At 36.0% G+C, this 72,089-nt stretch overlaps 1 protein-coding gene across 1 annotated transcript; it reads right to left on the reverse strand.

Moving 5' to 3' along the window:
* Positions 1 to 8,845: 8,845 nt before the first annotated feature.
* LOC145678938 (glycine receptor subunit alpha-2-like) lies at positions 8,846 to 53,152 on the reverse strand. Its single transcript, XM_081749545.1, has 7 exons — positions 53,032 to 53,152; positions 47,733 to 47,800; positions 36,488 to 36,607; positions 29,480 to 29,580; positions 22,774 to 22,856; positions 20,055 to 20,198; positions 8,846 to 9,192 (listed from the first exon to the last, which is right to left on the reverse strand). The coding sequence occupies exons 1-7, from the start codon at positions 53,075 to 53,077 to the stop codon at positions 8,846 to 8,848; spliced, it is 909 nt and encodes a 302-aa protein (XP_081605671.1). The 5' UTR covers positions 53,078 to 53,152.
* Positions 53,153 to 72,089: the final 18,937 nt, after the last annotated feature.

The raw sequence follows: 72,089 nt of genomic DNA on the forward strand, positions 1-72,089 counted from the left end.
ATCGGATGTTCATGGTCTCATGCAAAAACTAAGTTCCCCAAAATGAGTTGATGTTTGGAGACATTGATGTGATGCCACCGTCTTTTGACTGAGTCTCTGGTTGTTTACGAATACTATGTAATTACTTATCTAAGCGGATCAAAGCGAATGGCAGTTTTCATTCTATAAATTCGAATGGCTATATGGAGTTGTTGAACACCCTGCTCAAGTCTCAAGGGGAGAAAATGCTGCTGGAAGACCTTACGTATGGCAGCAACTCTTCGCCATAACGCTGGGAAGAAGTGGTTGCCACATTTTTTTTTTTTTTTTTTTTTTTACTATTTCATTAGTCCCAACGTGTAATTTCCGTAAGTACATTTCTATGAATTATTAGATGTGTGGCGTGATTGAACAAATAACAAATAGTACTCCTGCAAGACCAAGATCTAGCTGATTGACAAAGTTCTATCAGCGCTGCCCCTGATAACAAGGTTGGTTGGCCCACCGTTGGGGATTGAGTGGGATTTGATCAAAACGGTGAGTGATGGTTGGTGCGAGCCTACTAGCAGAAAAACTTACGTTGGCCCAATTTTGGTTAAATGTTTGGTTGGCCAATCAACTATTCTCTGGACCTTCACACAACGATACTAGAATTGACTGTTTTCCTAACCAAGAAATACGTTATTTTAGCGTTGGCTAAGCGTCGAAGAACCGCTCTTTTGATTGGGAAATGGTTGCCAAAATTGCCAAATCTGACGTTGGGCCAGCATTGGTATGTCACATCGTCACCATTTGACCAACGTTGGGCCAATCAATTTTGCTATTAGAGGCATATGCCAGATTGCGGAACCGCCTCGATGAAATTGAAGATGGTAAGAGAGACTTTCTCGAGTGATTTGTCTTTTCATCGTTGCCACTTGTGTGCCATTTACCCATGCTTTCAACATATTTTACTTTGAGTCAAAAATTCCCTGTTATCGTCTCTCATCATCAAATGTCAAACGCAACCCGGAAACCCTTGTACATACACTGTGTATAGTTATAAAATATTTTATTTTGACTTTTGTCAGCCTATACAATACAGTAAAATGCTTAAACTAAAGAGATCATGATCTCTCTTTTAATTGGATACTTGTCTAAATTAGATCATTTGAGAAATACTAATCTGCTTACGTTATTTAGGAGTTACTAACCTTATTTGATTTTTTGGGACAAATTCTACCAAATTTCCAGCGTTTTCTTTCCCAAGTAATGGCTAACACGAATTCTACCAGACTAAGGAATACAAAAATCTGAAAGTAAAACAGGGGCACAGCAATTTTACATTTTCTTTAATCAATTAACAAAAAAATCTAAATATACAATAATTAAGTTAACATGAACTATAGTTTTTTTGAATGAAACATTTTTTATTATTTCTTTTTACATATAATGTTTCCAGTATATTTGCCAATATTCTAATTTAGAACGTTATATAAATATTAGTTTTAATAATTATCACTTTTATTATTAATGGAGGATGAGGAATGAAATAAAGAATATTGATCTAAATAATAACTCTGAGAATATTAAAGCATCAACAATATTTTTGAGATTATATGAAACCCTACTGAAAAATGTAATGTAGTATATGTAAAATTACATCAAAATGTGTTAAAATTATTGTGATATATTTTTTAATTCCTTTTTTTTTAGTAAACAAGAAGTGCCTTTATTATAAATATTCATTATTACAATTGAAAAGTAATATTGGTTGTTATTTTGTTTCTAACACATGATGCAACATGCTTTTACGTTTCTACCTCCTGGCCTCGACTGGACTGAGGTAGCGATTGATGAGTGGCTTGGTCTTTATATAATATAGCTTACTGATAATTCAAAGCATATATAGATTATGATACGAATATATCTATTACCACTTTGATCAACATTTGTGACACAATGTTGCAAAAAATTGTATTATTAATGTTGTTGCTTCTCAAAGTATTGACTAGGCTACAGGCCATATATTTGAATATTTTTTTACCCCTAAAAATATCTATTCTTCGGTACTTTGTTACATATCGTATTGTTACATAATATAAATTTAAAATGATTGTGTACATTAGAACGTTTTTTAATTCTTACATTGTTATAATTTTATCTCACAATCATATATATTGCTGTAAATTACAGTTTGATGCAAATGTATAATATTAATCATTTTCTCAAACATTATTATTGTTTTCGTTTTCTTAATTTTTTACAAAAAAAATGTAATGTAAAAATTCCAGATTTAACTTAATTTCAAACATTTTTCTCTATTCAATGTATTATCACGTATTTTTTCTATAGTTTCTCTTAATAACCTTTTATATCTATTAGTGGATCTCGACTTATTTTAAAATAACAGTGATTAAAATTATTCTCAGAAAATTTCATAACTTTGGCTTTAGACAGGAAAAAGACAGTTTTGATAACTGTGTGGTTATAAAGATTTGAAGTTAGTTAGGGATAAAATTGTCTCCAAACTGCTAGTAAAGAGAATTTACATGAGAATTTCAAAGTTTTTTTTTTATCTCCTAAAATTGAATATTGCACACCGATTTGGAATAACGCCTCTGCTTCAAACATATCCCGTTTTGATTCTGTCCTTAACTGGCTGCCAAAATTAGCTGGTGGGACCCCAGGCGCCATTGCTGCAGTAGGGCTATTATGTAACTCTCACTGAAATATTCACTGGTTGCTATAATCCTCCTCCCATAAAGTTAGTAAGCAAAAAATATTTTCACAGGCCATTAGTTCCAGTATATTGTCGTGCGCCGTGTTGGTCCCAAAGCACGAATAAGTAGCTCTAGTTGTGAGCCAACGGCTGGGAATAGAGTCATAAACTCAATATTACAATATTGGTCCCGTCAGATCAACGCGGCGCAGTAGGGAAGTTCACTGTTGGGCCCATTGGCCCAACACGGCAGCCAACGTGTTAACTTTTTACTTGCCATTATCAACGAACAAAGATTTCCTTCAGTGCGTAGTCTTAATAAAACAGAGCTCCTAAACAAACTTCAATTCAGACTCGACGAATGATGGCAGACTTGCTGCTTCTTCATAATCAATGGGAAAAATTAACTCCGATTTAGTGATTTCTGTTCTCAATTTTCATGTACTTTCTCACCTTACTCGCAGTCATACGTTACTATCATATGTAACACACAGACTTTCAGTTATACAACTTCCTTACATTTCAGGCTGGCATCATTATATAATAGTTTATCGTCAGACATTGATATTTTTGACTCTGAAAATCAGTTTAGAAACGAACTAAAGTCTCTGTAAATGTACATACTTTATGTTTTTATTATTTTGTATATATTTCCTTTTGGCTTTTTTACTTTGTTACATTGTTTCAGTGTAAAACACATGGATGTTATAAAATAGAGGATCTGCCCATACGTATCTTCATCATATGAACTCAATGAAGCCGAAAAACAATTGAGCATCGCCTGAGCCGGCACGTCTGATTGGCTACTCTCGTTTCCGCCATGATTGTTGGTTCGAAACATTGCGATCTTAGTGGCTCGGAGTGGGCAGAGTAGGTGTGGCGAAGCTGTGACGTATGACTTCACGATTTTGTTGTATGGACAAATCCTCTATTTTATAACATCCTTGGTAAAATAGACTTAGATCTGTATCTGAAACATTTACAAATAAATAAATAAATAAATAAAAAGTATAACTTTTTTTGAAAGGGGCACGACAATAGAGTGAGACAGGATATGTTTTCATATGTATATGGCAACGAGTGATCTTATATGTAAAAAAGTTCCATATCATGCACTTATAATTTAATTAAGTAAATACCAGTTGAATGACAAAACATAACTGTGTTCTCTATTTTCAGAGAGATGCATTTAATCTATATATATAAAAGAGAACGTACAAAATCCTTTGTCCGCTCATCACGCTAATACGGCTGAACCAATTTCTTTCATTTTTGGGGGGTTATTAGGATTTGGACCCTAGATGGTTTTTATCATATCACTTTAATTTTTAATTACCAGTGTCTTGAGATAATTGACCATTCAAGTGTCCATAACGTACAAATCCTTTGTTATTAGTTCATCATAGGTAAAAATAAACGTATTTATATGCAACCCGCATGACCGTGTCACTCGGCGGGTTAACATAAATGACAGGCGATATAGAGCGGAAAATAGCTTGAATCTTCTGTTTAAAATTTTTTAATTGATTTGCTTATTTTTACAGACACTTTTACAATATGCCAGCACCGGGATGACCGCAGCGAAGCGGGGCGGGTTAACATAAATGACAGGCGATATAATGTTAAGATTTACTGCAATCTTCTATGGTTTTTATCATATCACTTGAAAGCGAAAAAGTAAAAATTATCTAAGTAACAAAGTTTATTGCGTTCCGGGGTGACCGCAGCGAAGCGGGGTGAACGCTGCTAGTCTTACATAGAAGCAATTTTTAAAAGTGATTTCGGGAAATATTTCTCGCACAGTGACTATTACTTCATTCAAATATACACATTGTCAGAGTATGCATTCAAATACTGTAGTAAAATGACTAGTGTCTTTGAAGCAACTATCCTGAAATGCAATAGACTAGATTTTTCTAAACTACAAAAGTTGAACAAAAGTATTTCGCGAATGAGGTAATTCGAACCAAGAACTTACAAATCACTGGTCTTCCACTATAGCCCTACCTTGGAATGGACATTGGATTATAAAGCAATGATAAAGCTCTGTTGGAAATTTTGAATTCACAAGTTAAAAGGCCTTTTCTGTCGTTCTTATTGTAATTCAGGGTGCTGTTACGCTTGTTTCAAACTCTGTTACACTATACATTGTAAAAAGTCTTCCCTTTACAGCTGGGTTGAGTAAATCAGAGACCGAGATCGACTCCCACTATCGGTTTATTATATAAATTCTCTAATAACAACAATATTTACAGAAATACTTCAATACAATTTTCTCTATTGTGAGGTAGAAATTAGGCAGCCCAAGACCGTGTGGCCAAGAACAGGATTTCTACAGAGCTCGGAGGAAGTTAGGTAGAGTGGCGTAAGAAACCTCAATGCTCCGAAGCAAGCAGTGAGGGGGTTAAAAATCACAGAGCCCCAAAGCAGGCTAAGCAACTGAGGTTGGGATCCCGACAAAGAACCGAGCAAGCTAAGCGAGGTAAAAGGGAAGCCAAGAGTCCGGAAGCAGACTAGAGGCTATGAGGTTGGGATTCTCCTAGTGCTTTAGGTAAGCAAGAGGAGAGAAGACCAATTGAAGACTGGTGACTGTCCGCTGGATGCTCTCCAATATATAGGCGTTGCTGCTAGTGATCCCAATTTAGCCTCTTTTTGGCTAAAACTAGCCTATTTGGAGAAGCATTTAGCCATACAAATCTACGAAATGCTTATAGCTTCAAATATAGCTTATTTTATGAAACTCTTTTGGCATTTTGCCTTTTTTATTAGCCGTTGAATAAATTCTAAAAATACTTTTCTTTGAATATAAAATGTAATTTTTTAAAAATTAGTCTATTTGTCATTATATATTATCGTATAAATTGATTGCTCTACGTAGACAGAGCAACAAGCAATGGATTTTCATTTTATTCTCTCTCCCCACCCACAGATTTACAACTACTTAACAATACTTATCAACTCAGAAAGAATTTTAGAACGGCCCTGTTATTTGCTACTTTTTAATTACTTTAATCTTCGCATTTCATTGTAAGAATGAAAGTTTTCTAATACTTGGTAAACTGCTCGGTTCTTCAAGCCGCAGAGACTATTTTTGTAGGAAACAAATAGGATATCTAATTAGTTTGAAAACTCTCAATGCAATCATGATCATCCATATGGGTGTACGGAGAAATAAGAAGTGTTTGTAATGACTATGACCTGCCGAAAGAAGTACTACTCAAAGTTGGGAGAATGGCAGTCTACACAAACATAACCAATCCACAATGCAACGATGGTTCATCCAGTTTCAGCGCCTCGGCTAGCTGCAACATCATCGATGATGACTTATTTGAATTCAGCTAATCATAGGGCTGTTGGCTTTCACAAATCAGATGAGTCGTTGATGGATTTTATTGTGATTTTAAGTCATATATGTTGCTTGTTGGTTACCAGCGAATAAAATTCAACATTTTAAATTTTACTATAACTCACTTATAATTCTACATACACAAAAAGGGGTTTAAAACCTACAATGTGTGTTATAGGTTAACAGTTCAAAATCTAGCGACTTTCGCGTAAAAATGCTTATTTCTGAAGACCATCTAGTCTATTTTTTATAAGTTGTTGGCAACACTGGTGCTGCTCCCACGGCGTCATGTGACTTGTAGGTGTGCTGATGCTCCGTCGTCTGCTTCTTGTAGTAATCCCACGTAAGGTGTAGTAATCCAACGTAAATACATGTGGTTAATGTTTACAAACATTAGCAGGTGTAATTGTTTACAAACACTAGTACGTGGTACATTACAATATACACGTATTACTGTAATTATTACTTTTGTAATTAGCTGGTTTTTATGAACTAACGTATGTTGACTCCAGTTGTCCACAGAAGTGAAAACACGGAATTTTAACAGTAAACTCTCTTCTTTCCTTGAATTTTCCCCACATGAGATTTCAGTGTTGTCAAATGTCTAATATTTGGACTTGGTTTCATTCGACAATATCTGCTACTTCTACGTTTCCTCTCTAACTTTTCCATTTTCATATACTTTAGAAACATACTGACCTCTCTCTTTTTCCTATGTGGAAATATTAATAACAGCCTACAATTTAACATTGAGTTATTTTTCTAAATATGTTAAATGAAAATACGCGTCATATTTGAATGTGGGGTATATTTGAAAATTTTCTTTCTCATGCACTGATAAAACATCTTCACTTAATATTACTTGGTATTAATTAGTTATTTTGTAATATAACACAATATGAATTATAGTTAATAATAATAGTAAAGCAATAATTCAGATTCAATAACAATTATTTAAACAATAAAATTTAATAAAGGAATGGGACAGGATGGGATTCGAGCCCAAGTTTACCGCTGTAGCAGTTTGGTGCCACATCATTGCGCCAATAATCATGCATGCAAAGCTAAAAAAAAGATTAAACTACTACTTCGAGAAGACATTCATTTGCATTTCATATTTTACTTTAAAATATCTCGAAACCTATTTAATAAATTTTTGAATTTCTGCACGTGTTGCTACCATTCAAGAAATTAAAAAAAAAAAAAAAAAATCGTCTGCTATTTTTCTCCTTCCAAAGTAGAACAAAGGCTGAGGGATCGGGACCAATTTGTAAACTGCTGAGGCAACTTCAATTTGAGAAACATTTCAAGATATTTCCTAATCGAAGAAGGTTTGTGTAAACTGTTTTTGAGTTCAAGAAGGAAATGATGAATAACTCATTGAGTGACTCAGTTAAGGAATGTCTCTTCATATGGGTGTTAGTATCTAATCTATTCTTACGTGCAAGATTTTTAACAAGCTAACAGTTTTTTTGTGTGCCACATCAAATGACATTGGTATGTAAATGGTCACCACATTTAAAATCCAGCTAGGAAATTCGAGACCAAATCTCATCAGGTCTGATTTTTAAAAATAAATATTAGCTGAACCTGAGCTCTCTACATCATTCATATATGATCATGAATCTCCTTATCATTCGTCACAACATCTGCACATGTCCCTTTACAGACAGAAATGGAAGATGTCTTGATAAAAATTCGGCACGGGGTACCACAAAGGGGAGATTTTTTTCGATTATTTTTTTAAATATCTCGCACTGTTTGCAAGATTTGAGCCTACTTCCGGTTGGAGTTTCTAATTCATGTACGACCAGCGGTTTCTTTATTCTTGTATGCAATATATAATAAGTAAATATCACACACACACACACACACACACACACACACACACACACACACACACACGCAATTAATTATTATGTGAGTGATGTGTGATGTTCATTGAGCAAAACACTCCAAACAATGAAGATTCACCTTAGACTGGAGAAATGGTTATCCTTAGTTTCTCATCACTATTTGTCCATGAAACAAACGCCTGAGAGTTATATAACCCATATGTACAACTACGCTGTGTTGAAATGTATAACTTATAGGATATAATGCTTTACTTTTTTTAAAAAAAATTCAACACTTTTAGTGTGCTCCTAAAATAACTAATAAAGAAATAACGGCCACATTTAAAAAAAATCAATTAGAACTGGTCAATCTACACAAAATTTGGAATCGACCAGTGAAAACGGCACATTTCTAGCACTTGTGATTTTCGAGATTTCATTGTCGAAAAGATTGGAGACAAACATATAAACCTAGCATTTTTATATATATATATATATATATATATATATATGTGTGTGTGTGTGTGTTCTAGTGTCAATTGCAATCCATGCTCTGTATGGCTAACGTAAAAATCAAGTGTATATAAGAATCCTGTTTAAGGGTATCGAATAACAACACACGCCTAGAATAGGCTGAAACACTCGAGCATTGTTTATAACGCTATAAATGGACTACCCAACAATAAGTTTGTTCAACTTGCTGTTAAACAGAAGTTGTGATTCAGAAATGCAACAGTAACCCTTGGAGGTTACGTCCTCAGTTCTCTCTGAGAGCATAACGTTCTATGAGAAAGAAGGCGTGACCTATCTAGTTTTGTATTCCAGAGGAAATCATATAAAAAGTCAATATTTCGCTAATTTAGATTTTATGGCTGAGAGGATGCTGAAGTGTTAATAAACGCAAGTTACCTAAAATTGGTGAAAATGACTTCTAGACTTTGCTTTGAGATCTAAAAAGTAAACATGAACTTTAATTGACTATGATCACATCTCTCCTGGAAAATTTATCATCTTCCCTTCTATTTGATAAAATTCTACTGCTCTAAGAACTAAATATGTAAATATACTTGCCATACAAACAAATATCCAGACGTCTATAGCTTTCAGATATGAAACAGGTGGAAGCGACTTCTGGATGGTAGAAAACTGCGTTGCGAGCGTCAAAAGAGTTGTTATGGACAAAGTTACTCTCCCTGGGACGGCGTTGACGTCAATCCAAAACGATAGCCAAGATATGACCACAAGGACTCCAGAAGGAAAGTACACCTGCCAAATGAAGTAGTGGTAGCGACGTTGGAAGATCATCTCAAAACCAATACAACTATAGCCACCTGTTGGGAAAGTGAGATCATAATTCAACGAAGTTAGAGCAAAATATAAGACATGCATGCAAATTTATGAATTAACTATTGAAAATAAACGTAAACAATTTTATAAAGGAAATTCAAGTTAATCTGAGACATTTTATTTACAGGTTTAAAGTCGAATTCAAGAGTGGAGTACTGTGTCCTGTTACTGGCGGGTGGCACTTATTTTGGTTGCCAGTCCAGAGACAGTTATTCAAGATGGTGTGAACGCCGGACAGCATGATGACTAAGCCTTTAGTGAAGAAGAGAATAACATCAGCTGAAACGTACAGTATGCTTCAGTTACATAACGGTAATGAAACATTTAGCCGAAGTAAGACATTTGAATAGTGCAAACCCTTCTAAGATGGCCATATATCTGCCACAGGCAGTCTCGATCGTGGTGGATCTAGCCCGTAGCAGTCATTCCTAGGAATATTCAGAGCATTGGAAACCTTATCACTGACAACAGTCGCATAACCTGTCATGAAACTGCAAAGGTGTCTAAATGAAATGAAATAATTGAGTTTTACGTCCCACGATTATGCTGGATATGCTAAAGGAGACGGGCTGCACCAGCTCACGATGCGTGATGCCATCAAACGAACAGCTTAACTTTCCTGGGCGTTAGTGTGGTCTTTGCCAGAGATTGAGGACTTTCTCCTCATACAGAGCCGTAGCTAAGGGGGGGCCAGCGGGGCGCCCGCCCCGGGCGCTGACAACAAGGGGGCGCCTAACGAGCAAGGAGAAAGAAAAAGTTGTGTTGGACATGAATAAAATACGAGTCGCCCCCAGAAAGTATTGGCGCCCTATTAGATCAATATTGCTGTCGGTTATCAATGAAATACGAGATTTCTTAAATATTTTCTTGCTCGCTTCGCTCGCAATCCAAAAGTTTAAATAAGTCACAAGTTTTTACTTATTACTTAAAGAGTTATAGATGATTTCTTAATGACATGTGGTATACAAGGTGCCGAGTAATGACTTATAGTGTACGCAGGAGCATTTTCAAACTCAGAAACGAGCAAAGTCGTGTTCGGCGTTTTGACAGTGATGAGTTTGCTTAGTTCAAAACGTTTTTCTACCCCTGGGGGCTCAGTGGTAGAGCGTTCACCTGTGGTACTTGGGGTCCCGGATTCGATCCCAGCCCCGCCAAGTGAACTTTGTGGTGGACAAACACCGCGTGCGTGTGTTTTCTCGGGGTTCTCCCGTTTCCTCCCACTTTCTTCATTCCACCATTTAATTCGTTACTCATCATCACCGTCTCCTTTAGCCTAACCGGCATAACCGTGGGACGTAAAAATCAAAGATTCCATTTCATTTTTTCCCTATCCAATCCGATTAATCACGACACACAGTGGAGCCAAAGCACTGAATTCTTGGCAAAAATAAGAATTCGCAATATGAAGCAGAAAATTGAAAGAAAACCAATTAGTTCGCTGTGTGCAGTGGTTACAATAATATTATTTCGACATTATTTTATCAAAAACATAGAGTTTTACATCATAAAAGGAAATATTCCTTATATTCGCGCCTAAATAATATAACAGATTATATGATTGGCATAAACAAACGCGTGGGCAATAGCTTTGATTTGGCAACTGACGATTGACTTACATTCTTACGCATGAAAGGAAAAAGTGTACTTATTCTTTTTACAACTGAAGAGTAATAAAATTAAAGAAAAGCCCTTGCTTCTCAAACTTATTTCCAAGTTGTGGAGGATTCGTTATGACAATGAAGATGCAAGGACGCTTCAATACATAAAAATTATCTCATCACAAGTTCTCGATATATTATCAGATGTATTAAACATATTATGATTTACAAGCATCAGTAACCTGTTCAGCTTGTTTCATATATTGCATCGTGCATTACGTGGGCTGATTTCAGGGCTTGATTGGAACACTCTGAGCTGGAGCGAGCGGAGGCTCATTACCGTTGATTCCAATGTCACTTCTGTGCACGCATCGCATCACAAAAAAACGCAATACTGAATTGATCAACACCATTTTAAATATGGTTCTACCTTATGGCCCATAGATTGTTTGGCAAACATTGACGTTTCAAAATATCGCCACCATTAATCACACATGTTTGACTAGAGTTTAGTTCTGTTGGCGAATGCCAGAGAAGTATGATTGGATGTTGGTAACAAGATGGGTCCTAGGGGTCGAAGCACCAAGTAGGTTTGGCGGCAAAATTCTCAGAATCGATCTATATTCAACTTTGTCACTGCGCGCATGGGGATCACACGTCTAATAATCTAACACTTGCTCTCACATTCATCCCACCTCAATTCAAAAGCAGCATTGCATCCAAAATGCGGTTTTCCTCAAACATTTTCATGCGCTATATTTCCCAAAAGTGCAAATATGTGCAGGTTTTCACTTTGCATACAGTAAGAACAATGTTTCCACTACGATATATTAAAAAATCACAGACATAACATTATTATGCCATATTTTCTACTAAAATGCCATTCTATCGTTTGACTACAGTTTATATGCTTTCAGTACCACAGCATTTTCCAAATATGATATTAAGTAGGGGATTAGGATATGATACTGATATTAACATCATTCCAAATATGATTATTGATTACACATTACCTCAACATTCTAAATATACAAAACGATACATACATGTCGGTCGGGTCACCATGTTTACCAGTCACGGAATATCTACACGCAATGTAGGAATAGTCACATTCAAAGTCAATTTCCTATCTTCTGTCACTAAGCAGCACCTTTCCTGCTTCGGTGGATAACCAAATTTACACGTCCCATGAATTCATTGTAAATAGCTATCACTTCTTTTCCTGCACACTATCTTATGTGTACACTATTAAGGTTTCATTATAGCAAATTATATTAAGTCAATTTTTTACTTCATTCTTCGAGTTTTTGCTAAGAATTGCCTGGTTTGGCCCCACTGTGCGACGTTGAGAATGAAGGTATGAAAGTGAGAAGAGTGAAGAGACACATTCAAGCTGCTGTTTGCGCGGGAATATTAAAAATAAAAGTAAACGAGGGAAACAATAACATTTTCGAACTTCAAGCAGTTGTAGAATAAGGGCTTAAGGGATCAGAACTTAGCCCGACGAAGTTCGACTTTTTTACACACACTAATCACTACCAATGATTTATTTTAAAATTCCATTGACATATCAAATGCTTCCAATTTGACGGAATTTATTGAGGTCATTTTTCATCAACTTTTTATATCGGCACCATATTATTTTGTGTATGCGTGTCTAGTTGTGTGATGTTTTTATCTATCTACATACATACAAAACATAAGTACACACATTCTTCATATATGTACGTGTTAGTGTATTTTAATATGTTAATTAATAATAAGTACCTTAAATTCGGAACTTTCATTCATTAAGAAATTAAGTAATTACTATAATTTCAGACATATGTAGTAGCCAAAGTATATTTTGGATTTTAAGTACAAACATTGAACATATTCTTCACCTCCATCGATCAATATTTAGAAATTCACAAGGAAGGATCCTTCTGAATTTCCATTACATTTCACAAAATATTTTTTACCGTTAAGAGATCGAAATTAACATGCTATTGATGTGGTCACATACAGAATAAAATTTAAAAATTTACAATTATTACTGGAAATTAATACTGTCACCCATTTGGAACCATTTAAAAGCACATAGTTTTTAATGTATTAAAATTTCATTTCTTATCAATAGTATGAAATGTTGTAAATAGTAGTAACTTTCCATAACTGTTCTCCTCGCGAATTTGTATACAACCAAAGGTAGTTTTGTCAAGTTTAACAAAAAGTCCAAAATAAGACTCTCGAAAACAGCTATTATTTGGAAAAGGATACATAATGATCGTTTTTGGTTGTTGTAATGGTCTTTCCAAGAAGATTAATAAAAATTCAGCGTAACAACAAAAGTTGCTTTTCTTATATATATATATATATATATATATATATAATGATTGCTAAAGTGAGTGTAGGGGCGCTGAATTCTACTTCGCCCCGGGCGCAGAAATCTCTAGCTACGGCTCTGTCCTCATATCAACCAAGATCTTTATCCACATTGTTGTTATAAGTTATTAACTTTTTATCATTTGTGATGAACCACCATAGACACGTATTCGATCCATGTCTATATTGGTTCATGGTACGCAGAAAGCCATTTCAAGAAACGGCGACATTCCATGGCCATCAAAATCCCTAGAACTAAGTGCTTGCGATTTCTTTCTGTATGGATACTTTAGAAGCAAAATATATTGCTTACTTTTTGCAAGTGTTGCTGAACTTAAACAGAAAATGAAATGAAAGATTGAGGAAGAAATCACTTCTAGAAATTTCCGTACGTCGAGATGGAACACACCTTTCAGATGTAGTCTACAAAAGTAAAGTGGCTTTATTAATGGCATTCTCTGCAGTGGCGTACGTAAACGGGGTTGCAATGTTTTAACCCTTCTGAGCAAAGTAGAAAAATAAACATTTACTATATTTGTATAACATATATACAAAACCCACGCATCTCCTGACAGGATGTGAGATTGAATACTACAATCCCCCTTTGTGAAAAATCTGCGTACATCAGTGATTCTCTGTACACGTATTTACATCAATTTATTCGTGCATTTACGTCAGTGGAAATTTTACCGTTTCCCAGCACCACCCTCTACATATGCATACGTTAATTTGAACGTCTATAAAGAGAGTTTAATATTAGGTAAATAATGCTATTTTTTTTTACAAGATATGTTCTTGATTTGCAAAGCTGTTTCTCAGGGCCGTACTGGCCAGGGGGAAATCGGGAAATTTCCGGGTGGGCCCTGGACGGTGAATTTTTTAGTGGGTCTTCCACCTTGTATCATAAGTAGCGTTATATGAACAAAAAGACACGTCACGCACTCCTCGCATACGGGAGTAAGGGAATAAACGACGATAACACATCGAGTACCGGCAATACAGTCAGCTTATCCCAGGCCAGCGTTGCCAGCCCATGATGTGAAAACAGCCTTTCACATTTTTTGTAACAACTTCTGCAAGATTCTTGATTTCCCTCTCTGCTTTATAATGTTGCTAATATTCAAGTATTCAGTTAAATTGAAATTTCAAAATGATGTCATAATTTGAAACTAAATAATAATTTACATTTTACAGCACCGTTGTTTTCCGTATAAAAATATACAGGGCCGGATTAAGACCATTGAGGGCCCTAGAGCTGGAAATACAAGCGGGCCCCACCAAAACTTTTATGATGGGCCCTCTTTCAAAATGTTCAAAAGGGTCCATGAATTATATAGTGACTCATATAGTTTTTTTTTTCTAACTTTTATGGTGAAAATGTTATCAGTAATTAAAAAAAAAAAAAAATGGAGTTCCCTTGGTCGCTGTCAATCAGAGCCGTAGTTAGAGATTTCGGCGTCCGGGACGAAGTAGAATTCGGCGCTTCTTTCCCCTTCCCTCTCCTCACCAAGCTTTTTTATATATAGCAGCTTTCATTGTTATGCTACGATAAATTTTTATGAAGCTGCTTGGACAGACCATTGCAACAGCCAAAAGCGATCATTAGTATTCTTTTACAAATAAGAGCATTTTCAAGAGGCTTATATTAGTTTTGTTAAACTTAACAAAACTACCTTTGGTTGTACACAAATCCACTTGACGAACAGTTATGGAAATTTACAACTATTTACAACGTTTCATACTATCATAGTCAATCCATTCTAAGTGATCAGGCATATGCCGCTCGACCATCTCCAAAAAGTCTAATTTTTTCGTGAATGTATATCCTATATCAAGATATTTCAAAACCACAATTAATTATTTTTTTTACAACATTCCATGGCGACGCAGCGGCTGCTGCCATTTTGCGTTTTTTTTTTTCGATTTTAGGCATTTGCGTTGTTTTGAATATCTCAGCATGTATTTGTCCTACCAAATTGAAAATTGCTGGACGTCTCCAATTCGTGAAGAGCTAAAATTTTGATCTCTTAACATTTTTGCCTAAAACCACTAGAAGGGGTGAAATCAGGGCTTACAGTAGCAACATTTTTGGACATTGAAGACATGTTTGGGAAGAGGCAACAACTGGCGTAGAGGTCTGAATTTGTGTGTGCATTTAGTTCGGGGCCATAAGTTAATACACAAAACTTTACAGACCTGTAGCTGCTCCCAAAGGCCTGAAAAAAAAAAAAATGTAAAATTGGGGAAGTATGCCAATTTGGCATGTTTCACTGTCCCATATCTCCATGGATAAAAAATCTGAAATTTTGGGAATAGTTAGTCCTTTAGTATACCATATCACACAACAAAGCGTGTTTTGCGTTTTTGAGCAGAAGGGAGTCAAAGCATTAAGAAATGACGTCATACTCTCGGAAGTGTTTTGTTCACAAATTCAACTGGAAATTTGTTGTTGTGAAGTAAAATAAAGTAGGATGAATGGTTAGTCGATTCAAGGCTCTCAAGCTCGTTTCTTTCATCTAGTTGGAATACTGTCTTATCACACCCACAGCAGCAGTGGTGAAGAATGCTGCTATCAGCAGAAGGCGAGGAAAGTCAAAATACACACTTCACAAAAAAAAAGTTCTTAAGCACTCCTTGCTCTTGCTGCTTGCTATATCAATGATATTCTATCATATTCCCGGACTACATACACACACATATTCAGACCTGTACGTCAGTTATTTCCTCTTCCCAAACATGTCCTCAATGTCCAAAAATGTTGCAACTGTAAGCCCTGATTTCACCCCCTTCAATTGGTATTAGGCAAAAATTTTAAGACATCAAAGTTTTAGCTCTTCACGAGTTAGAGACGTCCAGCAATTTTCAATTTGGTAGGACAGATACATGCTGAGGTATTTAAAACAACGTAAACGCCTAAAACACAAAAACACAAAATGGCGGCAGCCGCCATGAGATGTTGTAAAAAATAATTAATTATGGTTTTGAAGTACTCTGATATAGGATAAACATTCATGAAAAAAAAGTTTTTTTTTTTTTTTTTTGAAAAGGTAGAGCAGCAATTTTTCTTTCTTCTCGATCACTGCATGCATTGACCTATCGATAATAAATGAAATTTCAATGCATTAGAAACTATGTGTTTTTAAAATGTTTCAAATGGGCGACAACATTAGTTTACAGTAATAATTGTAAGCTATTGAAAGTTTATTCTGTATGTGACCACACAAATAGCATTTTAATTTCGGTTGTTTTGCGGTAAAAAAATGTGAAATGTAACGGAAATTCAGATGAAGCCTTTTTTGCCAATTTCTCAATATTGATCGATGGAAACGAAGAATATGTTTAATGCTTCTCTTTAAAACCCAAATGTAGTTTGACTAGTACATATGTTTGCAACTATAATAATTACTTGAAAGTTCTGAATTTAAGGCTACTTATTATTAATTAACATATTGAAAACGCACTAACTCATACACATATGTTAATACACATACACATATGTTAATATATCTATAAAAGGTAACTGCAAACAAATACGCTAGTGCAGCTAAATACGACAAGCGTTCAGTGCTGAGACGTTTCCGACGAAATCCACTAGAATGCGTCTCCAACATGTGCCACGGTCTTGGACAAGTTGGATTTGACTAATACTTAGGGAGACACCGCTGGGACCGCCATGCTATAGGCTGTTTGTTTCGGGAAGGTTCCGTGGAAGAGCATTATTATTTCAATAGAGATAAGAATCCATTGTTAGTACCGTTCTAACTCAGAACATTACCGATTGTTTACAGCAATATACACGCATGTCCAAAATTATTATCACTTGTCTATAAATATGTTGTTGTAGGAATATAATTTGATAACGAATTCGCCAGGTATTTCTTATAATGTTAGTATGTGTATAATCGGCAAAGACATTTATGTGGCAAATTTCATGTCAAAAGAGCAGTAAATAAGAGCAATGAAACGAAAATAAAATTTTCTTGTCCATTTAGCAACATTTTGTTTTACTCATTCTAATTTTCGTATTTATAATTTTTTCACATAAAATTTACCACATTTTCCGATTATACACATAATATCAATATTAAAAGTACCCTGCAAAATCATTATCAAATTATATTCTTACAAGAAGATGATTGTAGATATGCGACAATCATTTTGGACATGAGTGTACGTCTTATTTCGTATCCGTCTAGGAACACTTTGTTTTGTAAGTGTAATTTTAGTATTTGTGATTGCATGGCTACTAAATCAATACCAAACATGGTGCAGCGAAATACGTCAGGGCTTGTGCAGGACTGACTGCAGAAGACAAAGATGTTTTCATTTGTCCCACATGTTCCACGTAATATAGGTAGTCTTTCTATCTTTACATTTTATCTTTATCTTGCACTTTGGTTATTCTAATTTTTGCTTCAGCCATGTTGTGTAGTAATATTTGAGTTCGTATAATACAGATGAAGCAAGCAGATGCAAGATTTATTATAGGTTTCAACTAGTATTCTAGACTTGGGGTAATTACCTACACATATTGGTAAATACGCCACTTTGTAACACTTTTTTTTCTTTTACCTTGGGTACAAAATGGAAGTGAGTCGCATCACTGCCACACTTTTTTCTACACGCGGAAAAGTTTACTAGCTACGCAAATGTCTTGTTCTTTGGGTTTCATGAAAATTAAGGTAATTAAAAGTACAACACCCTTAACATGGGCGTATTTACATGCACCTACTTTATCATGTGTGTATGTGATTGTATGTATGTAGATAGATAAAGATATCCCACAACTAAATACGTATGTACAAAAATATCCTGGCGATACAAGTAGTTGATGGTGAAATCATCCCAACAAACTCGTTCAAATTGGAAGCATTTCTGTCAATGGAATTTAAAAAAAAAAGATAACTGGTAGTGATCAATTTTTGAAAAAGACGAAATTCGTTAGGTTAGGTTCTGACCCCTTAAGCCCCTAATTTACCGCTGCTTCAAGTTCGAAATGTTATTATACCCCTTGTTTACCTTCATTTTTAATATTCTCGCGCAAACAGCAGCTTGCGGCCTTCTGTATCACATCATCATTAACAAATCATATTTAATAACTTTCTTTAAGTAATCAGTAAAAGCTTCTTGTGACTTATTGAAACGTTTGGATTGCGAGCGAAGCGAGGAAGAATTTTTTTAAAAAAATCTATTCCTTTGCAATCTCACAACAATATTGATTTAATATGGAGCCAACATTTTTTCGGGGGACGCATCGGTTATTCATTTCCAGCGCTTTTTATTTCTTCTCGCTCGTTCGGTACCCTTTTGGTATCAGCGCTCAGGGCCACGGCCTCGCTCGCCCACCCCGTAGCTACGACTGTGCTGTTAATACAGAACAATGGATAAGTGTTGCATTTGTATAAATTATAAATTACTTCTGATGCTTCATATATGTATTTGTATGTACTCCAGGGGGCGCCTATGAAAGGTTTATGGAAAAAGTGCGCCATTGTTATTTTAGGAGGAGATATGAAGAAATCAAGCTTGTGCAGATGATTGTACTGTTGCCAGAGAAGAATGAAGGATTGGACATTACGTCAGATCAGTCAGTGTCAGGGGAGAAATTACTGCTTTAAAAAGTTTTAAATTTGCATTTTAAGACTTTTCAGCATACTTGATCCGAGTGACCCTTCCGGACTCCTTTTATTGTCAGGGAGGAGGCAGTACGTACATGTGAATGGACCCCCTAGAAAGTACTTTCCCAGTGGGCTCCTGGGTTGTAGTACGGCCCTGCTGTTTCTGTCTAGAAATTTAATTTGAACTGTGATTACATTCATAACGAGTTGAACGAAGAAAAGGATGTACAAATGAAGATCTCTATTTTCCAAGAACTCTAACTCAGTGTTGAATTCAGACTTTTGTACAAGGGGGAGGGCAATAAAAAATTTAATGGGGGGTTTGTCCTAGATTCCAATAAAGCAGTAGGAATCTGTCGCAACAACACTCGCGACTTCTTATTGTCTGGTCGGTTGCAATAACAACATATTACCATTTTCTGTACCTTACGTTGTAAAGCGTTTGTGTGCATTTGTATCTAATTTCCACACTTTTATTTAACTTCGACTTTATACGAGAACGGGGTTTGTTGTTAATTAGAACAATTAGGTTGGGCAAAAGAAGAAACTAATTTTCTTCAATTTTATTTGCTTATGTAAATATAGATATTCAGGCACGTAAATAAATATATATGTGCCTGAAATAGGGGGGCACATATATATTCTAGGGGGGCGCATATATATTCTACAGGGTATCAGCCCCCTTTGAACATGCCTGGATTCAACACTGCTCGAATTTCGTTTGAAACTGTAAATATCAAAATTGGTGTCAAAAGAGACTGTATGTGAAAGATATAGTTTAAATTTACGAGAAATTATATTAGAGGAGTAACCTTTTTGTCTAATGAACATCGATACTTTTGTAAATCTACTTTATATTTTAGTTGTTCTCAGTAGCGTAGCCAGGATGTGTGTTTTGGGGGTGCAAGTGCTGTTATAGGTACATATAGAAAAATTACAAACAAAAAATATATATAAACATAAAAATATATAAGAAATTACAAACATCAAAGTACCAAAGTACATTGTCAGACCGCTTTGGGGGGGTCCCGTCCCTCTGCCCCCCTTCCCTACGCCACTGGTTGTTCTGTATTTCACTCTTTCTTTCAGGTATTTATTTTTTATAAAACAAGAAAAAGGTAAATTCAAAATTAGACGATAAAAGGAACTCTTAATAGTTAGCAAACTTTACAATTTTGCAAGAGTCAGTAGAAATTAACACCTGACGACTCCAATCAATTACTTCTTAGATATAAGATATGGAAATTTCACTTAAAATGCTGTTACCTTTGGCATCACCAAAATCCCACACTAATGTACAGTTATGCTTTGCTACAGAGATTATATCGAATTGAGGAATTGGTGGCATCGTGGTATCGAAATATACATCCTTATCGACGTCGAGAAGAAGATCTTTGGTTGTATAGGCATCTGGAATACATAAACACAACAATAAGTCCTATCGAAAGGAAATCTTACTAAATATCTTTAAGGAGAACAAGAAAGACAATCAATGTTTTTCTCAAGGATATTATAAAATAAAGGCTCTGCCTATACGAAACAAAATTGTGAAGTCATACGTCATGGTTTCGCCACGCCCACTCCATCCACTAAGATTGCACTTTTTTGAGCCAACATTCATGGCGGAAGCGACAGTTATCAATCAAACGTGCCGATGCTCGGTTGTTTTTGGCTTCATTGAGTGCATAGGATGAAGATACATATGGGCAGATACTCTATTTTATAACATCTTTGGTTCTTCGGGTACTAACCAAATAGTGACCTTCACATGACGAAAGTAAAACACATTTGAAAATAACGAGAAATAGTTTTGGTCCGTCTAATGAATAGATTACAACACTTTAACCCAACAGTTAAATTTATTTCCAGAGACTAAATTGGCAGATTCTGCACGAATGTAATCCTTACACATAATATTTTCTTGCTTTACTTTGGCAACGCTGTCGAGATTAATTACAACTAGGGGCAAGCGCAAGACGCTTGATCCAGGCCCGTGTCCACGGGAAGCAAGGGGGCCGGGTTCCCCCTAAACTTTTACTACTTCATAAAATTTTCTCGGTAGGTTTCCAAATGAACTTTAATATGGTTGGATCGGACCCTCTACATTTTCAAGCTGGCTACGGGCCTGACCTCCAAGTTAATGCTGCTCTTGATGGGCCGTATCAATAATTATCAATTCTCTAAAGCATAACTTTTTAAAAGGGAAGGAGCCGAGGAAGAAAGAAAACACTGTTGGCAGGTCAATATAATGTATTAAATGCAACAACGGCAGCCAGTACCTTTATTCATCCCATTAGGAATTATGTCACAGGTCGGATAAAGCTCTCAGCGGAGCCACAACTCACCCGGAGGCCACAGTTTGTCCATCGCTGCTCTGAAGAATACAATTCTATAACAAATGCAACGCTACAATAACTCTCACAATTTCAATATGCAGGTAATTCCAACTCAATCCTGGAATATTCAAAGGTGTGTTATGGTCTCTCCACCAGTTCTTTGCTTACTTTCAGAAATCGTAGTGTATACGTTCTGGCTTCCTCTGCTTTTCGGTACTCTTAGTTCAACTCATGACATACAAGTTTGATGACGTGGTCTAGTTGGACTTTTGTATGTGTTGCTCTTTAGTTGCTTTTACATTGGGTTTCCTAACACCTCATATATGTATTGCTGGGTGTCTTTTTGTTTGCTTTTTTACTTAAAGTTCTGTAAGTAACAATTTATGTATGCATGTATTTTCTATATATAAAATAACATAGTCGCTTGTAGACCGCTTGGGCAACCGCTACTGACTTCAGAGATGTTATACGAAATATTATTGATGAACCAATACTGAACGTTCGAAGTCTAAGTGATCGAAACCTCTTGCAAATAAATAAATGAAGTGAAATCTTTTAGGTTAACGTCCCACGATTATGCCCGTTAGGCTAAGGGAGACAATGATTAAAGCAAGTAAGTGATAATGGAAAAATTGATGGAATGAGAAAGTGGAAGGAAATAGGTGTATCCCGAGAAATCCCATGGACACAATGTTGTCCACCACAAACTTGCTTAGCCGGGATGGAACCAGGGACCCCACGCACCAGAGGTAAGCGCTCTACCACTGAGCCACCGTGCCCTCCCTCCTAGCTGTTTACGGTGTGGATGCTGGACGTGAAATAAGTGAATATGTATTTCTATTTTCTTCGGAAAAACTATTCTGCCTAAAATCTGGAAAATTGACGGAAAGAACGCAGGAAGAAATAGACCGTAGTGAGTGAAATTGTACACAGATATGGGAGACGTAGAAAAAAAGAGTATATATTCTGTATTTTCCTTGACAAAACAGCTGAGTAGTGCAAAAGCGCCTCCAAACTTATGACTACAAAAGGAATTGGTACTGACGGTAGTTCAGAAGTATCGTACCTAAAGTAATGCAGGATTGTAAGAAAACTGCGTACAGAGACGGGATACATAAAAATAAGTGTTTTTTTGTGATTTTCTGTGGAGAAACAGTTTATGGGGATAAAAGCTCACGTCTAAAATTTTGAAAGTGAGAAGTCATGCCCCCATATTAATATCAAAAGGGCATAATCAATATATTGATATTTTTATTTTTAGAAATATGATATTACGATATATGAATCAAGTATCAATATTTCATTTATATGTTTCTCTTTTAAAATCAAAATCCGGGTATTGGATACCCCTAGTTTTAAACAGTCGTTTCAGACATTAATATTATTTGAACTGCTCTGTACAGGTAGGAAAATATTTTGAGTCGAATGTATATGTTTTTCGTATTGAAAATACCCTATTAGATTACTGTGCCCCATCAATGCATATTGTACTTGAATATGACATAAGATAAAATATAAAATAAATGAAACAATATAATCTGTTCACATAAAATGAAGTTTCCGCACACTGTATTATTATATCATTTGTATTTTTAATTAGGTCATGCATATATTGTATAAAAGAAAAAAGAAGCATGCTTAAAACTTACAACTTTCAATATCTAATCCACAACGCTGGGAATCAAACGGATACTTTCTGAAATCAAAGTTGCACACTGACGTGGTTAAGTACCTAGAGAAAAAAAGAGGTTCATGATCAAAAGAAGATAAGAATTTCTTATAATTATATTTTTTAGTTCTAAAACTTACAACTAATAAGCTATCCTTAATAATAACAATAATAATATATCTTTTATAATAATTAGTTGGTTAAATTTGTTTTGAAAAGGAAACTATTACCTAACTACAGTTTCATAACATTTATTACATCTACTAATAAGACGAACACAAGAAAAGATATTAATTACATTGTATATCTATCTATCTATCTATCTATCTATCTATCTATCTATCTATCTATCTATCTATCTATCTATCTATCTATCTATCTATCTATCTATCTATCTATTTATTTATTTATTTATTTATTTATTTATCTATCTATCTATATCTATATCTATCTATATCTATATCTATATCTATCTATCTATATCTATCTATCTATCTATCTATCTATCTATCTATCTATCTATATATATATATATATATATATATATATATATATATATATATATATATATATATATATATATATATCTTAGTATACACAGAACTTTAAAACATATCTATCCATATCTAGTGGTAGAATTCAACAAAGGTTACAACAGAATCAAAAATTCATGACTACAGATCGAATCTCGTTCATTTTAAAAAGAAAAACATAAATAAACGGAAAGAAAAGATTTCACTGCAGGACTCTATTTCCTCGACGTTTTAGATAATATCATTCGTTTAGCATGTCCATATTTTACTTATTAGGTGTCCATGCATGCAGTATTTCTTATTCAACAAACATATACTGTGATACATATTCATTTCAAAATAGCACATACTAGGTTTAGATTGTCATTAGATTATATCATATTACTCTTCAAAACCACTTTATTCCATTATTCAGTTCTGAATAAATTGAATCTTCATTCTCATCACTTAAATACATGTATAGTTAAGATCAAGATTTCTTGAATATTTCAAAATCAGAGTTACACTAATACAACTTAGAAACACGACGAAATAGTAGAATTATTTATTATGATAGATGTCCTAGATGGACTTATCATATAAACTTGGAACTATATTGCAAACTTTGCCTATCACTGTTACGATGCGATGACGTTCACTTAGATGAATAACACTATTCGATGTTCGAGATTGATAAGTAGCGGAAATGGAAATAGGGATACAATTATATAAGAGAATTATGGGTTCACAATGTTTATGGATACATTTGATATTAATCGTAACTCACGATAACCTGCCTCTTTACTACAGGCACCATGCAATTACTAAGGTGTTACATAGATGTTAGACACATATATAGGTCGAATTAAGTCACAAAGACAAGCATAACATTTAAGTGCAAGGTGGTATATTCTACACCTAATTTCTTTAATATTTGTTGAATTCATGAAAAACTACAGCAAGAAAATATTGGTTCTATCGGGAAAACAATTAAATCCTTCATCTGCATCAAAACGACGTATCTTAATATCATATTATACTCTTCAGTATTAAACGTACATCTATTACATATTTATAATTTAAAATACATATATTTACTCATCTTTTACAATTTGCAGTTAATTACCCCGTTCACTATAATCTCAAGGTTGCGTAAATATACAATAAAAGAAACTCGACGCATGAGATGAGTAACAGCACGAAACTACAAAAGACGTGTTTATATCTTACTTAATTCTTACTGATTCAAAAATCGTATGTATTAAGAGTAGCAGCCAGGCATGACTGCAAAATATTACACTATACAGTATACTAATAAATAGATATCCGGTAAATCGGTTTATAATACTGAAATTTCTGCAGTTTACATACAGAATGACAAACTTAAAAGAAGTAAGCAATAAATTCATGGGGTCACGCAAACCTAATGAGAAATATTCATCTCTATAGTATGGTATGGAAACATAATTGAACGCAATGACCTCGACGGTGGTGGAGCCCGAAATATTTCATATTGATATGTCAAGGTTAAAAAAGAATTGTGTAAACTATTTCAAGGTTATTTCACTGTGGAGAAGAAAGCATAATTAAATCATCTACCGGACAATCGTTCGACTACAGCAGGCGATGATAAATTGTCCCTTGATGTACGACGAAAGTATATAACCCTACAAATTATAACTTACAACATCTCGTGCAAAACCAAGCAAATATTTAGATAATATCTCAAAGTTTGAACCAGTTATAATAAGCGCTTATATAAATTGTCAAATTAAAAGGGGGCAAGTTGAGAAAAAAATTAGGAAAGAAGATAAGAGGATAAACAGACAGAAAGAAGATAAAGGTATACAGAGGAAGGTAGAGCAAAAGAAGTAGTCGGAATAAAAATGTATAGCCATTGTGTTGATTTCAAGCCAAAAATATTTCTATGCCGAAATACTGGGTGGCCTTCACCATACACGCCTAGAATGTGTCCCTATGCTCGAGAACGAGTCCATGACCACGATAAGAATCTCACAAAGGGCAAAAACTTTGTGAAATTCTTACCACCCACTGTATCTGGCCAAGCGCATAGGGATTACATCCGGATCCAGCCGGAGGAGGGTGTGGTCTCTTAATTTAGAAGTTTCTAGCAAATCCGACTCCTTAGAAAACTAAGGAGAAAAGATAAGATATGGAGAGAAATAGTTTAGAATTCAGTAAGTAAAGAGGGGCCTTATGCAGAGTCGTTTTGAAGCGCGATTAGTACCATACTAAAGAGTTCGACTAACATAAGTCTCCTGCAGTAGTCAGTGTTTTAGTATGATGCTAATCACATGTCGAAACGACTCTGCATAAGGCGGGAGATGTCCAAAACGGGGATAACCAAAAATTAAAAAGATATAAAGAAAGGTAGCGCTAGCAAGTTGTTTTGGACGAAACCTTGCTAGCGCTACCAATCGCGCAAGGGCGCGAACCTTGGACGTCTGGTTCTAAATAATTCCATAATTAGAAAAAGTAATCGTAACACAATAAAAGGGGGGATAATGGCGTCTGGTACGGGAAAAGTAAAATTTACCGTAGTAAACATAATATATTAGTCGCCTTTATACATTCCACCACCTATGTAAACAGTAACTGACTTAATTCCGTAAAGGTAACATTCAAGAAAAAAATTACATATCAAACAAGTGCTATCCCGAGTCAAATGTTAAGTTCACACGTCTACTTTAATTGTACAACAATTCACTAATTAGTTATAAGGTTCTGTAATTTCTCTTGAGATGTACGAAAATATTTAATAAACAAAGACTATTCACATCGTCAGACCGAGTATACCGTTAATGCATATAAACATTTATAGATCAGGTTTACTTTAGTCACTAATATGCGTAAATGGAGAAAAAACTTATAAGTGATTACAAAATACTAATCATTTCCAGCAACACTACTCGAACGACTCATTTCACGCAGGATACTCTCATCTCAGTTTAAGTAATTACGGTTACACAGACAAGTTACAAGGTGTAAATATAGCCAACCATGTATACAACATTTCCTTCCATACAAACTTTCAATATCGAATCTACTGCTCTAACATTTATTATCATGCACAAACATTCACACAACTGTTTGTAAATCACGACCCTAACCAGTGATAAAAAAGAGTAAACTGAGCTCACATCTACTATAAGGTGTCTTATTATTTAACTACACTTACTACATTCTCATACATACTTATTTATTTTTATTTATTTATTTATTTACGTTTCATATCATAGCGGTTCATCCTCAAGTCACCCGATTATTAAAATGCCTAAAAACTCTATACGCCACTACAAATAAGTACTTGCGTACTAAAAGAGACTTGTTATAACTCATATTTACATTATCCAATAAGAATGATGGAGTAGAGGTTATAAATTTAAATAGAAATTCTCAAGCACTGACCACTACATAAAAAGATTTGCTCGAACCAAAATACACTTCTCCCAATACAAACGATACCCTATGTTTACACTCTGTAGTTTGTTAAAAGTATATATGCAAACAAAATTTAGTGTTATTTACTAATTTACACTTCTAGCATGCACATTGCTGTGGGAAACGATTCATATTTCTGTACTGTACTCATTTATGAATGTATATATTCTGAAACTCAACCACTAGAGTATTCGCAAAAAAGAAAGATTTAAAGCTGTGAAATAGCAACAAATCCGGTCTCCGACAACGGAAGTAGAGTTCTTAATAACCGATCGTAGCTAAGTAAATACGTGAAGTTTTTTTTATCATTATCATGTATTTATCTGACGACAGAACTATAACAATTTTTAGGATAAATTCTCAATACTGTATTTTAAAGATTTAGTGGCTCACGGAAATGGTATCAACCGCTGAATTCGAAATATGTTTAAAAAAAGCATCAATTTTGACATTATCTATCTCCTTAACTCTTACTCTTAACAAAGAACTCGCGTCAGATGGTATTCCACATCACGAGACAAATGTAGAATCACGACAGATCTGATTTTATAAATGAAGTGCTTATTAGATTAAGCCGAAAGGGATGAAAATTTGAGAATTCAGCAATACATTGTCATTAAATAAGTTATTAAACATTCTCACACACACATTACATCTACTCACAACACACATTTGTTACTACACACATATAAATACATATTACTACATAAAATAAAACTCTACATATTTACACTAACTACGAATACACTTTTCTGAAAACCGAAACATTTTTCAATCGGCTCTAATGTGAAAAAAGGAGGGCGATAACTAGAACTAGGTGGTCCTTGTACCTAAAACTAAACCATTTTCTAAATTATTTTATTACTGAAATTGATCACAGAGGGAAATTAAGGAAGATTCCCTTTTGCAAGGAAAGGAATCTTCACGTCATTATTCAACCCATACCGAGTTTTGGAAGCTAGGCCAAATAAGAGTAAATAGGTGTCCGTACTAAAGTTTACTCGGATTTTTTTTTTATTTCAGAAATTCAAACACTAAGTATCCCGCCATGTTTTCCCTAAATTACAAATATATTTCATACACAAAACGACACATGGACAGGTTACCGGACCTAACTACACGACAAATGCAAAGGGGAAATTTTTTGCGTTTAAATTTCCAAATATTAGTTTGTAATGCTCACAAAATCGGAAATCAAAATTCATTGGCACTATGAACCTGTCCTGGGATGTTTATATTTTCAAACATGGCGATCACAGCACGAGATTTCACATTTCATATCTTCCTATTAGTTTCACAGATCGAATTTTAATAGTTCAGAACTCCACTTGCTTCCAAATTGTTCATTTAGCGATTTAAACTATTATTACCTGGATTTTCAGCAGTTTTCCTGTAAAATTTATCAAAATTTTTACTGCCGCGATATGTGTTGACTCCACGATGGTTATAAAAGAAAGACGATGTAGAGACGCGCCAATCTGATAAGGTTGCGTCTAGTTCCCAATCACAACGCAGGAATTTCGCGCGGCGGGATTACAAAACGAATAAAAAATTGTAAAAACTACATCAAACAAGATTTTAGCAGGATATGGGTATCTCATCGGGACTAAGTGTCCTACCAAATATAGGATTGATAGAAAATTCAGAAAATTCTATCCAAGTACTAACCTATGAATTACATTGAAATACTAATGCATTTTTTATAGTTATCCAAATGAGATGCCCATACACGAAAATTTACGGGGAAAAAAAGAAAAGAAAAAAATATATAAAGAAATTATTTCACGAAAACCTATATATTGAATTATTCTGAAACTACTAAATTAATTTTATTCGGACGAAAACAAAAACGGATTTGGTACGTAAACTAAAAGGAGTTATACAGTAAAACATACTAAACTAAAAGGAGTTAAACATACTATTGTTATACAGTGTGGTTTAAAATTATTCGGACCGGAGTTTTAAAAAATTTGATACTGCCTCTGTTATAACTGAGGTTTACAAGTAGTAAGTGCTTGTCTTCAGTATTAGTATTTAAATATAGCTTACTGCATTAATCACTGTCAAAAACCTTTCAAATCCAACTTAAAGAACTATGTCCGGGAGGACAATGTTTCATTTGAAAAACATCAAATCTCGATAGTCAGGTTAGTAATTATTTTACTTTCTGATACACTGACATAACATTTCATGTCCTGCTACACTTATGATTTCATTTCTTGCCACCTTTATTTAAAATTTCATTTCCTGTTACGTTGACTTAAAATTTTATTTTCTGCCACACTTACTTACATTTTCATATACTATTTAAAATTTCACTTCCTGATTCACTTAAAATTTTATTTCCTACAACACTTATTTAATTTTCATTTCTTGCTACATGTACTTAGAATCTCATTTCCTGTTACATTTACTTACATTTTCATCTCATAATTTTTTAAACTTTCATTTCCCGCTACATTCACTGAAAGTTACTGTACATTTTCTGCTTCATTTACTTAAACTGATAAGTCCCTCTACATTCACTTAAAATTATATTTCCTGCTGTATTTACTTACATTTGGATTTCCTGCTTCATTTTCTTAAAATCCCTTCTCCTGCTATTACTTGAAATTTAATTTCCTGTTACATTTACTTAAAAGTTACTCTTTACCTCTCTCAATTAGAAACGTTTCTGGATCATTAATGATACGAAATATATAATTTACTTACCTGTTGGTAAGTAATAAATGTTTATCTTTATAAAATATAAGGTATCCACTATGATGTATGTGATCATATTTCATCCAGTTTTTCGCGTTACGAAAATGCAGCTGAAAATGTATTAAAAAGAAATATTAACAATATTTAATAACATTTTTTAAATTATAAACTTTAGATATAATAACAACATTATATTCATACAAAGTTCCTTCGTGTGTGTATATTGTTAGCGTACGCGCCTTCGGCGCTCTAGATCCGGTTTGAATTCCCGGTTAGAGTTCATGTGTCTATCCCGTTTGAATTCCAGGTTCGAGTTCATGTGTCTCAGATCCCACTTTAAATTGTAGGTCCTCGTTTCTTATATCCTCGCCGCTGAGAGTGATGATGAAGTCTGAACCAATCAATTATATTCCAACCATTAGTTACTGGTTCAAATTTTACCTCGAATACAATAGTATAATGTAGATTATAATCATCCAAATAAATATTTAGCGCAGAGTCCTTCAAAAAATTTAAACTTAAAATCATACATTTTTTTACGATTAACTTGAAATGTGATAAACGTTTCTTTTTAATTTTATTAAACAATAAGAAACTCTATTAGATTTGTAGACAAAATTACGATATACAGTCAATTCCAGGTTAAGAGCTTAATTCATTTTGTAATGCTGTTCGTAAGCTGAAATTATTTTCCAAATTGAATTTAGAATAAACATAGTAAATCCGTTCTGGTCACATGAAAATGGTCTTGTATGTATGGTTTTATTTATTTTACATTTTTAAGTTTTTTTCTGTTATGAATAATACAGAATCAAAGTAGCATTGCCCTTTGTTAAGACAGATAAGTAACAGTAAACTAAACAAAAGCATATAATTGCCAGAAAAAAGCACAAAAAGTACTAAAAAGAACTAAAACTAGTTTATGAACACAGAATTGATATTATTCGTTTGCTGATATTATCCTTTCTGAAAAAAAAAGAAAAACTGTTCCTAGTTGGTGATTTTTATTTACTTTTTCGTAAAGAAACGTAAAATTTCCAGGCCGCAACTCTCCCTTTCCTTTCTATGTAATTTCCTGAACACCTACCAAGTCCATCCTATATTTCTTTAACTCATTCGTTATGGATTTTAACCCTTTTAGGATTTTTGGTAACTTTTGTGTTTGTATACGGATTGTATGTACCTCGGATATTTCTCAAATTTTTCTGAGATCCCTACGTGAAGCCGGGTCCAGGCACGAGGGGAGCAAGTGTTCCGAGGGGTGATATTTTCAGAAAAAAATCCGTTTTTTTTTCGATTTTTCCGGTTTAAGTCTATGATACGTACACGTGAGTGGTACCGTTAAAAAGGGCTTGTTATGCTAAAGAGAATAACGTTTGAACCATGACTCTAGACCAGTGGTGTCCAATTATAATAAGCCTGAGGGCCATAACTGTCTTTACTAGTAAGGTAGAGGGCTGCAGCTAATAATAATAATAATAATAATAATAATAATAATAATAATAATAATAATAATAATAATAATAATAATAATAATAATAATAATAATAATAATAATTATTATTATTATTATTATTATTATTATTATTATTATTATTATTATTATTACACTACAAAAGAAAAATATAAAAAATATATTTGAAATATTATATACCTAAAAGATGTAACCCGCAGAAGATGTAAAATAGAAGAATCTCCAAGGCAGCTTCTGGATTCTTTACAATTTTCATGGTGGAAAATGCACTTTCACACAGATAAGTACTACCAAACATTGACACCATTTTCCGACACAACACACAAAAGCTAGAGAAACGTTTGTTAGAAAGTAGTCTGAAAAATCTACTCCTTTCTTTGTTCTTGTCTGAAATAATGGGTCAGCCTGAAAGTCACAAAGTTCGAGCTGTAAGTTTGGAGCTTGTTCTTCGATGTTTATTGTCAATGGATTAGTAAATAATGCAATGCCGTCTTTTAGTTTGTCAAAATCTGAGAATCTCGCATTAAATCCATTCATAATACTCTCGATGTTTCTACAGAACTCAGAAAAATTAAACGCTTCCTTTTCAAAATCTAATGTCAGATGATTGCAACTTGGAAATTATGCTAAATTGTGTTTATCACAAGAAGTAGTGTATTTCTTGCGCGCTATGGCTTCTAGGCAAAGTCCGAGGAAGAAAGGGTCTGATTTAAAAAGCGAGATCAAATATAAATTCGTTCATTGAAGTAATCGTCCCTTTCAGCAACGATTACATTACCGACTCCAGTGTTGTCTTGGATGCCTGCGCCTTTTTGTTGTATAGAAGCGCTAAATGGATGCCTTATTCCGAAAGAAGAGTGGAAACATTAAATGAATGAATGAATATAAATTAAAATATTATCAGCTATAACAATCGTAAATCATGAAAGCTTTGTGGGCCGCAGGAAATGGTTTGGCGGGCTGCCATTTGGACAGCCCTGCTCTATACCAACTAATAATGACGCAGTAAATTTATATATATTAAATATATATCCGGGTTTTTCCCTAATTTTCCGGTTCAGGTGTATGATACGGACATGTGAGTAATACCGTTGAAAAGGGTTTATTATACTGAAGAAAATTGAGTTTGAATCATGATCTTAGGTTAAATAGGAATGACGCAGTACATTTTTGAAGTTTTTTTTTTTTACATATATCTATATAATATATGAAAAAGTGGGTCACCTTGAGACTTTCAAAAAATTTTCCCGACCCCAGTTTTCAAGATACAAGAACGGAAGTTTGCACACGTATTATGTACATAACGTATCTGTTGTATAAAATTCAGGTCCGTACGTGAATCCAGGCCTGGGTCAGAGGGGCGCAAAATTTTCGAAAAAAAGATGTTTTTCGAAAAATCTCCTGGTATTTTTCAATTTTATTGTTTTTGATGTATAATACGGACAAGAGAGTGGTACCGTTGGAAAGTATGATCTGAAAAAAGCGTGGTATGAACAATGATCCTACGATAAAAAGTAAGGAAGCAGTAGCTGTTTGAGTGAAAGTCTAAAATTTATCTAAAAAAAAGTGGAAATCCTGAAAGACCCATGCCCTACAAAAACTTCTTACATTCCATGTTCCAAATGTCATGTCAATTTTACTTTGCTGAGGTCGTGCCAAATTATCAATCCAAGTCCAAGGCTTCCGTGGATGTTTTGAACAAGTGCCTTGTTTTTTACAGGATGAGGTTGTAAGCCTCACATAAACCCCCAAACTGGAGGACCACTCTTTGTTGTCTATCAGTCTCCGTTTCCTTAATATCTCTTCGATCCGCAACTTGAGGACGTGCCATGCCGAGATGACAGGGACCTACGTAGTGGCGGCTTTAGTGGGTAGGTCGGGTAGGCACGGGCCTACCCAAACATTTTGAAAAATACATAAACGCTAAAAGATACAATAAAGAGTAAATATATTCCATTATTTATATTAATGGTAGATAATTAGTAACTACTGTAAAAGTAATTTCCTATCGTTATTAATCAATTAAATGTGTATATGTATCCATACGCAACAGAGCGGGCCTAACCAAAATTAAAATTCTATAACTGCCCCTGGTCTCACGTTAAACGAGAGTTCTATATGCAAATTAAAGAAAGGAGACTGTGTACTTCTTTTAGGAATAACTCAAAGTACACATTGTTTAATATGTTAAATTTAAAATTCGATTTAGAAGTAGTATAGATTAGATTTATTTTGTTTTATCTAGATGTAATTACAGGTGCATTATTTACCTCAAAACTTACGTCACGACGTTTCTGGTAAGTGTGTGTGTACTAAGTTCATATAGTTCATATTTTCTGAAATTAACTTACGGATAGGAAATTACTGGCAATGGTGTGATTTTTTATCTGCCAAAGTAGACCAAACTACTACTGACCTAATCTACTGTTCAGACATATTTGGTCTAGTTTGCCTTGATACTGCCCTTATATCTCTTATACTGTCTATCTTTAGAAATAAGACATTTCTATACAGTATTGCCTCTGGAATACGAGCGCTCTAGATCTCTAACAAGTTGGAATTATGAACGAAAAATGCAAACAAATTTTGCCACGGAATAAAAAAGCTGCGTTAGAATCTGAACTCCCAACATATTGTTCGTATGTGTTTACGTGTATTTCTCCTAAGCTCTGGCCATCCATAAGGCTTGACATTCAGTTTGTTGTTGAAAGATATTATGAAATCATATCACGTAATTTTCATTGATGTTTTTACATTTTAAATTCTATTAATATACTTTTTAAATATATTATTATTATTAGGGTCTATTACTTATTAACATTTTACCTTAAAATATAATGTCTTTATTGTTAAAATAATTTTAAAACTTTGAGTTTGTGGGATACATGAACACATTTATCCGGTTTTTATTTTTTTAAAGGAGAAAATGTCTTAGGATTTGAACAGTGATCTGGAATAAATTAAGTTCAGATCCCAAGATATCATTGAAGTTGAGATTAGTCAATTTGAAATTAAAGGTGCAAAAAGATAATACACGCTTCATACTAATGTCTATAACATTTGAAAGAAAGCTGGAAAACTCTTAACTATGTGATATTATAGGCTGCGAGCAATACACGTACAATCATTCTAACTTGGAATATAATTCCCATTGTCTAGTCAAACATATGTAACGCAAGAAGAACTTTAGCAACATGATTGATGGAATACAAAAATGTTTGTTAGCTATTTGTACCATTCAAACTATGATAATAACAATTTATCTTATCTTCTTGAACTAGATCTCCTGCAATAAAAAGGCAATAGAAGAATTCAACATTTATGGACAAATTAATTGGTAACAAAAAAGTCAAGAAACTAGAACAACTCACCTATTATATATAAAAAATAATAATTACTTGTGAAAGTACGCACTTATGCTGGGCAATACAGAGATTGTTTTTGATCTATGCACAGTAAAAAAAATCATAGGTAAATGTACAAAAAACGGTGGCAATCTAATATTACTAATAATACGGCAATATAAAATAAAATTACTAATATTAAATGGTGTAAAATTACATTTTTATCAATAAAAATATCATATTTGCTTACAAATTTAGTGAAAATTTCTGAAAAAACCAGCAAATTTTGTAATTGAATAAGAAAATGTATATCAACTAACAAAATGAAGAGTAGATGATTTTACATTGATATTTGGCAACTACAATTTTTTTTCAGTGTGGTAACGAATTTGACGGTCACATACAGCACCACAGAGAAATGGACCGAAGAAAACCGATCCGCAGCAGTTAAATAAATTCTTCGAAAGAGTCGTAAAGTATTTTGATGTGTTTAATGAGTAAAATAGCACCCCAAATACCATCATACTGGGAAGGGCAAATATTTGTGATACAAAGTACTCTTATTCGCAAAACAGAACATCTGAGAGATTCATCTCCTGGGCACGGACTCGAATTCGTAAGGGAAGGGCAGTACTTCTTCTAGAGGTTAGAAAACAGGGAAGTCTACGGCTTGCTCCGAGCTAATGGTTCAGACAGTAAAGGCCATTGTTGCTGGTCCGAGTCTAGCAACAAACAGAGCCATTCCAGTGAAATTGAGAATCATAGTGAAGATGGTAAACACCTCTATTAACCGAAGTTTATATTTAAAAGTCGAGTTCATAAGTGTTGCCGCAGTACATTGCTGAACAAATCATGAACAGTCTCAATCTATAAGAACGCTACCTTACTTGTAAAAGATGTAAGTCTGAGTTACTGCAACAGTGTGCGAAGAGACGAGAAACATTCCTCACCATGGTATCCTGAAGTGATGCAAAGTTTCCCCATAGATTTCAGGATCACGCCAAGATTCCGTTACAATACGAAGTTAACAATCCGCCGAGTAGCTAAAAATGTGAAAATAAATTCGGACTATTATCAAATAACTGTCTTGACTCCTCTGTTTTACACAGAAGTACCACCTCTATGTGGTACAGGTACTTACTACTCATATGTGATTAGAATAAGAATAAGATGTCAAGCCATACATCTGTTTCCAATTTTTGGCTGATTTGAAACGTGCAACGGGAATACATGCCATTCCGTACAGTGACATCCCTGTTAAGTCATCTAAAGTCTCATGAATAATATCTAATACCTAACCCTATAACACTCTATGGTTTTCGGTTATTAAAAAGAGGTCTTGAACGCGGACAGCTATGCATTGCGGACTGTCTGTGGAAAGCCCGTCAGGAGAAATGGTCCAGTATCGCAATGACTGTACTTTGTATCGGCTTGTTTCTGTGGGAACTGCACTTCAGTGCAGTAGCCCAAACTCATGACCATGTCTTTAGAGCATCAATGATGGTGAGGCATAGCATTTCATAAGTTAAGGCGTGTTTACTTTCGCTACCATACATGGGAAACAAACTCTGTAACACACAAATCAATGTTACCTGAACGTTTAAACCAGTGGTGCCCACCTCCCCTTATGTCTATGACGCACCCCCCCAATTGTCTATCCGTAGGTGTTCTTCCATGAAAAAAATCTTCTTTTCGATTAATTTTACCCCCCCTCATCAAACATATTTATATAGATTTTAACCCCTTCCCAAATATTTCAATGACGCAGTTTGCGTCATAGCCCCCGTTGTGGGCACCCCTGGTTTAAACTGTGAATAGGAGATTCTTTTATATTAAATATATCAACTTTTGCTAATTGTAAGTAGTAACGGAGAATATCTCAGTAGTACATAATGCATCTGTTATCATCGTAGACTATGCATTATCTATGTAGCTATGTATCCTAGAATTTCCATGTATGTTATTTAAGTAGAATGTATAAATTTTCTTGAACTCGATGTATAACAACTTTGTTAATTGTACCTGTTATTTATTTCTTCTGTATGGTATCTAGTGCTTTAGTGTGCTTCTCGCTACTTTTAACACTAAAAATGCCACTAAATGATTACTATCGATTTGTCAATAATTGACTCGAATTGGTAATATTGGTAATATTGTGTTACCGTATTTCATACATTAACAGTATTATTAATTACTTACATCTGGATTCCAAATATAGTCTAACCCTTCATTTGGGACCCTAATTTCGTCCTCAGTAAAATTAAATATCAGACGACAGTCGAACCAATTGATATGAAGGTAAGATATAAAGTCTATGTCCTGTAAAGAGATCATGAAAAAAATATGAATTATTGAGTTGTTACAAAAATAAAGTTTAATATAAACTTAGTTTAAATGTACTCTTGGCTTAAACTCATTTATTGATTGATTGATTGGTGTTTACCATTGCTTTTAAGCACAGAGGCTTTATTAGAAGTGATTTATCACTCAAAGGGATATCTGAAGCACTGCTCAGTTTTGTATCCGAATCAAGTATCTCCAGGGGGATTTGAACATAGAACAATGTGTATGGAAATCACGTGCGTTACTCATTCAACCACAAAGGCACACTAGGTTAATGCGCACTCCAACCTCGCAGTCAGGAGATACAAGAAGAATACACAAGTTGTCGTCCGGGGAAAGAGATCGCCTTAGCACCCCTCTGACCAACTAAAGCAAAACTCTCCCCCAAATATTTGCCCAATTTTTCCCCCTTCCAATCTGGTGCCGGGGCATAAGCCCCGTTTGCTCCCCTAGTTACGTCACTGAGAACACATCCCCTAAATTATTCAACATCCACAGAATGTTTATACACAACATTCAACGAAAATATTTACAATAAATGAATTCATGATCGTTTCCCATGCACTCCATTGTATTCTCTTCCTCCTAAAGTTACGCTACCGGAAACAAGGAAATGGTCCCTTATTGAGAAAGGAGACTTTGAACGTCTTTTAAAATAACGAGCATATGAAAAATCAACATTGTTTCAGGTGGCTCATTGAATTATAATATGAAAATACCTAAATGTACCTGATGACTTTAGCAAAAATAAATAAATAAATAAATAAATAAATAAATAAATAAATAAATAAATTGAAGAGAAACAATTTTAAAACTTCCTTGTCTTATCAGAACAACAAGGAGATATTATGAACAACGGTTTTAACTTTTACAATTAATCCAACAGTTTAACCTCAGTATTTCTGTACTAGATATTTTCATTGTGTTACTGTTTTTTTGACGATTCGAATTAGCGCTGCTAGTTGTGAGCACACCTTCTTTAACCCTAGAAAGACCATGCTAGCAAAGGACCAGGAAGGGAGGGGGTCAAAATTTCCCATGCTGGTTTTAAGTAATTTTCTGTGTATATTTGTTCAATTTACAACAGTATGTTGTATATTTTACTTGTTATTTTACTTGTAAATCATTATTTACTTGTAATTTTGGGCCATAATGTATTTTAAATATGTACTAGGCTGAATCTGCTACTAGAAGAAGAAAAAGAAAAAGAAATAATATAATGTTAATATAAAAAGATATTCAAATGTTTTTATGTAATCGAATCCTGATGTCGTCGTCATGACAACATATAATAAATAGAATTATTCAGTTAAGCATGTAGACATCTTGAAAAAAGTGTATATAAGTAAAATGTACACTTCTCTATGTTTATTAAACTAAGTGTGCAAAAAGATAAATTGATGTATTTTAATGGCTCAATAATTAATTGAATTTTAAAGAACCGTTATAAATTTCAGTTAACATCTTGAACTAAATTTCAAAAAAGAAACTTTTCAAGGAATTGTACTTTTTACTCGTAAAAAACATGCTAAATACAGTGCGTAAAACTACTTATACAGGGTGTTTAAAAACAACACCGACAACGTTTGGGAGGTGATTCCTGACACCAAGATAAGACGTAGAGTATAGACCAGCCTGGGTGCACAAATGCTTCCTTTCGGAGTTATAGGCTGCCGAAAACATGAAAAAAATGAAGTTTAAAGGTCCATAGCTCCAAAACTATGGGATCTACAATAGTCGGGTCAAGACTTCACTTAGGAACTACTACGTGCGCTATCCAAAAATACATGTTTGAGAATTCTAAGGCATTCACGCAACAATTTTTATAGAATGAGTTTGGCTACGGGCATATAATTTGAAGTACTCAACAACTACCTCTACAAAAATTCTTGCGGAAGTACCACAGGATTCTTAAAATCAGAAATTTGTATAGGGCACACGTTAGTTCCTAAGTGAAGTCTTGAACCTACTACGGTAGGTCCCATAGTTTTGGAGCTATGGAGCTTTAAAGTTTATTCCTTCAAGTTTTTGGCAGCCTATAACTCCAAAACTAAGCACTTGTGTACCCAGGTTGGTCTATACTTTTCGTCTTATCTTGGTGTCAGGAATCACCTCCCCAACGTTGTCGGTGTTGTTTGAAACACCCTGTATATTATACAAAATTTCTTATAATACTATGCAGGAAACTAGTATTATAACTAACACTTCACAAGTTCTATGAAAGTCTAAATGTTTGTATGAAGGAGAAAACTAACATTTTTTAACAATAGAAGGTTTAGATCTATATATATAAAAGAGAACGTACAATTTTTTGTCCGCTCATCACGCTAATACGGCTGAACCAATTTCTTTCATTTTTGGGGGGTTATTAGGATTTGGACCCTAGATGGTTTTTATCATATCACTTTAATTTTTAATTACCAGTGTCTTGAGATAATTGACCATTCAGGTGTCCATAACGTACAAATCCTTTGTTATTAGTTCATCATAGGTAAAAATAAACGTATTTATATGCAACCCGCATGACCGTGTCACTCGGCGGGTTAACATAAATGACAGGCGATATACAGCGGAAAATAGCTTGAATCTTCTGTTTAAAATTTTTTAATTGATTTGCTTATTTTTACAGACACTTTTACAATATGCCAGCACCGGGATGACCGCAGCGAAGCGGGGCGGGTTAACATAAATGACAGGCGATATAATGTTAAGATTTACTGCAATCTTCTATGGTTTTTATCATATCACTTGAAAGCGAAAAAGTAAAAATTATCTAAGTAACAAAGTTTATTGCGTTCCGGGGTGACCGCAGCGAAGCGGGGTGAACGCTGCTAGTATAAAAATACAAATGAAAGGAGTTTTGAGGAAAACAAAGATGGGTAGCACCTATGACCAAGGGAAGGTGGAGTCAAATCGGCAGGCTGAACATGAATTATTATTATTTACAAAAAAAAAAAAAAAAAACAATGCAGTATATTCCAGTTGAAAAAAAAAACGAAAATGAACCTTTCATCAAAAGAAACAATAACAAAAAAAAAAAGAATCCTGAATACATATTAATCCATACAAACTAAATAAAGAAAGAAGTCGCCGGCAAAATTGACCCCCTCCCTGGTCTTTCTAGGGTTAAGTTAGTGCTAGTTAAGTATTACTTCGGATCTTCTATGGCCTAGGCGAGGTTGACTAACTTGGCAACTCAGTCAGTTGATGGAATAGATCCTCGGAAAACGCGTAAAATTAATTTGTCAGTACTATAACTTTACGTTCGTAACTACAGTAGAAGGATGCTTTTGTATGCCAAAAATAAACAAATAAATGCATTTAATTAGTTGTATGCGCCGATTTTTCCCTTAACTGTTAATTAATTTGGCAGATAATGTGAAGATTGTAGGCGGAGAAAAGGGACTCACAATTTTCAATTTTCTCTTACTAACACCTTTTGGGGACGGACGGTTGCAGTCCGTCCTCGACGCCGATAAACCAAACTATGCCGCTGAGTTTAGTAACAATCAATAAAGAATAACATAAATACATTCGTATGAAGCTAGCCAGGCGGGATTTCAACACGAAATAAATGGATTGGAAATGCAGGAGTGAAAACTTCATAAACTTTTATGTCGCTTGTTTTCGAAATACCTCATTGTGTACTTCCTACAACAAACAATGTTTGCGTGATATATATCTGAACTGAACTATAAATATTGTCCTTCTTCCTCGCATATACTTTCAATATACGATAGCAAATAAAACAAGCCGTTGTATTTAATTGGTTGATGCTCAAAATATATAGTTCAGAATTTATATATTTTTCCATTTACAAAGTTTTTACAGAATGTAGGATAAACAAGCAGGTTAAATGATCTACATTAGATACTATTTTGAAAGGTATATAAGTCATAGAAAGGGAACATGAAAAACAAACAACAAGAGATTAGTTGCGCAGAAACACACATGCACACACACACACACACACACATATATATATATATATATGTGTGTGTGTGTGTGTGCCGCGTTCACAAAAGCTCTCCAATGACTTCTATCCTTAGCTAATTGCATCCAGTTTCTACTTTGTATTCCTATCTCTGCGAGATCCATCTTAATATTGTCCTCCCATCTGCGCCTAGGTCCTCCAGCTTGGGGGTTTGGGTAAGGCTAACACCCTCATCCTGTAAATAAAGGCACTTGTTCAGAAACATTCACAAAAGCCTCGGACAAGGATTGATAACTTGGCACGACATCAGCAAAAGAAAATGGACATGAGATTTGGAACATGGAATATTAGAAGTCTTTATAGGGCAGACGCGTTAAAATCTGTAACGAGTGAGTTAGAGAAATACAGGATGGACTTAGTAGGAGTTCAGGAAGTTAGGTGGGAAGGAAATGGATCTGAGAATTCCGGAAATTTTACGTTCTTTTACGGGGAAGGAAATAAAAGTCACCAGTTAGGAACAGGGTTTTTCGTTCACAAACGAATATTACCAGCAATTAAACGGGTTGAATTTGTTACTGACAGACTTTCTTTCATTACTCTTAAGGGACGGTGGTGTGATATTATTGTTTTAAATGTACATGCTCCAACTGAAGATAAGGGTGACGATATAAAAGATAGTTTTTACGAAGAAGTGGAACGGATATTTGACCAACTCCCGCGATACCATATGAAGATTCTATTAGGGGATTTCAATGCGAAGGTAGGACGAGAGGATATTTTCAAACCGATTATAGGGAACGAAAGTTTGCATGCAGAAAGTAATGACAACGGTGTTAGACTCGTGAACTTTGCAACATCCAAAAACCTAATCGTGAAGAGTACAAAATTCCCACATTGCGACGTTCATAAATACACTTGGACATCACCAGACGAAAAACACATAATCAAATTGATCACGTTTTAGTAGATAGAAGAAGACAATCTAGCATAATTGACGTCCGGTCGTTTAGAGGGGCTGATTGTGACACTGATCACTACCTGATAGCAGCGATAATAAGAGAGAGATTATCGTTGAATAAAGGTAATATTCAATGTCCGAAAACGGAGAGATTTAATTTAAAGAAATTAGAAGAGAGCCAGGTAAGAGAGGAATACCAGATTGAAGTTTCGAATAGATTCGCGGTTTTAGAAGACTCGGAGTGCACTAGTGTTGAGGATACTTGGATTGAAATTAGAGATAGCATTAAAAGTTCAGCAATAGAAAAATTGGGACACGCGGAAATACGTAGGAACAAACCATGGTTCGACCAAGAATGCATTAAACTAGCAGAGAAGAGAAAACAGGCAAAATTACGGTGGCTACAAAATCCGAATGAAACAACTATACAAAATTTCGCAGATATCAGGCGGGAAACTTCCAAAACTTTTAGAACAAAGAAACGGGATTTTTTGAAAGCTAAAATTAAGAAACTTGAAGATAATAGTAAAAATAAAAATATTCGGGACATGTATAAGGGGATCAGCGAATTTAAGAAAGGCTATCAACCTCGTGCTTATATATTAAAGAAATCTGACGGAACAGTTCTCACCGATACGGATAGCCTCTTAAATAGATGGAAAGATTTCTTTGACGATTTGCTGAACACGCAGTCAAAAACTAATGTGTGTGGAGAAAAGGAGATACACACCGCAGAATCGTATATTCCAGAACCCAATCGAATAGAAGTGGAAGCCGCTATAAAGAAATTGAAGAAACACAAATCTCCGGGTGTAGATGAAATTCCGGCTGAGTTAATTTTAGCTGGAGGCGAAAAATTGTGGAACAAGATACACAAACTCATTCTCCTTATCTGGAACAAGGAAGAATTGCCACAAGAGTGGAAAGAATCAATCATTGTTCCAATTCACAAGAAAGGCGACAAAACTGACTGTAATAATTATCAAGGCATTTCTCTTCTGTCAACATCCTATAAAATCCTTTCAAATATTCTGTTAGCAAGATTGACCCCATACGCAGATGAAATTATTGGAGATTATCAGTGCGGATTTAGACGAAATCGATCAACTATCGACCAAATATTTACCATTCGCCAAATACTCGAAAAGAAGTGGGAATACAATACCCCGGTACATCAACTATTTATTGATTTTAGAAAGGCTTACGACTCGGTTAGGAGAGAAACATTATACAACGTTCTTACAGAACTTGGAATACCGAGAAAGCTAATTAGATTAATTAAGATATGTTTAAGTGAATCCCAAAGTAAAGTCCGGGTAGGAAAATTTTTGTCCACGAGCTTCCACGTCGAAAATGGCCTGAAACAAGGAGATGCGTTGTCGCCATTATTATTTAACTTTGTGCTGGAATCACGCCATAAGGAAAATCAAAGATAGCAACCAGGGCCTAGAGTTGAACGGCATTCACCAGGTTATGGCATATGCTGATGATGTAAATTTAATAGGGGATGATAGGAGAACAGTAGAAATAAATGCAGAGATCTTATTAAACGCTTGCAGGGACATGGGTTTAGAAGTAAATGCAGAGAAAACTAAAGACATGGAAGTGCGTCGGGACCGTAATACGGCAAATTGTGGAGGCGTTAAAATATTAAATAAGGCTTTTGATAAAGTGGATACTTTCAAATATTTAGGATCAATATTAACAGACGAAAATCATATTCACGAAGAAATTAAATGTCGACTAAAAGCAGGGAATTCGTGTTACTATTCGGTTCAAAATCTGTTGTCGTCGCGAATTCTATCGAGGAATTTGAAGCTTAAAATATATAAAACGATAATCATGCCTGTTGTTCTGTATGGTTGCGAAACATGGTCGCTTACTCTGAGGGAAGAACATAGACTGAAAGTATTTGAGAACAGGATCCTGAGAAGAATATTCGGACCCAAGAGGAACGAGAATGGGGAATGGTGGAAGCTTCATAACGAGGAGTTACATAGTTTATACGGTTTACCCAACATTGTTAGGGTCGTCAAGTCTAGGAGGCTTAGGTGGGCGGGTCATGTAGCTAGAATGGAAGAAAGTAGAAACGCTTTCAAAGTCTTGACTGGTAGACCCATAGGAAAACGACCATTAGGAAGACCTAGGCGCAGATGGGAGGACAATATTAAGATGGATCTCGCAGAGATAGGAATACAAAGTAGAAACTGGATCCAATTAGCTAAGGATAGAAGTCATTGGAGAGCTTTTGTGAACGCGGCACTGAACCTCCGGGTTCCATAGGCCATAGAGTTATATATATATATATATATATATATATATATATATATATATATGTGTATATACGTGTGTGTGTGTTCTAAAAATGACGCCCACAGACCTCAGAGCACTAGTCTATAAGCCAGAATAAAGCGAAAATGTTCTATGATAGTATGCCCTCCGGGGCCTCCTTCAGTCGCTATGGAAAATTAAAATTTCACAATGTTGCAACGTCGCAGATTAACTTGCAGCCATTAGCATTATTCTTCGAATAAGAGAAGCAGTTAAACCGATTGCTACACTAATAAGTGATGCTAGTATCAACAATCTATATCGACTTTAGCTGCCATCTGGAGAGAATCGATATAACTATTTCATAGCTTGGTAGATTTAATCTATGGTTCTTTATTTGCGACTGAAGGATATAGTGCAATTTGTGTCTCCAGACGAGGACTCGCCATTTTTAGACCATATATATATATATATATATATATATATATATATATATATATATATATATATATATATATATATATATATATATATAATTGTTGCATATTGTAGTAAAACCCTTCATAATACGAAATTTTACAAATATTCTGTATCCACAATATTTTTAGTCTAAGCTTAACAACACGATAGGTAAACCTAGCAAATCCTAAAACTTTTACACTGATGGAGATATATACACACACACACCATGCTTTGGACCTAAGATTTACTTTTACACCTCTGGTGACCCCAGAGAATACAGAACAAACTTACCTATTGCACAAAGAAGACACCAATCTATTATATATACGAATTAATCTTATATATAACATTAATAACCTTACTTTTGATTTATAATCATATTTGTTGAATTATATTATTATTTTATTTAAAAAAAAAACAAGGAAAATCTAATAGGATGAAACTATAAATAGATTTAGAACTATAACACTACGTACATTTTATAGCTATTCCTTTGACAAAAAAAGAAGTAGAAGAAGAAGAAGGAAAGTTGATGAAGACTGTAATAAGCACCAGCTGACTGGCAAGTCAGAATAATACCCAGTATTCTGCATGGTGCATGATAGTACTAGTTGCTCCCCCCCCCCAGCCAGTGATTTACTTTGAAGATGTAACAGTTGAAGCTAGAAGGACTTGAGTATTGGATCATGAAAGGAGAGGAAGTACGTTTTTCTTCTTTTTGCTCCTGAAAAGGAGCTCGGGAGTTCGGAAAAAAAAATGTGTTTCGTATGCAATGTGTGGTACTGTAGTGTGTGTGAATCTTTGGTGAGTGTTATTTAAAGCACCCGGTGTATATTGGACTAGTGGTTCATGAGTTAAAGAAGAACAAAAGCAATAATATTAATTCGTGATACAAAACACTGAAAGACAATTACACGTATCATTTAAAGGATGAAGAAGTTTAAAAAGTAAAATCTTCAGCGTCATCATTTCCGGACTTGACATTCATTTATAACATGTGGCTGTATGGACAATGTATAAGTGAGTAATTATTATTTTCAATCTTAATGAGCAAATATGCAACCCTTTGGGCATTGTGGTAGGAATGGTTAGCATAACGACTCAGGCGCTCCTCAATCTATGTAAGTAAAAGTAGGCAACCCTTCATACGTGAGTGTATTGGGGTTATCCGTAATTTTTCAGGGGAAAATCTCGGTTTTTCACCGCAACCGCGTGTTAAGTTAAGATGACGCAACGTAGCCCGCCCTTGAGTAGGAAGAGCTCGCAAGCCAAGAAACAGGCAAAGGAGGATACCCAAATGGCAACATCAGCAAATCCAGTGTCTATGACCAAGTCAGATGACGTAAAAGAAGCAGAGAAAAAGCTCTCCGGAAATTCAAACAAGGAAGAAACCAACCATGGAAACCTATGGTTTTGACACCGAGATCAAAGAATAATGTGAATAATACAGCTACATTAACAAATACAGCCATAATCATAGTTAAAAAAATAAAGAAAACTGTGAACTAACTTTAACGATATGACACTTAAGTGCATTATACAAAAGTGTAGTGTTTAATGAAAATGATGGTGTATATAGTGATTATTAATCACACAGGGGAAACCGTGACACAGGAGAGGAACACATACACACAGGTGAAAATCATTTAGGTGAGAAACCAAGATTAGGAAGAGAATAAGCAGTAAGGAGACACTGAAATTACCTGACTGGAGATCAGAGCATATCAGGAAAAAATTTTCATGTTATTTTAATGAACCCTTTAAAATCAATAAGACGAAAATATAAAATGTAGGTTTTGTAGAAATATTAAACAGTTGTTAACTTAATATTGTAATGACTTTGGTAGAGTCAATAATGGACCGAAATTTATTGTAAACTTAAGTCTTTTGTGTTTACAAAAGTTCTGGCAATAAAGTATCTCTTCAATGACCAATTTTTACAGGTTATAGTGCTCTGTACAGATAACTCCTTAGCTTCAGAGCAGCCTCTGGGAGTCTCAAGGCTTTGGTTCTAGGAGCCTCCGCTCATAGCAACCCTCACGAGGAATGGTATTTAAGGTGATTCCCTTAGGTTCATAGCAGCCTCCAGGGTTTAGGATAGGTTACCATCAATTGGTCGACTGATACCAGGTCCCTCCGTGGTTGCCCTTTTATTTGTCCTCTTGGGGTCCTTGCGTGAGGTTCGTCTTCCTTCGGCGTTCCTCGGTGTTTTTCGTGTCGACTTCTCGTCTGCTATTCTGTTTACAATCAATAGCACGTGTTGTGTTGACATGTGCTCTTGTCGTGATGTGGGGATCCTTACAATATACATGATAATTTAGGTAGTAGCTAGAAGTAATTAAATTTTGTTAAATAATATGATAATAAAATTAGGTAGGAATTAGATAGTAATTAAATTTTTGTTAGTCAATACGTAAGATAGATTAGGAGAGATTGGATAGCTCAGGTCCTTTTTGTTTCTGTTTTCGTATTTAAAATTTTTGTTTTGTTTTGTTTTGTTTGTTCATTGTTGTTGGATGTTGAGTGTTGTGGTCTCGTCCTTCCCACCCTTTTCCTTGTTCCCTTTCTTCCTTCCAATTATAGCAAGTAAAAGATGATGAAAAAACTAAAGAAAAATAAAATGCGATGATGATAGCCCGTTTCGGTTAAAGTGTTCAGACGCCGTAAATAGGGATGCGCACGAGACAAGATTTGTGGCTGTCTCTACTCGAAAATTTGTCATAAAAGTGATGTCTCGACTCGAAAAATGTATATTTCTCTATTGGAAGAGCCGTGTCTCGACTCGAATTTTGTCAGGCAAATCCTGTCTCGACTCGTCTCGTGCGCATCCCTAGCCGTAAATGAAGAGCCGGGTCGGAGCATTAAAAAAACAGTTGAAGCTAGAAGCTATAAGAACCCCCCCCCCTTTGAATTTCTTTATGCACAAATCGTTCCCAGGTTGAGTGTGTATGACTTTCTGTCCTCAGGACCCTTTGCTACCCAATGGATAGCCGTCTTCGTCTGAGAACGAGAAAAGAAACACAGGATTAAAGAAAGAAAACAAAGGACGAGAAAGAGAAAAAGCAACCAAATTAATGTTCGGACTTATTTGATTGAATAACAATAATATTGTTTCTAGCTCTGTAGGACCTCAAAGCCACCACCGACGGCCATTTCTTTTTCTGCCCATAGAAATAAAAACGAATACATTATTCTTGACAATTGATTCAGATTAGAGCACTAAATTCTTCAATTTCTTCGACATCATCCTTTACTCAGTTCTCAAAACAGAAATAACTATAAGTATGACTCGTTTTTTTCGGATCCTTATTTCCAGGTTCCCAGGACACTGTTTCGGCTGCCCGTACCTAGTTACAGCACTTCTCTCGAGATGCAAATAGAAATATATAAGAAATTCCTTTAATGGTCATTACCTCACTTACGATTTACTGATACAGAAAAAGAACAATAGGCAAGTTCTAAAGAGAAAGACTTACCAAAGTGTCTTCTCTGACGTCCGTGATGGCAGCTATTGATATTCCAATTACCACGGTTACTGGCTGACCTACAGAAAAGTATGATCTATATACATATTATCTATTATTAATTTAAATTAAACACACATATTTATATCTATATCTATCTATCTAGCTATACACGCCAGGAAAAACGCGTATATCACCTAGAATAAAAAATACCTTCTCATTCCCACCAATATTCTAGCAGGACAAAACTTTTAGGTGTAACCATAAGTGACGATCTCTCGTGGTCTGCTCACATCTCCACTTCAAACAAAAAACTAAGTAGCGTGTGTTTTGCCTTATATAAACTTCAAGGTACTGTGTCGAGAGGATCACTTCTTAGCTTTTACTATGCCAAATTTAATTCACTAATTAGCTTCTGAATAATACATTGGAGAATTGCTGAAAATATTTTAAGCATTTTCCAACTGCAAAAGAAAGCGATTGGAATAACTTTCGAATTACCAACAAAGTCGTCATGTAAAAAGATTTTCATAGAAGCAAAAATGTTAACACTTCTCAGCTTATATATTTATAAACCTATTCTTTTTATGCATCTTTTTACCTTTAACAAAAATGTTCATAGCCATAATACAAGACAAGAGAGTGGCATACTTGTGATGCATCAAAATTATGCTAATATAAGCAAAACTATGTATATGAATTTTGTAAGGCTGTATAATAAACTTCTTATGTACTTAAAAATAGGGCTATGACTAATGTTACCACTTTTCGTAAGAAGCTATTTATCCTACTTGCTGTAAAATGCTATTACACTATTAAGGAATATCCAAATGATTCAATAAATGAAGAAACGGCAACAGAAACTACTTCTCAAGTGGTATAAATGGTTTCCTAATTAGCATGTAAATGGTCATGTTTATATACTTAATATCTTCTATTTTATGCGTTCGTATATTTTAGTAGGATCCATAAGTGTAATATTATGTACACCTTCTCCTACGTGATAATATTTTCTATGCATTTCATTGACAACATAATGCTTACATGAGAATTTCTCGCTTTTGTAACCTAACAAAACAGGGAGATAAATGAAATGATAAATAGGCAGATAAATGAACACGGCATTGAGCCTCGGGTTCCATAGGCCATAAAGTTTGTTAGTTTCTCTGATCGAAAATTTTCCGAGTTCTCAAGTATGAAGCATATAGTGAGCTAATGAGGAAACTAGAACACACTCAAAGAATAGAATTTGGTACTTTGAAACTCTTTTTAAATTTTTGTGCCCTTAAAACTTTACAATCAATTCTAGAATTATTATTGTAGTTAACCAAGCCTAAAAATGCCAAGAAAAGAAAAAGCAATTTCTACTTACTTTGTATAAAATGCCTTTACGGGTACTAGGAAAGCTTTGCAATATGACATTATTTCCTATACTTTACAAAGAACTTTCCACCACACATTACACTTTACCAGGTTTTGAAACCAGTTGTCGAAGAAACTCTGCCATCTTTCGGCAAAGATCTGGGTACACTCATCGTCCCAAGCTGTTAGTAGGGTGTCATCGCTTATAAAACGCCTTCCTTTCAGTCTGGTCTTTACATGGGGAAACAGCGCGAAGTCCCAGGGAGCGAGATCTGGACTGTATGTAGGGTGCTCTAACAGTTTTAGTCCAGTACTGATCAAATACTCTGAGCAAACTTTTGAACGGTGCGCTGAAGCGTTGGCGTGGTGAAGAAACCATTTGTTCATTCTTGAGTTTTGGCGCAACTGTTTGAGAGCTGTAAGAACTTTAGGCAGATATTCCTAGGTATACCACCTTCCTGTGAATGCCTTCTGTGTTTCTAAGACAACTCGCTCGACAATTGGTCACAAGTAAAAAATACCACCAACATTCTCTTCTTCACTGATGTGGACTTTGGAACAGCCACGGGAGTATCATCTTCGAACACCTACACTTTGTTTTAAGCCTTGGTCGGGACGTCACAATACTGTTCACAGAGGAAGATGTTCCATTTTTAAATTTTTCAACATTTCACGGCACCACACCATAAAACACGCTACACCATCTTCTCGTCGGTCAAAACAGTACGAAACTTTCTAACTCGAAAGTGATCGCGGGGAATAGCACGAACTGATTTTGCATTAATGCCCAAGCATACCTCTATTTTGTGGTCTGTAACCCGTCTATCTGTCTCAAGCATTTTCCTTACTAAAACTCTCGGTACAACCTAAATATCGTTGTACGGACAATCCTCTCCAAATACAGGAGCCCCTTCCTCTAAACACTGATCAACACTTAGACCGCATACAAAATTATAGCGCAAAATTGCCTGGTACTCAGTTTTAGACCACGAAACATCTCCACCTCTTTTCACTAACACAGCTGAAAATTAACTAACACTGACTAGGGATGATTCCATATCTGGACCAAGGACCTGGGTAAAACCTATATATCGTCTGAAAGTTCTTGCCATGAGAAGTACGAAACCGTTTTCAAATCACGGGCAAACCCACAACTTCACCCTATAAGGGGAGAGTTTGTTGGATGTTTGTGACCCTATGTATGGTATATCCGAAAGAAGTAAAAATGAATGTTACGAGGTATCTCGCGTAAGCGACTGAGCCTATTAGGTCCCTTTTTGAATCATTGCTAGAACGTGACTCGGGCAAGGCTTTGATAATATCACTTTGCTCCGAGACGTACCCATTTGGTCAGTGTTGCCAACGAATTGTAAATACAATGTGGCAGATGGTTTCTTTACCACTGAATGTATATCCATGTAACGCGGCATAAACATCATTCGTCACTAGAGAAAATATACTGTGGACGTATTCTTCTCTCAAGGACTCTAGTTTGTCAGTGTTGCCAACCAATTCTAAAAATGAAAAGGTGTAAAACAACTTCCATGCGATAAGACGTTTAAACACCAAACTTGGCAGAAACACCACACGGCACTATAGCAAAAAGACATTGAGTGTGACCGTCTTCCAATTATTCTAGGTTGTCAATGTTGCCAATCAAGTGTAAACATCAGAATGTTGCAAATGGCATGCGTGCCACTGAACGAATATATAACAAATGGGACATAAGCAGCATTAGACAATAGAAAACATAGTATGAGTGTCCCCGTCACACAAGCAACCAAGTTTAGCAGTGTTGCCAACCAATGTGAACATTCAAGATTTTTGAATGAAGTCTACAGCATTGGCGGACATAATTACACTGTGACCCATGCTAGGTTTTCCATTGTCCAATGTTGCTTATGCCACGTTTGTTATATATTCGTTCAGTAGCACGCATGCCATTTGTAACATTCTGATGTTTACACTTGATTGGCAACACTGACAACCTAGAATGGTGGGAGACGCTCACACGCAACGTCTTTTTGCTATAGTGTTGTGTGACATTTCTGCGAAGCTTGATGAATAAACGTCTTATCGTATGGAAGCTATTTTACACCTTTTCATTTTTACAATTGGTTGGCAACACTGACAAATTGAGAGAGGAATACGTCCACAGTATGTTTTCTCTAGTGATAAATGATGTTTATGCCACGTTACATGAATATATATCCAGTGGTAGAGAAACCATCTGCCACATTGTATTTACAATTCGTTGGCAACACTGACCAAATGGGTACGCCTCGGAGCAAAGTGATATTATCACAGCCTTGCCCGAGTCACGTTCTAGCTAGGATCGAAAAAGATACCTAATAGGCTCAACCGCTTACGCGTGAGCGTCGTAATATTCATTTTTAATTCTCTCGAATATGCCATACATAGGATCACGAACATCAAAAAACTGGCCCCTCACAGCGTCAGGTTGTGGGTTTGCCCGTGATTTGAAAACGGTTTCGTACTTCTCATGGCAAGAGCTTTCAGACGATATATAGGTTTTACCGGGTACTTGGTCCCGATATGGAATCACCCCTAATGAGACAATGACTAGAGTTTCTACAGTGTAGTTTGGGCATGTCTAAACACGTGCTAAGTTGCAAACTCCTGTGATAATCCGTTCTTTTCTATTGCAAAACTTTCCTAGTGCCCTTTGTAATATTGTAGGGATTATACAAATACCATCAGTTTTGTTCTTAGACAGAAAGACAGTCAGAAATTGGTATAAATACTACATTGAAACAAACTGGTCGTCTAGAAATAACAACTTCTCGTAAACACAAATTAATTAGAACTACAAGCAAACGGAATAAACGTTTAACCACTCCGGAAGTAGCAACGGTGTTACTTAAGAGCGGTTGTCACGCACATCAGTCCGATGTCTATATATTTGTAGTCTTGGGGGGTAGGGTTGAAATAAGGAAACAAGATTTTCGAGCAGGAAACATTCCAAAAAGGTACATTGCTGACAAAAACACAAAGACTGGACTGATGAACAGTGGAAGTGCGTACACTGTGCACACAAATCTAAGTTTCAACTTTTCAGTTCTCAACGCCAGTTTTCTGCGTTGCCCTTTCCGTAAAGTGTTTTTATCCCGATTGTGCAATGCCTATAGTCAAACACGGAAAAGGCAATGTCACTGTGCGTGATTGTTCTACAAGCAATCAGATTGGTAATTTAGTTTAAACCTACGGAATAATGGACAGAAAAAGTGTATCACATTTAACTGAGGCATGCAATTCCATTAGGAAGGCGGATTTTGTACCGTAACTTTGTACTGCAACAGCATAACGATCCGAAACATTCTTCCAAGTTATGCAGTATTTATATGAAAGCAAAGAGGAAAACGGAATAGCCGCTTCAGTCACTGGATTTGTTATCCATCGAGCTCGAGTGAGATAAACTTGATTTGACGGTCCGTGAACACATGATAACGAATACTGTATATCTCTTGAAGATTTTCAAAGCTATTGGAGTCGCATAGCTTTGCAAAAGTTGGATAAATTGATCAAGCAAGTGCTTGGAATTTGTAAAGCTTTTCTCAAGGCTAAGGATCGACATTTCTATAAATGCAAACATCCTCAATAAATTGGTCTCAGTGGAAACAGGTCAGTGTATTTTCGATTCCTTATGTGTACAGCAAAGTTTATTTTAAAAAACAGTACAAGACGATGGTTAAGGCAAGTGAATAAGGATGGAAGAATTGGTGGAATGAGAAATTGGAAGAAAACGTTAGTAGTCCGAGAAAACCTAGACACAATGTTGTCCAGCACAAATAAACTTGGGCGGAAATCGAATCAGGAACCTCACGCACCAGAGGTAAGCGCCTAATCTATATTTAATCAAATGAAAGCTTAAATATTATACTTTTTCCATAAAAAAACATTCATTATAGTTTACAAAATTCTTCCTTACCATTGATTTTCGGTAGCTTGTCTTTATTGTATCCCGACGGAATCATGGACTCAATAATTGGAGACGGATACGTCCTTGATGACTCTTGTTTCTCTGTCTTCAGAGTTTCAGCAGAGGAAGACTCACTAGAAATGAAAAAACATAAAAAAGCATTCCAGGAAACGTATCAAAGCATTATTGAAAGCAATAGCGAAGTGCAGAACAGGACAATATGATAATAATAATTTCGGAAAGGAAGTTCCATAAATATTAGAAGGATCCTTACGCCCACACGTACTATAAGCCACATCGCACACCTGGTGGCAGAGTGTTACAACTCAAAAAATGTAAATTTTGAGTTATCGCTAAAAAGAGAAGAGAAAGAAGCGAGCTCTACCTGGTGGTATTTTCGCAGAAATGTAACTAAACAAATTAAACCCCTATATAGCATAAATACCAGTATTCCAGGGAGTGATTTTGATAGAATAGCACATTTTAAAGGTTTATGGGAACCTGCAATTCCCACAATTGTGTAATTTTGATTTGTAACAGTCTTCCACCAGGTGTGTGACATATTTTTAGTATAAACACGTGTTTTTACGATCTCTAAACAAATAGTGGAAGACATAAGATGAAAACTACTCTTCTGGGAAGAGACGAAGTGATTACGGAGAACCACGAAGAAATCCGACAACCCCTCCACAGGTTTTTCCTCCAAAGGATGACTATAAAAGAAGGCAACGGGACTGAGAAATCATCAGTGTGTTGTACTGATCATTAACCTACAATACCTTCTCCCGAGGCCGTCATGGGTTACGGAGACTTATCCTTCAGTACCTGCTCCCGAGGCCGCTATGGGCTACGGAGACTTATCCGTCAGTACCTGTTCCCGAGGCCGCTATGGGCTACGGAGACTTATCCTTCAGTACCTGCTCTCGAGGCCGCTATGGGCTACGGAGACTTATCCTTCAGCACCTGCTACCGAGGCCGGTATGGGCTATGGAGACTTATCCTTCAGTACCTGCTACCGAGGCCGCTATGGGCTACGGAGACTTATCCCTCAGTACCTGCTACCGAGGCCGCTATGGGCTACGGAGACTTATCCTTCAGTACCTGCTCCCGAGGCCGCTATGGGTTACGGAGACTTATCCGTCAGTATCTGCTCTCGAGGCCGCTATGGGCTACGGAGACTTATCCTTTAGTACTTCTCCCGAGGCCGTCATGGCCTACGGAGACTTATCCTTCAGTACCTGCTCCCGAGGCCACTATGGGCTACGGAGACTTATCCTTCAGTACCTGCTCCCGAGGCCGCTATGGGCTACGGAGACTTATCCTTCAGTACCTGCTCTCGATTCCGCGATGGGTTACTGAGACTTATCCTTCAGTACCTGCTCCCGAGGCCGTCATGGCCTACGGAGACTTATCCTTCAGTACCTGCTCCCGAGGCCGCTATGGGCTACGGAGACTTATCCTTCAGTACCTGCTTTCGAGGCTGCTATGGGCTACGGAGACTTATCCTTCAGCACCTGCTCCCGAGGTCGCTATGGGCTACGGAGACTTATCCTTCAGTACGTGCTCTCGAGATCGCTATGGGCTACGGAGTTACCTATACCCATTCCGTCTGAGGCCGCTTTGGTCAGAGGCATCCTATCAACCCGAGGTAACATAGTATGCCGAAGGGAATTATCCTACACTGAAAACATTTTCGAGTATTTAAAGACAAAGACTTATAGAAACTTGTATAATAATTTTATAAGACATATTTTATAATAAAAGGGTAAAGGGTTAAGAATTTCTTTGTACATTATTGTCTGTACCTATGGAATATTACCCTATAGAAAATCAGGTAGAATGAATTTCCCCGGTTTGAATTAACCGTAACGCCATTGTTGGTGTCAATAATTTCCAGCTGGTGGATGTATGATGTAGGAATGTGCTCTTACAATCAGAACAGAAGAGAAAAATAGAGTGAGGAATTAAGAGGAGGGAATGTGATAGGAAATGGAATGAGCATATGTTACCAAGGTATGGATACCCACGGATCTGCGAGTAATTTACCTGTAAAACCATTGATTACGTCACTATCCATCAGTAAGAGCACTTTACTTGAAAAAGCATTGTTTCTTCCTAAATCCCGTGGACAGAGAGATTCTCCAACAGTGTTGCATTTCCAACTAATCGTACTAGTCAGTAAAAGGCATAGGATAGGCATAGCGGGAACCGTTAGTATGCTAGTCTATGTTCCTCTACACTCTTTAACAGGTGAAATGATTAACGGGAAAGATAGAGTTCCCCCGTGGCTAAGCGGTTAGCGCACGCGCCTTTGGCCTGGGAGACCCAGGTTCTATTCCCGGCGGGAGCTCATGTGGTTCGGACTCCATGTTAATCAGTAGGTCCCGTCTTATATAGTTTCGTCACTGAAAGGGATATTAAACTCAAAATCAACTCAACGGGAAAGAAAACGATAGGATGTGTAGTGATAACTGTTGTTTTCGAATGACAGCTATACACGTAAAGTATTCTAATTATTTAAATGAATCATAATAATTGGTTTACGGTAATGCATAACTACGCTAACATTACGGTTGTCACTGGTTTCCCGATGTGGCTGCTTTCTAATGAACTTACAGCACAGGCAAACAAACTATAACAGAAATTCAAAAACAATTAGAATGTCTTTGCTATCGCATAAGAATCTCAGAACCACTCGTTCACCGGAAGTTTTATTATTATAATTATTATTTCTTAAGCGCCGTGTCTCATGACTGAATTAATATTTCATGATCAATTCATAAGGCAAGATAAGAGAGAGAACTACTTTTCCAAGCTTCCATTTTCTTGTTCAAGAATACTACATACATACTCAATAATTCATAGTAATGAATTACCAACTAAGTCAAGTATGGAAGTGAAGGTTTATCTCTCGAACATTACAGTGCGACCCGTTCCAGGTTTGATTCGTAGTGGGCACACTCGGTCGGAAAGGTGTAGAAGGGTTTTCAAGCAAACCATTTTGAATGAGGATTTTCTTGGGTCTTCCTCCTTCAGGAATGCTGGGATGATACGTAATATAAAATATCCCAGGCCGCTTCCGTCTGCGTTCCATTCTGCTGAGAAGAAAGCTGCTGTTTCATCAGAACAATGCACACGTTTACACATCCCTTGCATCCATGGAAGGAATTCATTTCTGTGGGTTCAAACTTTTGCTGCACCCACCCTGTACGCCTGATCTGGCCCCCACAGACTTTCACTTGTTTAGAAACCTTGAAAAGTTTTCCCTTGAGGGTCAATGATTTTCTTCGGATGCAGAAGTGAAAACTGCTGTGTTGAGATGTTTTGCAGGACTCTAAGAATCATTTTTAAAAATGGTATAGAAGCGTTACCGGCGAGGTGGGGTAAATATATCTTGGTCAAGGGGTATTACGTGGGGAAATAAAACATAAATTATCCAGATATTTTCTAATTTTGTTGATCAGAGCACGAAGTTTCCTATTCATCCTTGTAATAATAATAATAATAATAATAATAATAATAATAATAATAATAATAATAATAATAATAATAATAATAATAATAATGTTTCTTTCAAGTTATGAGATCTCAATAACAAATATTTTGACAATTTGAGTTGATCACAATTGTCAGTGGAATCTTCAAATTAAGATAGACTACTTTATTGTTGATCGCAATTGTCGCGACACCAATATACAGAGTGGCCCAAAAGTAGGTATACAGTCTTGTATGTTTTATATATGTAGGTTTGTATATCTACTTTAGGGCCATTCTGTATAAAGGTAACCAAAAAAGTTCTTTGTAGCTTTTTGTGGAGGTCTGTGCTCAATTGGTTCTCACACTGTGAATTGAATGTGAATGGAGATAGGGCGAAGGTCAGTTGTTGGTGTGGGTATATCCAACATAATACCTGGTTGCGGCAACTCAGTTACACCATGGACTTGCGTAAGGACAGAGTAAATATGGGACCTCCACAGAGCGTTATAAGGGCGTGTATGCTGTACGAGCTCAAACTGGGGTCAAACGCCGCTGCAGCGAGAAGGAAGATATACCAGTCCTTTGGTGAGGATGTGACTACGCGGACAGTGTAGCGGTGGTTTATCAAGTTTAAGGACGGTGGTGAAACACTCGAAGACGCATCATGTGCCGAAGAAGAACACATGTTCAAAATGAAGATATTCAGGCAGCAATTGAGACGAACAGTAGCCAGACATGTGACGAACTGGGACTACAATTCAGTGTGAGTCGAGAAACCATTCGGCAGCACCCCCTTCAATTAAGGAAGCCCTACAAGTTGTGTCGATGAGTCACACATGATTTGACTCCGGGCCAGAAAGCAACCCGAGCAGACATCTGTGTTTCTTTGCTGTCTTGTCTGAAGAAAGAGCCATTTCTGGACAGGATGTTGACATGCGATGAGAAGTGGGTCCTGTACGAAGCTCCACGGCGCCGTCATCATTGATTAGCATTTCATGAACCGGTTCCAAAACAGCGAAACTAGTACTGCACCAGAAGAAGGTCCTCTTGTGTGTTTGGTAGACCCCTCGCGGTATCGTGCATCGGGAACTGCTACCAGATTCAGAGCTTGTCGGCAGTTGAGCCGTGTTCAAGAAAAACTCAAAACTCTGGAGCCAGCACTTCTGAATCGCAATGAAATCCTCCTGTTACAGGACAACGCTAAGCTTCACGTACCCGGGTTCGATTCCCGTTGGGATCTCATGTGGTTCTGATTCCACGTTAATCAGTAGGTGCACGTCTCATATAGCCTTGCTGCTGAACGGGACGTAAAACTCAAAATGAACTTAGCTAAGCCTTACGTGGCTCAGATGATCGGGATCGGGACACCATTCTACGCCTTGGAAGTGGGAACACTATAGCATCCGCCATACTTCCCGGACATTGCATCGTCCAATTATCACTTCTTCCATTCCTTGGACAATCATCTTAGAGGACGCCAGTTCAAATCCCCAGTAGAGGTGCAAAATGCACTTGATACCTTCCTCGCTTCACGGCCTACCAAGTTCTACCGCGATGCAATTCATTGCCTTGCAGAACGTTGGCAGAAGATCGTCGATGGGGACTATTTTTGATCTTCCAGGTACATCTTAGGTGACAGATCTATGTTCGAAGGTGGTGGGTGAAAAAGCGACAGACTTTCTTGGTTACCTTCATATATCCTATTTTTGGGATGGTGATTAGCTGTTGATTAGAAAATGATTTCTCGCTAATTCTAGCAGTTTTTGTATCGACAGTCAGAAGACGGATCGAGGTAGAGGGTTGCATTATAAGGTTTCTCATATTAATGTATTGAAAAGATTACAGTATAATAAATATGTTTTCTTTGCTTTAGTACTTTTACTAACAACATGAATGCCTTAACGTCCTTTCATTTATTCGAAGTTTATTTCCTTTTGTAGCATTTGAAACACCCACCGGAAAGACCTTGACCTCCTTATTTCATTTTTGAGTAATGCAGAATGACATTAGGGAATTACACGACAGGTCTGTATAATAATAAGTTCTTTTGCATCTTTTCATGGTATTAATGGGCTAGTAATGTATTTTCTACCATGAAAAGAATTTTATTCTCCCTAGTGGCATTTATTACTATCTTGTTCAGTTTATTCAAGTCATACCTGGTAGATCGATCCTAAACTACGCTATTTGAAGGAAAAATAGGAGACTTCTGACCTACTAACTCTTTGTCTGGAAGGATCTTAGGTGAATGGACAATATCTGAATAATATGTTTAAAGGAATCTGAATGGACAATGTCTTTGTATCCTGAAAAAAAAAAAAAAAAAAAAAAAAAAAAAAAAAAAAAAACCAGTTCATAGGTATTTATATATTTTGGAATATAATTTTTGTCTTCGACACTCAATCTTATGTGTATTCACACTTTCTCAAAAAAAAAAAAAAAAAAAAAAAAAAGACTTGATTGTAAGATATTCTAGGTCAGAAACTTTCAGCTACATAGTTAAAGCAGAGAACCTGATTTTTTTTTTTTTTGGAATCGGACTTCAAGATCTAAATTATGGATACTAATCTAGATCTTAGATTAGAATCCAGCTTCAAGATCTGGATTCGAAAATTTATGTCTATCCCTAATATAAAGCAGTTTGCAACGAGTCCATTAATAACATTTTTGGCCAGGGGACACCGTTTTCTAGTGGTTAGAGCGTTGGAGCCGGGTTCGATTCCTGATCGGTGCTTCCCAATTTTCGCCGTCCACCCAGCATAGTGAGGCAAACTGAGGAGTCACGTGAAAACAAGAACTGGCGGCCACTAGATCTAGAAAGCTCCTGATGCGTCTGCTAGAGACAGAGCGTCGCAGCGTGTTGACCACGTGTTCGCCGTTAGCCTGGAGGTAGTTCCAGCCGATTGCTACCGGATGGCACTGGAGCAGGCTTAGGACCACAAACTGGGCTGCTACGCCAAGTGGCTTGTTTTTAATCTGTCTGATCAATTTCTTTTGCTATGGAGCATTCTTCCGGTCTGACATGTTGTATACACATATATTGGGTGGTCTACAACTCGCGCCCGTACTCAGCAAGGTTGATGCTACATGTAAAAGGGAGACAAAAACCTAATATGACCTTTGACCTCTGCTGCCTTGTTTTGGAAGTAGGGCCCGATAAGGATGTGACACCGCATGGAACGTAAAAGATGAGTGTCAGACAGAGAAAAATTACCTTGTTTGGCGTGGAGTAGGGGTGACGTGAGAAGTCTTCGCTACAGTTGGTGTCCCTCGGTCCCTGGTCCCAGATGCCATGGTCCTTGGTTTAGAGGCCAAGATCCAGAGGCACCCCTTATGAATTTTGACAACGGATACGTTGGCTCTCCCCTCAAATTTCGAAAGGGACACAAAGGATAACTTCTTAAATTTTGGGAATTGTCAACTTTAACAGTTTGATATGGTAGTATAAGACAGGAGTATGGACCTCTGTAAGTTTGGTTGGTTTATCCCGTTCCCTTTTATGGGTGAAAAATTGACAAAAATTCAAATTTGGGAGATATTTGACCTATTTTATTATTTTTGATGAGGGTTTATCACGATATATGGTTATAAAGTTGAGTCTAGGGGTCAATTCCCTTTTGAAGAACATGGGCACATTAATACTTTCTTTTTTAAATGAGAGATGTACATTCGCCGAACATTTCAATTTTGGAATTGATAAAAGATAATATTAATAAATGTTCTCCAGGTCATGCATATACAGAGTGGTTCACAAGTGTGGAAACATCAAAATGAAAAGCAGGATTTTAAAAGAGTTCCAAAAGTAACACGGTAGCTTACATGTTAGTAGTACAGGTGGGAGAAAACTTTTAGGACATGTGATCTCGATGGCCACTAGTTTGATATTAGACATTTTTAAATCACTTTCATTTTCTTAAATAGAAACCATATTTTGTAACATCTTGTTCTCATCTGAAATTTTCTTAGGAATTCATGTGTTTATTTTTGCTTTATTGCTTACCGTAAAAAAGATATGACTGTTCTTTAGTTTTTACGTTAGTCACACACCATACGTTTCTCCCGATTAAAGTATGTTATCAATGTGTTATTCATTTCATTGAATTGTTAGAGTCATTCGTTTTGCCATTCATCCAAAACGTTGCTCAAAGTGCTTTCAGGTATTCTTGCACATGAGTTTGTTATGCGTTCTTTACATGATTAATATCCCAAATTTTCACTGAATACACAATAGTAGGGTGGGGACACTTGGGGCTGTTTTTTTCCTACTGCGCATGCGCAAACCCTTGACGCTGATTAGCTGGCGCAGGTCACGTGACCCCGCCCCCTTGGCCACGCCCCTTGACGCTGATTGGTCGGTGCAGGCCCCGCCCCCGCCCCGCCCCTTGACGCTGATTGGCTGGCGTCGGCCACGCCCCTTCACGCTGATTGGCTGGCGCAGTTACACCCCCTGACGTTGATTGGCCACGCTCTTTTACGACCTCCTATCTACTGCGCTGACTGGCAGGCGCCGGACCCCGCCCCGTTCACGCCGATTGGCTGGCGCAGGACCCCCACCGATTGGCTGGCAAAGGACCCCGCCCCCTTAACGCCGATTGGCGGACCACGCGCACGGTGTTTTAGGAGTACCGCGCTGATCGGCCGGCGCCGGATCCCCGTCCACGCACATGTCACATAAGATTCGTTCCCTTTTATGAGCACTTTACGAACACATAGCAGATCGATAACACATTCTCCATACAGCTATTTAACATAGCACATATAGCATAGCAGGGGTGTATCCGTTCCCTTTTATGACCACTTTGAACATAGCAGATATTACACAGAGACTACGAACACATAGCAGATCGATAACACATTCTCCAACCGCCTATTTAACATAGCACATATAACATAGCAGGGGTGTACTTGTTCTCTTTTATGAGTACATTTTAAGTGGTGGGCTCGTCCCCTTTTATGAGCAGTTTTAACATAGCAGAAATTACACAGAGACTACGAACACATAACATAGCACATATAACATAAGACTATGTAACATAGCAGGGGTGCACTCGTTCCTTTTATGAGAACTTTTTTTCAACATAGCAGAGAATGGAGAGCAATTTTTGACCTACTGCGCATATGCGCAAAACTGTTCCGATTCCGCCGGAGCAGAACTGCCGTTCTCTAAATCAATGGTACCAGAACACACACACACCAGCAGACCGCAGACTGTTCCAGTTCAGGAGCAGATTACGGCTATGCGCAGAAACATAAAATAAGCCATAACACCCCCGTTCTCTTTTACGAGCACATTATAGCAACATAATAGAGCAGAGAATAAAAAACTAACAACACACACACACACACACACACACTTGATTGCTTATGCGCAGCAAAATTAAATTTCCAAATAATTACACATTGCACGCGTGCGCAGAAAAATTACAGTCACATAAACTGTTCCAGCTGCAGTGCTGGTTCCGGTTCAATAGAGCAGACTACGTGCAACGAGCAAGTCATAAAAGACTATGACCTATTTTCATCCCCTAAATAACATAGTATACACACACACTTGGTTGCGTATGCCAAATCCGATTTAGTACAAATAACACGCATGCGCAGAAACATTTACATTTCCGATTTTTATGATACTCGGCATATGGGGGTTTCCAACCATGCTGATTACGAATACCACACTTACTTTTACCTGGGTCTTATAGTTTATGTGGGATACGTCGTTTGTATGACATTGAAAACCTAATAACTCGAAAACGGCACCACATATTGAGATGGTCTTTCCACATTTAGTAATTGGTCATCAGGTACTACAAGTTCCAAAATAATGACCATCGAGGTCAAAGGTCAACATACTTAAAACCTAATAACTCGAAAACGGAGCCAAATATTGAGGTCGTGTTTCCACGTTTATTAATTGGTCATTAGGTACTACAAGTTCCAAAATAATGACCATCGAGGTCAAAGGTCAACATACTTAAAACCTAATCACTCGACAACGGAGCCAAATATTGAGGTCGTGTTTCCACGTTTAGTAATTGGTCATCAGGTACTACAAGTTCCAAAATAATGACCATCGAAGTCAAAGGTCAACATACTTAAAACCTAATCACTCGAAAACGGAGCCAAATATTGAGGTCGTGTTTCCACGTTTAGTAATTGGTCATCAGGTACTACAAGTTCCGAAATAATGACCATCGAGGTCAAAGGTCAACATACTTGAAACCTAATAACACGAAAACGGAGCCAAATATTGAGATGGTGTTTCCAAATCTAGTAATCGGTCATCAGGTACTACAAGTTCCAAAATAATGACCATCGAGGTCAAAGGTCAACATACTTAAAACCTAATAACTCGAAAACGGAGCCAAATATTGAGGTCGTGTTTCCACGTTTAGTAATTGGTCATCAGGTACTACAAGTTCCAAATAATGACCATCGAGGTCAAAGGTCAACATACTTAAAACCTAATAACTCGTAAACAGCCCCACATATTGAGATGGAGTCTCCACATTTAGTAATTGGTCATCAGGTACTACAAGTGCCAAAATAACGACCATCGATGTCAAAGGTCAACATACTTAAAACCTAATAACCCGGAAACTGAGCCACATATTGAGATGGTGTTTCCACATTTAGTAATTGGTCATCAGGTACTACAAGATCCATAATAATGACCATCGAGGTCAAAGGTCAACATACTTAAAACCTAATAAATAACACGAAAACGGACCCACATATTGAGATGGTGTTTCCAAATCTAGTAATCGGTCATCAGGTACTACAAGATCCATAATAATGACCATCGAGGTCAAAGGTCAAAATACTAAAAACCTAATAACACGAAAACGGACCCACATATTGAGATGGTGTTTCCAAATCTAGTAATCGGTCATCAGGTACTACAAGTTCCAAAAAATGACCATCGAGGTCAAAGGTCAACATACTTAAAACCTAATAAGACGAAAACGGAGCCACATATTGAGATGGTGTTTCCAAATCTAGTAATCGGTCATCAGGTACTACAAGTTCCAAAATAATGACTATCGATGTCAAAGGTCAACATACTTAAAACCTAATAACACGAAAATGGAGCCACATATTGAGATGGTGTTTCCAAATCTGGTAATCGGTCATCAGGTACTACAAGTTCCAAAATAATGACCATCGAAGTCAAAGATCAACATACTTAAAACCTAATCACTCGAAAACGGACCTACATATTGAGATGGTGTTTCCAAATCTAGTAATTGGTCATCAGGTACTACAAGTTCCAAAATAATGACCATCGAGGTCAAAGGTCAACATACTTAAAACCTAATAACTCGTAAATGGATTCACATATTGAGATGGTGTTTCCAAATCTAGTAATCGGTCATCAGGTACTACAAGTTCCAAAATAATGACCTTCGAGGTCAAAGGTCAACATACTTAAAACCTAATAACTCGAAAACGGATCTACATATTGAGATGCTGTTTCCACATTTAGCAATTGGTCATCAACTACTACAAGTTCCAAAATAATGACCATCGAGGTCAAAGGTCAACATACTTAAAACCTAATAACTCGTAAACGGATCCACATATTGAGATGCTGTTTCCACATTTAGTAATTGGTCATCAGGTACCACAAGTTCCAAAATAATGACCATCGAGGTCAAAGGTCAACATACTTAAAACCTAATAACTCGAAAACGGAGCCAAATATTGAGATGGTGTTTCCAAATCTGGTAATCGGTCATCAGGTACTACAAGTTCCAAAATAATGACCATCGAAGTCAAAGATCAACATACTTAAAACCTAATCACTCGAAAACGGACCTACATATTGAGATGGTGTTTCCAAATCTAGTAATTGGTCATCAGGTACTACAAGTTCCAAAATAATGACCATCGAGGTCAAAGGTCAACATACTTAAAACCTAATAACTCGTAAATGGATTCACATATTGAGATGGTGTTTCCAAATCTAGTAATTAGTCATCAGGTACTACAAGTTACAAAATAATGACCTTCGAGGTCAAAGGTCAACATACTTAAAACCTAATAACTCGAAAACGGATCTACATATTGAGATGGTGTTTCCAAATCTAGTAATCCGTCATCAGGTACTACAAGATCTATAATAATGACCATCGAGGTCAAAGGTCAAAATACTAAAAACCTAATAACACGAAAACAGACCCACATATTGAGATGGTGTTTCCAAATCTAGTAATCGGTCATCAGGTACTACAAGTTCCAAAATAATGACCATCGAGGTCAAAGGTCAACATACTTAAAACCTAATAAGACGAAAACGGAGCCACATATTGAGATGGTGTTTCCAAATCTAGTAATCGGTCATCAGGTACTACAAGTTCCAAAATAATGACTATCGATGTCAAAGGTCAACATACTTAAAACCTAATAACACGAAAATGGAGCCACATATTGAGATGGTGTTTCCAAATCTGGTAATCGGTCATCAGGTACTACAAGTTCCAAAATAATGACCATCGAAGTCAAAGATCAACATACTTAAAACCTAATAACTCGAAAACGGATCTACATATTGAGATGCTGTTTCCACATTTAGCAATTGGTCATCAACTACTACAAGTTCCAAAATAATGACCATCGAGGTCAAAGGTCAACATACTTAAAACCTAATAACTCGTAAACGGATCCACATATTGAGATGCTGATTCCACATTTAGTAATTGGTCATCAGGTACTACAAGATCCATAATAATGACCATCGAGATCAAAGGTCAACATACTTAAAACCTAATAAATAACACGAAAACGGACCCACATATTGAGATGGTGTTTCCAAATCTAGTAATCCGTCATCAGGTACTACAAGATCTATAATAATGACCATCGAGGTCAAAGGTCAAAATACTAAAAACCTAATAACACGAAAACAGACCCACATATTGAGATGGTGTTTCCAAATCTAGTAATCGGTCATCAGGTACTACAAGTTCCAAAATAATGACCATCGAGGTCAAAGGTCAACATACTTAAAACCTAATAAGACGAAAACGGAGCCACATATTGAGATGGTGTTTCCAAATCTAGTAATCGGTCATCAGGTACTACAAGTTCCAAAATAATGACTATCGATGTCAAAGGTCAACATACTTAAAACCTAATAACACGAAAATGGAGCCACATATTGAGATGGTGTTTCCAAATCTGGTAATCGGTCATCAGGTACTACAAGTTCCAAAATAATGACCATCGAAGTCAAAGATCAACATACTTAAAACCTAATCACTCGAAAACGGACCTACATATTGAGATGGTGTTTCCAAATCTAGTAATTGGTCATCAGGTACTACAAGTTCCAAAATAATGACCATCGAGGTCAAAGGTCAACATACTTAAAACCTAATAACTCGTAAATGGATTCACATATTGAGATGGTGTTTCCAAATCTAGTAATTGGTCATCAGGTACTACAAGTTCCAAAATAATGACCTTCGAGGTCAAAGGTCAACATACTTAAAACCTAATAACTCGAAAACGGATCTACATATTGAGATGCTGTTTCCACATTTAGCAATTGGTCATCAACTACTACAAGTTCCAAAATAATGACCATCGAGGTCAAAGGTCAACATACTTAAAACCTAATAACTAGTAAACGGATCCACATATTGAGATGCTGTTTCCACATTTAGTAATTGGTCATCAGGTACCACAAGTTCCAAAATAATGACCATCGAGGTCAAAGGTCAACATACTTAAAACCTAATAACTCGAAAACGGAGCCAAATATTGAGATGGTGTTTCCAAATCTGGTAATCGGTCATCAGGTACTACAAGTTCCAAAATAATGACCATCGAAGTCAAAGATCAACATACTTAAAACCTAATCACTCGAAAACGGACCTACATATTGAGATGGTGTTTCCAAATCTAGTAATTGGTCATCAGGTACTACAAGTTCCAAAATAATGACCATCGAGGTCAAAGGTCAACATACTTAAAACCTAATAACTCGTAAATGGATTCACATATTGAGATGTTGTTTCCAAATCTAGTAATTGGTCATCAGGTACTACAAGTTCCAAAATAATGACCTTCGAGGTCAAAGGTCAACATACTTAAAACCTAATAACTCGAAAACGGGTCTACATATTGAGATGCTGTTTCCACATTTAGCAATTGGTCATCAACTACTACAAGTTCCAAAATAATGACCATCGAGGTCAAAGGTCAACATACTTAAAACCTAATAACTAGTAAACGGATCCACATATTGAGATGCTGTTTCCACATTTAGTAATTGGTCATCAGGTACCACAAGTTCCAAAATAATGACCATCGAGGTCAAAGGTCAACATACTTAAAACCTAATAACTCGAAAACGGAGCCAAATATTGAGGTGCTGTTGCCACATTTAGTAATTGGTCATCAGGTATCACAAGTTCCAAAATAATTACCATCGTGGTCAAAGGTCAAAGTACTTAAAACCTAATAAGTCGTAAACGGAGCCACATATTGAGATGCTGTTTCCAAATCTGGTAATTGGTCATCAAGTACTACAAGTTACAAAATAATGACCATCGAGATCAAAGGTCAAATATTTAAGCCTTAATAACTCATAAACGTAGCCAGCAAGAGATTTCTGTGACCTATTCAATTTTTTGTTCCAAGCAGAAAAAGTGAAAAATGAGTCAATTTTAGTGACTTATTTGCTATTGTACTAACGAGAAAAAAATCAAAACAACGCCATTTTTAACTAGCTCAGAATTTCTGTACATTTCGGTTATTCAAAATTTGGATGGACTAACGAAAAAGAAAGCAAAGATATGCCATTTTAGCTAGGTGAGAATTTAAAGAACAAAGGGAACCTACTCAATTTTCTATCAACGAGAAATGCCATTTCAACTACCTCAGAATTTGTGTGCCTTTTTGTGCTAAGGTCTGTTTTAATTCTTCTTGACTAATGAAATAAACGAAGGAATATTGTACCAATGAGAAATGCCATTTTTTCTAGACCGTGTTCTAATATTTAAACAAACGAAGGGGTGAATTTGAGTGACCTATTCAATTTTGCACCAATGACAAATAACGGCGTATTTTAAATCATTTTGTACTATTTAAATAAACAAATAATTGGATAAATTTAACCGGCTCAGAAGTGTACTATTTAAACAAACGAAGGTCTCTTGAGTGAGATTTCCAATTTTGTAGCAAGAAGGACTATTTTCTAACTAACTCAGAATTTCATTTCATTTTGTAATACTTAAATTTGGATGGAGTGTTTAGTTTTGTTCGAACCAGAAAAATTTGATTGGATTATTTCCTTATGTACCAACTGGAAAAGTGAAGGGCCATTAATCAAATAAATGAAGGAATAAAATTGGGTAGAATATTTAGTTTTGTACCTAGCAAAATAAGATAAAGAAGTGAAGAACGAATAAAATTTGGATGGACTATTCTCTTATGTACCAACAAAAAATGGAGCACCAGCGACAAAAAAGAAACCGAAGGAGGAATAAATTTGGGTGACCTATTCAGTTTGTACTAAGCAGAAAAAATGAAGAAGGATCAGCATTCTATACTTTTTTTTGTCATTTATTGGGGGTGTCCCATTTCTTTTTGTGCCAACGAGACCATTTTTAACCGACTTAGAATTTGTACCAAACAGAAAAGAGCTACACAAATAAACAAAGCAATCAATTTTTAACTAGCTCAGAATTTCTAGACCATGTTGTACTATTTAAACAAAGGAAGAAATAAATGTGTGTGACCTATTCACTTTTGTACCAAGCAAAATAAGAAAAAGAAGTGAAGAACGAATAAAATTTGGATGGACTATTTTTTCATGTACCAACAAAAAATGGAGCACCAACGCCAAAAAATGAAACCGAAGGAGTACCTAATCAGTTTCGTACTAAGCAGAAAAAAGCGAAGAAGGTAAAATTTAAATAGCTCAATATTTATGTACATTTTTGTACTACTAAAATAAACGAAGGAATAAATTTGGGTGTTCTACCGAAGAAAACGGGGAAGGGCCATTGTAGAAACTTTTTGTGCTCTACAAATAAAAGCAAAGAGAGGCAATTTTATGTGCCTTTTGTAACGAAGAAACAAATTTGAAGGAGGTTCATTTTAACTAATCCTGCTGCGAGTAGATCAATTAGTACATAGTAAAAAAATGAAACAATATGGCATTATTGCGACTTTCATTTTCGAATACATACGGATTAAGCCACTATGGCAAAAAAAAATACTACTCTCTCCTTATGCTTATTTGGAGCAGACTTAAGAGGACCAAGCATTAGAAACCCGCTAGTAGGGCGTCGATTCAGTAATCCATATTGGAGTATACCTTTTATACAACAAACAAGCTTCTTAGCCCCACTTCAGAAATTAGAAAACAAATTCTTTCTTCTACGGTCTTCGGCATGCATTTTAGACCAAGGGCAGCAAGATTGATATTAAATAACACTTCTGCTGGATAGAAATTCGATTCTCTCGATCTTCTGCTTTATCCGGCAACTCCAATAAGCATCTGTAAATATTCTTTAATGTGTAAAATTAGTTCTAAACAGTCTTGTATTGGATCCACTCATCAGTATAGTAGTTAAAGATAATTGCTTCCCATCTCGTAATACCCTGTAAACGCTTGTGTGGACAATGAAGAAAATCAATTAGATAGTTGTAAATTTTAATGGAAGAATTACCTGTATTCTATCTAAGACAATCTACACCCACGGAATCATCGTTATTACAAATAGTGTTAATAGGTTTGGTTTTCCACCCCAAAATTAAAATAGAAGTTCTGAAATTTTTCTATTGGCACATCCTAGTACTTCTTAGTTATATCTCCCAAATACTGTACACCTCTTGCCCATTTAATTTAGCCTTAAATCTGAGAAATTGGATCGTATAAATGTGTTCGCAGAATGGCGGTGTAATTGGTTCGCCACTAGCAAATTCTTATCTTTACCTAATAACTCTCTTAGAGATCATTATTGCTGGTAGACTACCATACACCTTTAAAACCTACTCTCATTCGAAAAATAAACTGCACTATTACAGACTATTATAAGTACAGTGCAACACCGCTATTAATTGGAAATTCTTACACAATGTATCGTTCTTGTTATCGAGGTCTACTCGAACTAAGCATAAGGAGAAAGTGGTATTTTTTGCCATAATGGATTATTCTGTATGTATAGCTTTATTGTGAGAAAAAACATTTGTTATTCTTTTTCACCAAGTTTCCAAATACCGCGAGGTCCAACAGATAGGTATCAGGAGATACCGCAAAAAGGCCAGTTTTACCACATCGTGTAAAGCAACCAAGTAAATCTGCAATCTGGATACTTGGCCTGAACTCGCACACATGATTCCAAAACTTTAATAACTCATCCAAAGTGTCCTGCGTTCCCCCATAGCGAAAGAAAGCTGTCACAGTATAACTATTACCGTTAGTTTTCATGGCAAAAAAGGTAGCTGATTGGAAAAGAGAACTGAGTGCGGTTAAACGAGTAACCAACGACAAAAAGTCTATCTTAATATCTACCTGCGATAAATGCTTAACAAATTCTACCATATACCATTTGTTATAGCGACTATTAAACAAATATCTATCCATCAAATAATTGTCTACCACATCGTTATAGTGGGCATTGTGCTCAACAAAACATGGCTGTATACCATTATCCAGTCGAAAATATCTAATTGTAGACCTAGAATAAGCGGGGCGACCATTACGTTGTACCACAGTGAAATGAAAAACTTCGGCCATTGTAATGCACACAACCAAGTATGTGATAAAGGTTTTAGTCGTTAATACAAAATAAAGAAGCCAACAAATTTCTGCTTGGTACAAAACTAAATATTCTACACCTTCTCGGTGGTACTAAATAGTACAAAATACTTAAATTGATACAATGGTACAACACTAAATTTCCAGCTGGTACAAAATAAAATATTCCATTCAAATTTTATTAATTCTTCACTTCTTTTTTTGCCCGGTACAAAACTAAATTCCGTACATATGCCACTCAAATTCATTTATTCTTCCTTTTGACCTCTAAAATAATAATAATAATGATTTAAAATTTAATTTTCCACTTTTTCACTCTCTCCTTATCTCTACTTAATTAAAAACTATCGTTTCTACTAATACTGTATTTACCCATATGGAACTGTCTCAAAATTATCTATCCGTTTTCTTTTACTAGATGTAACCTGATAAATTCTAAAATGTGGATAATTTCCAAGTAAAATTGCCGGATAAAGCAGAAGATCGAGAGAATCGAATTTCTATCCAGCAGAAGTGTTATTTAATATCAATCTTGCTGCCCTTGGTCTAAAATGCATGCCGAAGACCGTAGAAGAAAGAATTTGTTTTCTAATTTCTGAAGTGGGGCTAAGAAGCTTGTTTGTTGTATAAAAGGTATACTCCAATATGGATTACTGAATCGACGCCCTACTAGCGGGTTTCTAATGCTTGGTCCTCTTAAGTCTGCTCCAAATAAGCATAAGGAGAGAGTAGTATTTTTTTTTGCCATAGTGGCTTAATCCGTATGTATTCGAAAATGAAAGTCGCAATAATGCCATATTGTTTCATTTTTTTACTATGTACTAATTGATCTACTCGCAGCAGGATTAGTTAAAATGAACCTCCTTCAAATTTGTTTCTTCGTTACAAAAGGCACATAAAATTGCCTCTCTTTGCTTTTATTTGTAGAGCACAAAAAGTTTCTACAATGGCCCTTCCCCGTTTTCTTCGGTAGAACACCCAAATTTATTCCTTCGTTTATTTTAGTAGTACAAAAATGTACATAAATACTGAGTTATTTAAATTTTACCTTCTTCGCTTTTTTCTGCTTAGTACGAAACTGATTAGGTACTCCTTCGGTTTCATTTTTTGGCGTTGGTGCTCCATTTTTTGTTGGTACATGAAAAAATAGTCCATCCAAATTTTATTCGTTCTTCACTTCTTTTTCTTATTTTGCTTGGTACAAAAGTGAATAGGTCACACACATTTATTTCTTCCTTTGTTTAAATAGTACAACATGGTCTAGAAATTCTGAGCTAGTTAAAAATTGATTGCTTTGTTTATTTGTGTAGCTCTTTTCTGTTTGGTACAAATTCTAAGTCGGTTAAAAATGGTCTCGTTGGCACAAAAAGAAATGGGACACCCCCAATAAATGACAAAAAAAGTATAGAATGCTGATCCTTCTTCATTTTTTCTGCTTAGTACAAACTGAATAGGTCACCCAAATTTATTCCTCCTTCGGTTTCTTTTTTGTCGCTGGTGCTCCATTTTTTGTTGGTACATAAGAGAATAGTCCATCCAAATTTTATTCGTTCTTCACTTCTTTATCTTATTTTGCTAGGTACAAAACTAAATATTCTACCCAATTTTATTCCTTCATTTATTTGATTAATGGCCCTTCACTTTTCCAGTTGGTTCATAAGGAAATAATCCAATCAAATTTTTCTGGTTCGAACAAAACTAAACACTCCATCCAAATTTAAGTATTACAAAATGAAATGAAATTCTGAGTTAGTTAGAAAATAGTCCTTCTTGCTACAAAATTGGAAATCTCACTCAAGAGACCTTCGTTTGTTTAAAT

This window comes from Thermobia domestica, chromosome 2, assembly GCF_964235325.1.
Source record: "Thermobia domestica chromosome 2, izTheDome1.hap1.1, whole genome shotgun sequence".
Taxonomy (NCBI): Eukaryota; Metazoa; Arthropoda; class Insecta; order Zygentoma; family Lepismatidae; genus Thermobia; species Thermobia domestica.

What these genes read in the sequence shown, in the direction of transcription:
- LOC145678938 (XM_081749545.1), bottom strand. Translation starts at nt 53,077, where the DNA reads ATGATTCCGTCGGGATACAATAAAGACAAGCTACCGAAAATCAATG. An exon ending in TGGATTAGATATTGAAAGTT is followed by an intron (nt 20,199 to 22,773) that starts GTAAGTTTTAAG and finishes TATGTATTCCAG; the next exon opens with ATGCCTATACAACCAAAGAT. An exon ending in GGATTTTGGTGATGCCAAAG is followed by an intron (nt 9,193 to 20,054) that starts GTAACAGCATTT and finishes CTTTCCCAACAG; the next exon opens with GTGGCTATAGTTGTATTGGT.